Source organism: Macrotis lagotis, chromosome 1 (genome assembly GCF_037893015.1).
Source record: "Macrotis lagotis isolate mMagLag1 chromosome 1, bilby.v1.9.chrom.fasta, whole genome shotgun sequence".
Classification (NCBI taxonomy): domain Eukaryota; kingdom Metazoa; phylum Chordata; class Mammalia; order Peramelemorphia; family Peramelidae; genus Macrotis; species Macrotis lagotis.
In genome coordinates, this window is record NC_133658.1 from 198,151,488 (window position 1) to 198,223,576 (window position 72,089).

A 72,089-nucleotide genomic window follows, 5' to 3' on the forward strand; every position below is an offset into this window, starting at 1 on the left:
CCTGCCCCCCCCCAGACTCTGATGACTGGAGAAGAGAGTGAGATTGATGATTATGCACAACTCTGCCTCATTTAAATCCAATTCACCTGCAAGTCAAGTCACCACCCTTTTGATGTCATTGGTCCTCTAAGAATCAAGGACAAACAAGTCCCAATAAAAATTATAACATTTTTCTCTAACGCAAAGGTTAAATTCATATTTAATAATCACTCGAATTCCTGTTGTGTACAGGGTTATATTCTAGGCACTGGGGATATAAAGACAAAAGAACTTTAAACTCTTAAGAAATTTATAATTTACTGTATATATATATATATATATATATATATATATATATAAATAAATGAAATAGAAGATAAACAAAAATGAACAAAAAGAAACATCCATTCTATTTGGGATTAAGCAAATCTTTATGAAGTAGAAATCATTAAGGTGGACCTTAAAGAAAGAAAAGCTAGAAAATGGAGATGAAATAAATATTTCTGTATGAAAGTTGGAGAACAATTATAATCCAATTTGGATGGGAATGTACATAAAGGAGAGTTCTGTGAAATGAAGCTAGAAAAATAGATTGGAGATCAGTGATCAAGAGCCTTAAACACTTGGCTTGGTGTTTTCTATTTTATTTAAAAACAAGGAGGAAACAATCCTTTTTGACTAGTGGGATAGCATGGTTAGACCTGGACACTGGGGGAAATGATTTTTTTTTTAAGTTTTTGCAAGGCAATGGGGTTAAGTGCCTTGCCCAAGGCCACACAGCTAGGTAATTATTAAGTGTCTGATTTGAACTCAAGTACTCCTGATGCCAGGGCCAGTGCTCTATCCACTGTGCCACCTAGCCACCTGGGAAATGATTTTACTAGCCGAGGATGGACTGGAGAGCCAAGGTATTCTTTCACTATCCCAGTACACAAAAAGTATTTTAGGATAACAATTTTCTCATGCCTTGAGTTTCAACAACAAAAGACCCTTGTCCTCTTTGGGGTCCCAAATGTATTCAGAGCAGAAGCACTCTTAGGATAGCCGAAACATCAGTCAAAACAGGCAATCTGAGAAAGAGTCTTCCACATCCTTTCCTAGCTAACTTGAATCTTGACTCAAAATTCTTCCTAGTCACCTTCCCATGAGATATTCTTCAGACTTTTGTTTTTAGAAGAAGATCATCTGGTTCAATTCCCTGCTTATAAAGATGAGGAAACTGATAGAGAGAATTAAGCATCTTGCCCAAGTACACCGCAGCTAGTTAGTGGTGGAGCCAAAACTATGATTCAGGTTCTCAAACTCCCAGTAGTGTTATTTAATAATGTGCCCACAATAATTCTATTATTCACACAATCATAAGATGACAGTCTTGGAGATGGGAGAGGCCTTTGTTCTCATATAGAGAATTTATCATTTGACAATTCAAGGTTAGAGTGGCAGATCTTTCCCTAATCTTCTTATTGCTTTCCAGTTAACATGGTGAGAATCATGTTCTATCCTGAAGAGCTCTGATTTCAATTGCTGACAGACCTGAGAACATCCCCAGTCCATTCTTCAAATATTATGTACTACCATCCCCCTTTTATTTCAGGTGGAAAAATGTAAATTGGATGCAAAATAACAGTCATGGGTTAGAATGACATAAGGAATATTAAAAATAATTATTTTTATTTTATAAATAAAGGATACTTTGGTCCAGAGTTAAAGAGATTTATTCAAGGTCATAAAAGTTGTATTAATAGTAACTCTATAATCAAATATATAGCTCTTGAAATCGGAAAGTTCTTAATTACACAAAATAATGCTATAATAAACTATATTCTTATATATATTATTTTATTTTACCCTGATTACATGTAAAAACAAGTTTTAACATTTGTTTTTAAATCTTTGAATTCAGAATTTTCTCTCTTTCCTCCCTCATTGAGAAAACAAGTGATTTGATATAGGTTAAAAATGTATAGTCATACAAAACATTTCTATAATAATCATGTTTTGAAAGAAAGCATAGACACCCCCCCAAAAAAAAAAACCTCAAGGAAACTAAAATTTTAAAAGTATGTTTCAATCTGTATTCAGACACCATCAACTCTTTTGCTGGGAATGGATAGCATGCTTTATCTCAAGTTCTTCAGAGTTGACTTTGGTCACAGAACTGCTGGGAAAAGCTAATCATATATAATCATATATTGCCGTTATTCTGAGTACAGTATATTTCACATTGCATCTACTCATGTAAGACTTTCCAGGTTTTACAGAGAGTATCCTGCTCATCATTTCTTAGAGCAGAACAGTATTCCATCATAATCACATGTCACAATTTGTTCAGTCATTCTCCAACTGATGGATATCCCCTCAATTTCCAATTCCATGGTACCAGAAAAGAACTGCTTTAAATGATATCCTTATACATATTGGTCCTTTTCCCTTCCCCTTTTTCATTTCTTCTGGAATACAGACATAGTAGCAGCATTGTTAGATCAAAGGGTATGTATGGTTTTATAGTCCTTTGGGCAGAGTTCTAAATTGTTCTAAAAAAATACCAAATCATTTTAAAACTCCAACAGTTCATCGATATTTCATTTTCCCTATATCCTCTCCAATATTTCTCTGTCCTATTAGTCAATCCAATAGGTATAAGGATGTACCTCATAATTGTTCTAATTTGTATTTAACCAATCAATAGTGAGTTAAAAGGGGAAGCTGGGTGCACAGTGCATAGAGCACTAGCCCTAGAGTCAGGAATACCTGAGTTCAAATCTGACCTCAGACACTTAATAATTACCTAGCTGTGTGGCCTTGGGCAAACCACTTAACCCCATTTGCCTTGAAAAAAACCTAAAAAAAAAGAATAGTGAGTTAAAACATTTTTAACATAGATATAGATAGCAGTTCTGATCCAAAAACTGTTGATATCTAATAAAAACTATAGATTCTTTATTAAATATTCTGAAAAGATTTAATATTTTGCTATATGTTAGTGTCTTTTTGTTTCCAAAACATGGCTAAAAAAATTCAAATGAATGTTATTTTGGGGAAACAATTATAATTTATTCTTTGGTCATTTTTTGTAATAATTCTAGTGCGTGGGTCTTTACCTGGTAGTAAGTTAAAATTCTTGAAAAAACAGATGGCATTTGGTTGGCCTCTGCCCCAGTAATTTTTATCTTTTGAAAGATATTACTAGGGGCAGCTAGGTGGCACAATGGATAGAGCACCGGTCCTGGAGTCAGGAGCACCTGAGTTCAAATCCAGCCTCAGACACTTAATAATTACCTAGCTGTGTGGCCTCGGGCAAGCCACTTAACCCCATTTGCCTTTTGAAAAAAAAATATATTGCTAGAAATTGACATCAATTTCCTTATCCATAAAATTGGGTTAATAATAGTGCCTATTTCATGGCTTGTTTGTTTTTTTTAATGGAAGTGCTTTGCAAACCTTAAAGTGTGAAACAACTCTTCATATATTATCTAGAGGTATACAAATTTCAAAAGACTTTGCTTGCATTTTACCATTCAAGTCTCATGATGACAACCCTATAAGATAGGTACATCCCATAGGGTTAGCATGAGACCTAAATATTAAGTTTAATACAATTATATGTAATTAATTAATAAGATATTAAATGCTAAAAATTATTACCACAAAGTTCTCCAACTTTCATAGATTTGTTCAGACCTCCCATTCATGTACAGTACAAGATTGTAACACATTTCTATTTTATCTTTATTTTCTCCTTTTCTCTAAGGCTCAGTTTCATTGCTGCCTGTTCAATAAACTTTTGCTTGATCCTCAGGTTAGAAGGGATCTTTCTTTTGTCCCATTATAGTTTATCTGATATTACATGCTGCTATATATTATATACTAAATATTAGAGATGCTCCATGAATTCAAATTCAGCACTCTATTCATTCTGGTATGCCACTTCTTAATAAATGACTCATGACTGCTTGAAAAATCTAATTCAATGTTGTCAAAGATCTTTATAAATAAGGATTTTAAACTCAGGAACAACTCACATACTATATCTGAATTGTTTACTCCTCTTTTGTATTTCAACATTTGTATGACATGTGATTTAATTCTGGACATAACAGTCCTTCTGGCAAGGCATGGACTGGCAGCCTTACAAATAGGCCTAAATTGCTAAAGGCCTTGGGAAGTTCTTGCCAGGTCATGAAAAGAGAAAGCTAATGGGAATAGAATGGACCACATAATGTTTCCTTTACAGCAGTAGTTTTAGGAATCTTAAAAAGAGGAGAAAGAAAATCAGTAGAGAGAAGAAAAGGAGGAATTCCCCCCACCAGACGCCCTGATTGGCTAGGAGACTATAAAAAGCATTGGTAATGACCACACCATCAGCAGGTCCCTTGCAGAAATCAAGTTTTATTGCTTTTAGATTTCATTTTTTTTCCTTAGAAAATTGAGACGTTCTCATTTCTAGTTCTACAATACCTCTCTTGTTCTCAATAATCTTCAAACTATCACTAACAATGTACAGCAATCACATATGCCAGATCTTTCACTACCCAAGAACATGGTTCATCTGGCTCATATAATGGAAATTCTTCAAGATAGATGGGTACACCTTTAATATCTCCTTATTGATTTGTACATCAATTTTTTATTAGTCATTCAGTTAGAAATCACTCTCCTTGACAAAGAAACAAACTAAATAATAAACAGCTCCACTTTCTCTCTGTTGTAAGTATCATCATCCCATCACCCTCAGCATTGGTCTTTTCCTTCTTTGACTCTCTCCCTTCACCCATAAAACTAAAGGACCAAAAAAAATAAAAGCAAACAACAATATCCCTTTTTGTGTATATAAAGTTTCCCTTGCCAGATTTAGTTCATTTTGAGTTTTAGCATTCCTTATCCTTTTTTTTAGGATCATGCCAATTTTGATACATATTCTATTTTTTACATTCCATTTCCTCACTTTCCTTCCATCACTTGCATTATATATCCCTTAAAAATTTAAAATGAGTGAATCTTTTGTTGTTCCCATTTTTCAACTCTCATTAGAAATTTCTGTATATGATCTTAGAATTTCATTTTTGAAAATCTCCTCTCCCTTCTCAACTAACTTTTCGCATACAATTTCAGTCCATAGGGACTTGATCTTGAAGACCAGGATCTCAGGAAGGTGATGCCATGACAAGCACATGAACTGGATTTGAGGGGGGGGGTGCTAAGCCATCTGTCTTTCTCTCTCTCTTCAAGAACCAATTGGATCCAGTGGCCAGATATGAATCAATATTCCTGAAGATGGTCTTGGATTCGAGGCAATCAGGGTTAAGTGACTTGCACAAGGTCATACAATTAGTAAATGTCAAGTGTCTGAGGCTCGATTCAAACTCAGGTCCTCCTGACTCCAAGGCTGCACAACCTAACTCCCCCCAACAAGTAAATCCTCTAAAATTTACTGTCCTAAAATCCACAAGTTAAATTAAACTAGGTCTATTATCCACACATATCTATCAAAAACTCTGGTAGGAAATGGCCACTTCCCCCTTAAGTTACCATTTCTACTTTGCCAGTATGTTCCCATTAGTGAGAAACAGATCCAGAACAGAATTCCCTTTTCTTGGTCCTTCAATGATGAATGAAGTTATCATTATGACAAGTTAAGGTGTTATCCACTACTATTCTTTTCTGTTTAAGACTTGAGACCTATTTATATTTTATAGTTAATTGAAAATGTTCAGGTCCTAAGTATTGAATCTATCTCAGTTATTGGGATTGCTCCCTGAGTCTCACTGTCCTATTTTTAATTATACAAGTCTATATTGTATCAGAAATATTGAGTTAAATTCTTAATTGTCCACTCATCCCACTCCTACCTTTGAACCATTTTCAAGATGACATATTCCCAGAATGTTCTTGGATCTTCAGTCCATATCTCTTCCACCTCTTCTTAGAATTCTAGAAAGGCTTCATGTGCTTCAAGTCATTTTTCCAGTAAGCTGTGGTGGATTTACACCTCATTCACGTTCCTGCCCCACACTTATCACCAAAGACACACATCTGGGACACAGCTGGCTGAGGTGAGAGTGTCAGACTTTGGTCAGAGAAAAGTATGAGGTTAATTGGCCCATATTGCCCTCAGTCTCATAAGGCTGAGGCCACATTGTCCAATCAGTTACAGGCCAAAGTTATTTCCCGAAGGCTGTACAAATAAGGCATATATTTATTTAGTCCCTGAGACTCCATAAAGATGGTATTGCTAAGGAAAGTCTAAAAGAAAAAGACTTAGCAAGATATTGACCCTCCATGGTTTTCCAAGATACTTTTAGGATCTCTTCTACATTCTGTGTGGGAAGTGGGTAGATTTAACATCTACTTTGCTGGGGAAAAAAATTACTCACCTTTAAAAGTTTTATCTGCATTTTTAACACTTCTTTAAGACTAGATAGTCAATAAAGCAATAAGCCAAGCTCTGATTTGTAGTATATGCCAATTTCCAAGGTAAAAATTCTAACACTGAAAATTTAAGAATCAGATCTTAAAAGACAGTTTGAGCAGACTCCAGTATAATTCTGAGTCTAGGATGTTCTTTGTTCCTGAAACATTGCTACCAAAGCTTCTAACATTTGAAGAGAGAAATGGGTTCAGAGATGCTTTTCCCCTTGCAAATCAAAATGTATGGAGAACATCTTTGTAGATGAGAAGAAATTTGCTTTGATGTTTTTTCAGCAGTTAAAGGACAAACTTGTTAAACTGCTAAATTAAAAAAAATTAAATTCTATTGTTTAACTTAAGAGTCTTGGTATTTTATAAAGTTATTTCATCATGACATCAGTTGGCATATCTAAAATGGTTCATAATTATTATGGCCGTTTATAAAAAAGGATCTGTTAATACATTATTTATATGTGAACTCCTTGAATTGTTTAGTATGTGCGCAACATTTTTATTAATTCTCATCTACATGTCCCCACTATAAAATCTTGTGCTTTCAATAATTTCTAACTTAAAGGGGGCACATTTCAGTCTAATGAAAGAAATTCTAAGTTGAATCCTAGGATTATAAAAATAAATACTTAATTTTGACATTTTAGCTCTTAGCAAGATCTTTATGAATATTGATAGGGTTAAAAGATAATAGACAAAAATGGAGTTTACAATCCAAAGGGGCGGAAATGTCATTATTTATGAATCTAAAAGTTTCTATAATACAAGTAAAACTTCTGATTCAATTGATGCAATCTGGTATTACAACAGAATTTAAACTCCTGAATCTACCTCATATTTAGGGAAAATGGAAAAGGACCAGAAAAGCATTCACTTTATAGGTTTTTCACTAGTAGTTACCAGGAGTCTGAAAGATAAAATGATACTTGAATGACTTCAGTAGTCCCACTAGAAATGAACAGGAAATGTAGCAAACAATTCTTCTTGCTAAAAGATGCCATACCAAAACCATTGTGGGGTAAGGGGAAATGTGTTTCAATTGAAGAACAAATGACATTATTTGACAAGTATTTATTTTCTCAGTTTAAGAGAGCTGCATGCCACTATAGAGAAATAGAGAAAGCAAATCATCACCCCACCACATCAAGTTTCAAAAGTAAGCTTCACAAAATTTCTAAGATTCAACTTTTTTGTGAAGAGTCATCTCTTTAAAAAAAAGAAGAGAAGAAAGGGAGGAAAGGACAGAACAAGATATAAAACAAAGTAGGGCAAGACAGAGGAAGATAGGACAGAGAAGAGGGGAGTGGAAAGGGCTAATTTAGAAAGCAAAGAGAAAGGGAGAAAGGCAAGACAGGAAACCACTCCCAAAAGGTTTCAAAATGAACAACCCACAAGACAATAACTTTGTTTTTGACATAACTAATCAGTCCAAAGAAGATTCAGATTTTCATATTATTTTCCCTAAATAATATTCATAGTTTCACAGTTATTTGGAAACTATTTTTATAACAAAAAGTCATAGAATCCTAGAACTAGAAGTTACCTCAGAGGCCTTCTCTCATTTCCTCATTTTACAGATGTTTTAATGATCAGTTTAGGCCTATTTTTTCCCTATCTGAAAGATTTCCAGAAACAATGTTACTAGACTAAACTGAACAATAGAAGGATAACAGCTAGGTCTCTGCATTACTGTTTAGTCCAGATGCTAGATCAGCCTCAGAAATGATCCAGAAAATCAGATCTGATGAGACCAGCTGCTCCAGACTGTAACATTCATTGACAACTCACCCTATCCAGGCCGCTCCCCAGATTGCTGGCCCAGAAAGAAAAAATAAACTTTTCTCTGGTGGCATCATTTGTCCCAGTATTTGTCCTGATGTGTTATTTCCTTCCATAAACCAAAGAACCATAGGTTATCTAGTCAGCTCCATTTTTTTGGATGAGAAACTGAGGCCCAGGGAAACATGTATGAAAAATCATACAAGTAATAAGTGGTAGTCTGACCATCCAAACCCAGTACTATACTGTTTTCTATGAGGATTATTTATTTTCCTAATAGACTGATAATTGCCATTTATTGATGAAATTTGTTAATGTTCATCCTTTAATTCTCAACTTCCAGGCCACTAAAAGTTGTGAAAAGGAGTTATTCACTCCTGTACTGCGTATATAACCAAATGCTTTTGATTATGTAATTTTTTTAATTGACTGGAGTTGACCTGTTCCCAGAAGATAGGTTAAATTTTCTGGCATCAGTGCTTACATTCCTGTTATCCTCATCACCTGGATAGTTTTTCTCCCAGCCTCCATCCATTTTTAGATTGTGGAAATTTTTTTTTAGTTTTTTTACAAGGCAGTGGGGTTAAGTGACTTGCCCAAGGTCACACAGCTGGGTAATTATGTGTCTGGGACTGGATTTGAGCTCAGATTCTCCTGATTCCAAGGGCAGTCCTCTATCCACTGTACCACCTAGCTGCCCCGATTGTGGAAATTTTTTAAGGGTAACTTTCATATTAATTTCTTCATAACATCTTTGCTCATTCTCTTTAGCAAGATGTTACTGCAGAAGTCATGTCTATAGCTCTCTTATGGCAATCACATCTATTTTCTATTCTAGATATCTGCACTTATGTTTAATCTCCTCTTTCAGACTGTAGACTCCTTATGAAGAAAGAAAGAAAAACAGAAAAAGAGAAGGAAGATGAGGGGGAGGAAGAGGAGGAGGAGAAAGAAGAAGAGGAGGGAGGAAGGGAGGGAGGGAGGAAAGAAGGGAGGGGGGGAGAAGAAGGGAGGGAGGGAAGGAAGGAAAGAAGGAATTTTGTACCCTTCCTGGCCTTTAGGTAAGTACCTTCTGCTTAATTGCAGGTCAACAAATGTTTGTTAGGCGGTTTCCCTCTAGCATGGGGAAACTCCCAAAATGGAGAAGCAGATTACCAATGCAAATAGGAAGAATCCTCAAGAATTTCATTAGTGACAAGGACATTTTTGATATAAAAAAATTGCTTTTAAAGTCAATTTCAAAAACCATTTTCTTTATTTACACACAGCATGAAGTATGAACTTTTTTCTTAAAAAAATATGAGTTCATTTCAAACCTTTCCTGAAACTTAATATCTGGAACAATATCTGGAATAAAATCACAGTCATCATTTACTTCCTGTCTGGAAATACTTTCATCAATTCAAGAATTTTTTTTAACCAGAATGGTTTAATATTTTAGCATGAATATTATAATTTGGGGGCAAATAATATTGAAGCTCAAAAGAAAATAGTCATTTATTTAAATGATATCTTTAGCTATTTATTCCATTTTGGTTATAGGTTTTTAAAATTTTCTACTGCTTTTTCTTCCAAAGACTCCATTAAATGACTAATAAATTCAAACAACGCTCTTATTTTTTGTTCTTAGAATGATTAACCAAGTTGCCAAGAAACCACTTCTCAAAACATGAGTAATCATTAGCAAACATCCAATTCTACCAGAATGTGACCAAATGATGTTCTAATCCATTTCTTCAAGACATGCAAAGGTTGAGCTTCAAATTGATCATTCCTAAATATACTAGCATATTGACAATGCTGAGGCTCCATAAACATTGACTCTGAAGGGAAATATAACTGAAGCAAACAATTCTAGTAGCTTCTTCAGAGATGACAACTTACAATTTCAAACCAGCAAGCAAAAGGACATCACAGCTTTAAATCAATTACATTCCAGCAACTTTTCAAATACACATTTCCTGATGAAAAACAGTACATTCACTTGATTCAGAATCTATGATCACTTGGTCTGTGATTATGAGCATATGTTTCACCTTTAAGTTTTTGGTAACTAGAACTAATTCTGCAAATCAGAAAGGTACCATTAGAAAAGGATAGGAGATGGACTAGACCTGTGATCCCACTGGTCTAGGTAACAACCAGATGAGGAAACTCCCTCTATCAACAAAAGTCAACACCTTCTCTTCATTTTGGAGCTGCCTGGAGCAATTCTTAAGAGTGTTGTCCAGACTAGAGCACTGAAGAGAATTAAATGACTTTCCTAGGGCCTCATAGCCAGTCTGTGTCACACTTGAACCCAGACTTCTATGGCTTAAAAGCCAGTTCTCTATTCACTATATGACATAGCCTTTCATATATTGTAGATAAGAGCAATAAATTCAAAAAATAGAATAAGATCCTTGCAAATTATCAAAGTATTGTATGTCAAGTTAGGCTTTCCTATCCTACTCTGGAACTGATAAGTAGGTACAATTTTTACTAGAATCATATATAATAAGTAACAAAACATTGCCACTGCTTAGCTGAAGTTTTTGGACTAAAGCTGTCATATTTTCTTAGAATGCTACTTGTAAAAAGTTAGTTTGCCTTATTCAAATTTCAGAATGGGAACTACATGATCTAAGCATTCAACAGAGATTGTTGTTTTCAAACTTTTAAATGACCAAAACTGAAATGCTTTTATTATTTTTATTTGGTCTAGCCCTGTAACTTTACTACTTGAGAAGGCTGGCTCCTAACATAGGAACTCTCTCTACTGATGCAGAAATGCAAATCACTTATAATCGAGTTACCTGGGGCACTGAGAAGTTGTAACCTCATATATAATATGTGCCAGAGACAAGACTCAAATCCAGTTCTTCCTAACTCCAAGCCTGGCTTTCTATCTATTGGATCCTAATCATTTTAGTTTTATTATTTAAAAATGCTCTCTCAAGCAAAGGGTTATTTTATACACATTTGAATATCCAATCTGAAAAGGACAGAAAATGACTGATACAGAGGACCTCTGTTCAGTGTCAATTTTTTTTTCTTTGCACTATATGAAACATGTTTTCTAATTACTCTCAGGAAGGAAGTTTTTCATAACATTTTTCTTCTTCCTCTGTTTCTCAAGATTTAGACTCCAAACAATGGCATAGATCACTCTGTCATAGAGAGTAATTCTTAACAACCTTTTCCTTACCTAAACACCAGAATGATAGCTTCATGCCAGGGTCCAAAGTCTGTTTAGTGAACTTTTTCCTCTCCTCATCTATTTCTATTAACCGGCACATTTTTTGCAGAAGCTGAGCAAGGAGTATTTACTATACATTAGGGTTCAAACAATTTGTTCAATACATATGAATTTCCTTTATTTTATTCTTAATGGGCCCAAGAAGGGGGGGGGGGGGTCAAGCTTTTTGCCAGTTAGCAAGAGTCTAACAGTTTGTCATCAATTCTTGTCTACTAAAATTTGAACTTAAGGCAGAAAATCAAGAGGTCATTGCTTGTCATAGAATTTGCCCAGTCTTCCTTCCAAGAGTGCTAGGAGCAATTCCTTCTGGTGCTGTTTGTTTTCCATTAGCATTCTGACACTCCCTCTAGATTCCAAACCATACACAAGGAAGCCTGGGTTCTTTTTTCCCCCCGGGACCCTCACTGTACAGTCCCGCCAACAGGACCAGAGGTCTGTCTCTGGTGCCCCCTTATCTGCACAACTGAAGGTAAATTTGATCAATCTGATATCGGTGGCAATGACAACCGTCCCATCAAGCAAAGGCGACAAGGACCGAAGCAGAAAGGGGAGCGGAGAAGTCTTTGGGCAAGTATTGCAAGCACAGCGTCCTCGGGAAGCCGGGGCAGCCTCGGGTCCTCCGCCGGGCTCTCCTCCGGGGCGGCTCCCGGAGCGCGGCTGGGGGAGGGCGTCAGGGCTGCCCGTGCCCCTCCGGGGCGGCGGCCTCCCCCCGGTCTGACCTCTCGGGCAGGGTGAGCACGAAGGGGAAGAGGACGCCCCGCGCATCGCAGGGCGCTCGGAGCCGCTGCTGCTCGAAGCCTCCCTTCTGGCCGCCATCCTCGCCGGGCTCGCCCTGGTCCGAGAGGCAGAAGCGCCAGGCCCCGGCCCGGTTCACGCAGTAGATGGCACCGCCCAGGGCGGCGCAGCGGAAGGGCTGGAGGCCCGCGGGCTCGCCGGGCGGCCGCAGGTTGGAAGCGCACTGGGTCCAGCGCTTGGCCAGGCAGTGGTAGCGGAACACGTCGACCCCTCCGGCCGCCGGGGCCGAGCCGGGGCCGGGGCCGGGGCCGGGGCCGGGGCGGGGGCCGGGGCGGGGGCCGGGGCCGGGGCCGGGGCCGGGGCCGGGGCCGGGGCCGGGGCCGGGGCCGGGGCCGCCGGCGGCTCCCCGCGGGCGCCGCTCAGGTCGAAGCGGTAGAGCAGGCCGCCCAGGGCCACCATGTCGGCGGAGCGGCGGCGGCTGCTGCTGCACGGGCACTCCTGCCACTCGTCCCGCCGCGGGTCGTACTTGAGCAGGCGGTAGAAGAGCGAGCCGCCCGACACGTAGATCTCGCCGTTGCACGTGGCGGCCTCGTGGGCCACGGCGAAGCCGCCCTTGGGCAGCGGGGCCACGGCGCTCCAGCGGTCGGCGCGGGGGTCGTAGCGCTCCACGCTGAAGAGGCACTCGCCGCCCACGGCGTACAGGAAGCCGTCCAGGGCCAGCAGCTTCAGCTGCGAGCGCGGCTGGCCCAGGGGCCGGACCGTGCTCCAGGCGCCCGTGGCCGGGTTGTAGCAGAAGACCTTGTCCGACAGGCGGGGCCGGCCGTCGGGGCCGCCGGGCAGGATGCCCCCGGCCAGGAAGAGGTAGTTGTAGAGCACGCACATGGCGCAGCCCTTGGCGTTGGCCCCCTCGGGCAGCCGCGTCAGCACGCGCCACTCCGCGTCCGCCTCCCGGTAGCAGTAGATGCGCGAGTCGCCGCGGCCGGCCTCCTCCTCGGGCGGCCCCGGGGCCGGCGCGGCCGGCGGCTCCCCGGCGGGCGCGGCGCAGGCCGAGGGGCTCTGCGGCCGGCTGCTCTCCCGGCTCTGCGGCCGGCTGCCCACGCGCTCGAAGGCGTCGTGCACCTCGGCCACCAGCAGGCAGGCGCGCCCGGCCTCCAGGCGGCGCCGCAGGATGAGGTCGCGCTCGGCGCCCGTCAGGCGGCCGTAGACCGCGGGCTCGCGCAGCACCTGCAGGTAGTGGTCGCTCATGAAGCGGTAGGCGGCCTCGCGCAGCTCGGCCAGCCGCTGCTGCTTGGCCAGGCTCAGCACCTGGTAGCAGTTGGCCAGGGACAGCTGCGCCCGCACGGCGTCCGTGGCGCACTGCAGGGCGCAGGGCACCTGCAGGAAGCGCGCCCCGGCCACCACCTCGGCCACGTTGTCCTGCCTCACCTCCCCCATGCGGCCGGTGTACAGGTAGTCCAGCAGCAGCCGCAGGGCCGCGTAGCTCACCCCCTTCACCCGCAGGATCTCCCGGGACGAGCGCGCTCGGAAGTAGTCGCTCTTGGCGGCCAGCACGGCCTTGTGCGCCCGGATGCGGCGCCCGGCCACTTCGATCACCAAGTCCGGCTCCTCCCCGGGCGCGCCGCCCCGCTCCCCGCCCGCGCCCCGCGGCTCCCCCGGACGCGGCGGCGCGGCGCCCCCCGGGCCCGCCCCCGCGGCCTCCGCCTCCTCCTGCCCGGCCTCCTCGGACGCCGCGGTGCGGCCGCCGCCCGCCCGCCGCCTCCTCAGCTCCGCGTCCGCCGCGGGGCCGCGGGGCCGCGGCGGGGCCGGGCGCGGGGAGCTCCCGGGCGGGGACGCGTGCGCTCCCGCCGCGCTGGGGGCGCCCCGCGGGCACCGCGCCTCAGCCTCGGGGCGCGGCGACGGCCCTCCCGCGGGGGCCGGGGGCGCGGGGCCTCGGCCGGCCTCCGCGCTGGAGCCCTGGCCGAAGGGCGCCCCGGACTGGGCCCCGGCGACCTGGCCGTCCCCCGAGTACAGGACGCAGGGAGCCGCCGGGCTCTCCATGGCCAGCCTGCCCGGGCTGCGCTCCCGCCCGCCGCCTCCCCGCGCCGCGGCAGTGCGATGGAGCCGGCCTCGGCTCTGGCGGCCGTGCCGGGTGGACGGCGGCCGGGCTCCGCTGCAGCCTCCTTGGCCCTCGGGCAGGCTCCAGCGCCCACCCGCCGGGAGCGCCAACCCTCGACTCTGGCCACCAGGCCGGGGTGTGTCAGGCTCTCGAGGCACTCACCGCTGAACTTTTGAACCTCAATAACGTCTTCATCAGATTGCTCTTTATTTGCTATTTGGAGCAGGTTCTTGCCCTGCGTGGTATGGCTTTAGAAAGTTCTCAAACCACAACCAGCCTTTTTTTTTTTCCAGCTGAGTTTTCTTTTTAAATGATCAAGGTGTCGTTATTATCAGGCCAGGACATGCATTTTCTTTTGGTGAGCCATTGTCGATCCACTTTATCACCTTTCATTTCATTTGCAATTTGGCAAATTCATGTCCAAAATCCATAGGCACCTTAGAAGAGAACTCATTTAGGATCCCATCCTCCATTCATTGGAGAGAGTCTCAGTGAGTGTTCAGTTTGAGATAAGTTTATGGAAAGCTAACCGATATCCTTGTATTCTGGTAGAAATCAGTGTCCTAATCTGCCCGTTCCTTTTGTTTGTGAATCCGGATTGTCACCTGGACTCTCAACATAGAGAACTGTAAATCCATGACTCATTTGTTTTGTGACTTTGCAAAAACAATTACTGCCCGTATTTGCATGTGATCAGGATCCTTCCTTTTTCTCTTCCTTTGTTGGAGCATCAGGTGTTTCCCTGGGCCTCATCTCTTCATGCACTTCTTGTCCCTGTTGGAGGAAAAAGTCAACAATGAAAATGCTTGCATAGGCATTTTTTTGCTAGGATTTCCAAGGGGGTGGAGCCTACTACTACAAGGAACTTCCATGGAGTATTTTCAATTCAGAACTGGATAGGCGTAGTATTAGAAAGCCTTAGGCAAACAGATTGTGAATTTCCTTGTATATCAAATATTCTGTATAAGATGTTTTGTTGAAATACTCCCTGGGAAGCAGATTCGGAATTCAAAGAGACCTTAGTCTAGTCCAAGCCATTCATTTTACAGATATGGAAACTGACCCAGAAAGGTAACATGGAAAGTCATACAATAATAAGCAGTGAAGTCGAGATTCAACATTTTCCCTACTCTACCTTATTTCTGCTGTCCATTCTTTAAGGAAGAGAATATTTCAAAGAATTTAATTTAACATAAATCTTAGTTCTCATTTTTATATCTATGACCCTTAAAAATCTCTGTGAAAATAGGGAAAGATAATAGATAGGAGTTTAATCAGCACAACAGGTAGAAATTATAATGGATGCGCCTTACTAAGAACGGGCCAAAAACTATTGATGTTATAACTAATTTTCAATAACTGGTGGAGAGAGAGAAAACCTGGTAGAAAGATAATGTCACACTGGATTCTTAATTAAAATATCACATTTATTTCTTTGATCTGTTAAACTCAGTTGCTACAATCACTTTTCAGAGAAGTTGCTTTTAGAAGATGTTTCTTAAATTGGTTTCCATGGACAACACATATTTAACACTCCCCAGAGGCTCAAAATTGTAACTCCGTTTTTAAATAGATCTTTCAGCAAAATTGATCCAACTGTGTCCTCACTTTTTACAGTTGTTTTGCAGCTGGTTCAAACATGAAGGGGATAGGGGAAAGAACCCACTTCATCATGCCTGCAGGGCAGATGTGGGCACCTGCATATATATTATATAGATCTGGCTTATAACACATGAAATTTATTTTTTCTTGATTATCACTTAATCCTTGTAATTCAAGACTAAGAATGTGGAGATTTCCTCAGTTGAAGCACACCAAAAGGTCCATATCATGTCAGTTCTTTAAGGAAAAGAATATTTCAAAGAATTTAATTTAGCATAACCCTAAGAGAATCCAAGTTTGTCACTCAATAGTGTTATAAAGAAAGGTGTGATCACATCTCAGATAAAATGGTTAAAGTCATACTTAATCTTTTAATACTTTTCTTATTTTCAATTTAGGAAAAAATAATGTCTTTTAAACTCTTCAACATCTGATTCCAACTTACCTTTCCAGGCTCACTAAGACATGGATGCTTGGGTCCACACAAACTGGTCCATCTAGGAAGCCTTCCTCAGATACTAGTAGTGTGACCTTAGGCAAATCACTTGATCACAATTTCCTCAGTTGTAAAATGAGCACCTCATAATAGCATCTACCACTTAGGGGTTTTTTTTGAGGATCAAAATAGGTTATTTATAAATGTTGTAAATTTTGTAAACAAATAACCTACTTTGATCCTCAAAAAAAACCTTCATTGCCTCCTTCCTCCCTAAAACATTGCATTCCACGTCCTAAAATCGACATGTCTTTGTTCAGGTTGTCACCCAAACTTGGAATGTACTTTCTTCTGATTTCTTCTCTTAGCATCCCTAGCTTCCTTGAAAGTTCAATTCCAATGCCACTTCCTACTTGAAGCCTTCCCAGATCCCTTTCTCTCCCCATCTTTAGCTGCTAGTACCTCCCCACAAACATGAACTTGTACTTAATATATGTACTTAGATTTTTACACATTATTCCCTACTATACAATGTAAGCCACTTGAGAGCAGGACTATTTTGTCTTCATATCCCCAGTACTTAACACAGCAAAGGAAGGTAGATGGCTCAGTGAATAGAGTACCTGACCTCAAGTCAGAAAGACTCATCTTCCTGAGTTCAAATCCAGCCTCAGATACTATCTCTGTGATCCTTGGGTAGGTGACCTAACTTTGTTTGCCACTGTACCATGAGAGAAAGGACAGAGACAAGAGTGTCAGTAAATGAAGAATGTTTTCTTTTAATTACTGTCTTTGTAAAGAACCAGTTTGCAAATCATGGGATTACAACCTTGGCCATAGTGGAGCCAGATATTTTATACATAATGGTAAGAGAGCAGGTGGATCATAGAACAATCAGATTTGGGGATAAGTGATTTTCCCAGGACAAGCCCACCCTGTAGGACAATACAACAATTACATCACCTGTGTCCATACAACACAGGTGTCTTAAATTGATTGTATAGTCTTGGGACAGAACAGGACTTGAGTACAGAAAAGAACAAGGGAAGGTTATACTGCTACACTTCACTTAACACAGGCAATCACAGTTCAAGGTAGGACTTGGCATGACTGATGAATGGCTTCTGTTACTTTTTTCCCAGGTCCAGAGGCTGCCTGTGAGAAGTATCTCCAGAAGCCAAATTATTATTATTAACTTCATTATATATATATATATATATATATATATATATATATATATATATATATATCTCATGCTAATCAATACAAAATCATAATTTTTGACACAAAAGTTTACTCCATCTTTGCCAATAAAATCTGAACAACAAATTTAATACAGCATTTTGTACATAATCACAGTTAAATAAGAGTCTATTGATTGATTATCATTACCCAAGTATTTAATGTGGTGGACATTAAGATGAGTGTGGTCAATTTATTCTGACCTTCCATACTGAAAAGAAAGCCATGTTAATCTTAAAATTTAGGAAGCCCAATTATCAAATTGTTTTTTCCTGAAAGACCATGGCTGTTCAAAGAGATGCTTTCTTACTGTATTAGCTTTTTTCTTCTTCCTCAAACAACATCCTCATCAACAAAAAATATTTTTAGAGTACTCACTAGGCGCAAAGTCCTGACCTCTTGCCTACTATAATCTCCAGAACAGGAAACACCAATCTATGGTGTATGTAAGTAAAAGACATTACTTAGGGGGGAAAAAAACTCTTGAATGTTTATTCAGCTGTATAACTGCATGATTTTGATGATTATCTTTCTATTTAATCACTATGATTTTCCATGATAGATTTTTTTCCTAGTACAATGTCCAATGATATAAAGAAATACCTTAGAAGATAAGGCAAAAATATGTTTTTCTAAAAATCTCAGTTCTTTTTTTCTTTAAAAAGATAAAATTTTATTGTGATGAAACATCCAGGAGGTTATTTCAATAAGCTATGAATCTGGAGAGAAAGTTATGAAAGAATTTAAACTTATTTTAATATTTAATTTTTAAACATTTTAATACAACTTGAAGACTATAATAAAGTTTTCAATAAAAATAACACAAAGAAAACATCTTATATTTTCAGTACTTTATAAATGAAAAATTAATGGGAAAATATGAACAAAAGGGATGCTAATCTCCAAATTTTCCAATTCTTTCCCTGACATTTGCCAATATCTTTCAAAACTTGATTTCTAAAAGTATATTTTTGGCTGCAAAAACAAACAAAAAAGAATCCTAACCCAATTATTGTGCGTACCATGTTAGTAAATGAAAATGTAATTTTTTTGACTTCAGATCTAAGGCATGGAGAATTTTATTCAGAGAATAAGCACTCACAAAGAGAAATAATAGAAGACAAAATCATAATTATTTGGATAAAATTAGAGATACTGCCTTGTCAATAACAAGAACATAAAACCATGAGATTACAAGTTTGTTTGCTTTTTTTCCTTTTTAACCTGAGGACATTTCATTTAGTGAGAAAAAAGGAAAAATTATTTTCTTTACATAAAAATGCTTGATTTTTAATGTGCTTATTACTGATATTCAAAATGTTTCTTTATTAAGTAACAATTTTTTCATTGTTTTTTGTGGTAATGAATCTAACTCTGAAGCAAACACTTTTTTTTTTTAGCTGATTCTCTATGACCTTATTATGATAGTGGAGTGAGATATGGCCTGTGGCCCTAGACTAGACTAGAGAGGAATTGCCTCATGAATTAATCAAACTGTGACCTTGGCCTTATCAACATAGTGCTCTAATCATTTGAGCAAATCAACAATTTATTTGGCAACATCACTCATATTCCTAATTTCACTGAATATTTTTCCCTGCAAATCCAGCTAAATAGTTGCTGCTCTCCAATATATGGATTTTTCCATTTGGTATAGCTTCTTGCAAATGTGTGTTAACAATTTTAACAAATAATAAATGTCTTGTCTTAATATTAAGCACTAAACAACTTAACCAAGTAATCATTACTGTATCATTCTTTAAAAAAATCAGTATATGAAAAGCCACAATTTGAAAGTACTGGAGATTGTATATTAGTTTTTAAACCTTAATAATGCTATTTTAATATGTGCTTTGCATACCCAGCTGCCTCTCCAGTTTTGGGGTTGTACAATTGGTCACCAGTTCTATAGAAGTGTCTATTTCCTCCTTTTTTTTTGAGTTGTAAATGGATAGAGGTAGGGAAAAAACTCAAAAAATTTATAGCAATTCAACCAGTTTAAAAGGTCAAAACAACTTAAAACCAGTTCAGATCAGTTCAAACCAGTTTTTACAGTTAAAACCAAAATGATAAGTTCAAAGTAGATAAAATTAGTCCAAAATGGTTAAAACCCAGTAAAAAAAACAGTTAAAACTAGATCAAGTCAGTCAAAACCTATTCAGACCATTTTAAGTTGGTTGACACTAGTCAAAACCATTTCAAACTGTTCATTGATGAAACAAAATGCATAATCATACCCTTTTTATTTGGTCCTTTTCGTCACATGAAAAAACATAAGCTTTTACATATATATGTGTGTGTGTATAAATTATAGAGTCTCTTTCCCTTTTATAAGGAGCATATTTAATAATTGGAAAAATTATTTCTCAGACATTTTTGTACATTTAAAGTTACATGACAAAGATGAATTGTGTTGATACAATTGTTTATAAGACATGCCAATGTAATGGTGTAATATAAGATTTGAGCTTTGGAGTCACAAGACTTGGATTTGAATCACAGTTTGCTTATCCTCAGTTTGACATGAGCAAATTATTTCATTTCTCTGGGGCTTCTAGTTTCCCATCTGTAAGTTTAGAGGGCTGGACTTGGTTACCTCTAAATTCCAGCTCTAATTCCTATGGTTTTCTTTTTAAATGCTTGCAGTCTGCGCTGTTTGTTATCTACACTAATGGAGGAGAGCATCTCATCTGAACTCCAAAGGCACTCACTTATTGATCTTATTTGAAACATTTTTTTCATCATAGTTGTAAATTTAATTTATTTAATCCTTCAGAATTGGAAGAAAATAAAAATCACTTAATTCCTGTGCCACTGCCTCCACCTACTCTCTGTCCCTGGTTTTATATGAGGGAACTCAATGGAATTCCAAGATCATCAAAGGCATCAGTATGGTATCTTTCATATTTCCTAGCTATGACCTTATTCAGTGTAAGCATTCAGTAAATATTTGTTTCTAAGAATGAAGATGATCTGCTTATAATCTCAATATTGTTTGTACTTTATTTTGGAATTCATTTTGTGCTTTTGAAATGTGTATATGTGTGCAAACCTAATTTTTTTTTTTAGGTTTTTGCAAGGCAAATGGGGTTAAGTGACTTGCCCAAGGCCACACAGCTAGGTAATTATTAAGTGTCTGAGACCAGATTTGAACCCAGGTACTCCTGACTCCAAGGCCGGTGCTTTATCCACTACGACACCTAGCCGCCCCACAAACCTAATTTCTTAACCATGTTTTGTTTAAGTTGATATAAAAAGGGCTTTGCATTTTCTGAGTCCTTAGTAACCCAACAATAGTTTGTTCATACAATTCATAATTTTGACTCATATTTTCAAGAGCTGATTATCTTCATAAATATGACCCCTAGTGCATGTGAGTTAGGTGATGGGAGATTTCAGTATATCAGTGAAGGTATATGTCAGTGAATTCAATGTCTAAGATTCAGGAAATTATCTCACAAAAAGAACATTGATAATATATAAGGATCGAGCTAGTCTGTGTTGTGGAGATCAAATTTAAATAAAAATTTCCTAGACTACAAGTCCTAATACTACACTACCATTGAAAAGTATATGGAAATCTATGATAAAATAACCCAAGATTACAGAATTTCAGAAGCTATGTTGTCTAATATACACATAAAAATTCTTTGACAAGTATGGACATGTGATCAAGGGGAGCAGGGGAGGTACAAGCTCCCTTGATATCACAAAAAGTAAAATGACTATTAATACTTGGAATTTCTATAGAATTCCAGGCATTCTAATAGACAAATCAGTTGAATTTGCATATTTTAGGTTCAAATACAGGAAAAGACACAAGGTGAGACAGCAATGAGTTGTGCCTCACCCCAGATTGCCCAATCCCTCACAAACGGAGTTGAGCATATACAATAAGCTTGTACTTGTTTGCTATTTCTCTGTATGTCACCAGTATATTGTTTATGGACCCTTTTATTATGTATGCTCATTTTTAACAGTCTAGATATTGCATTTAAAGTATGTGTATAAGATATTCAGTATTCATGGGGGTGATAATCAACTCTGATGGACTTGCTCATTCCATCAGTGCAATAATCAGGGACAATATTGGGCTATCTGCGATGGAGAATGCCATCTGTATCCAGAGAAAGAATTGTGGAGTTTAAACAAAGACCAAAAAATATTACCTTTAACTTAGAAAAAAATGTTATCTTATTATGTAATTTTGCTATCTCTTATACTTTATTTTTCTTCCTTAAGGATATGATTTCTCTCTCATCACATTCAACTGAGATCAATGAATACCATGGAAACAATGTAAAGAGTAACAGACTGCCTTCTGTGGGGATGGGGGGGGAAGCAAGATTAAGGGAAAAATTGTAATACTCAAAATAAATAAAATCTTTCTTTAAAAAAGATATTCAGTATTGCTGAGCTTGATTTTAACCACCAAAAAAACTACTGAGTAAAGAAGTCAGTACATCTACCTCACTGAAGGTGGTATGCATGTGCTAACACAATTAGATTCCTACAATGCATATTAACTGATACTGTTTGTGTCTCCCATGTCATTATAAGACAATTTAAATGGAAATGATTCAGTTTCCTGACATGGCGCTGGTAGACTGTCCAGGTTTCACAGACATATAGCAATGAGGTTAGCACAACAGTTCTGTAGCCCTTCAGTTTGGTATTTACTCTAATACCTCTTCTCTCTCACATTTTCTTTTGTAGCCTCCTAAAGACTGAGCTTGCTCTGGCAAAGCACATGTTGACCTCATTGTCAATGTGTACCTCCTTGGAAAAGACACTGCCAAGTTGAGTGAATTTGTCCACAGTACTCAAACCGTCTCCATTTGCTGTAGTCAATGGTTTCACATATGGATGGTGTGATGCTGGCTAATGGAGCACCTGTGTTTTCTTGGTGTTAATTGTTAGATCAAACTAGTGCAAGCAGCAAAGAATAGATCCATACCTTGTTGCCTCGCAGCTTCAGTTGCTGCAATGAGTGTACTCTCACCTGCAAACAGAAGATCATGCACCAACACTCCCTCTACTTTGGTTTTGGTTTTTTGCCTTTTTTCAAGTTTAAGAATTTGCCATCAGTGCAGTAGCTGACCTTGAAACTATGTGCATCCTCAGTTTGCTAACATGACTGAAAATACCATGCTAAAAAGCATGGGAGCAAGGACACATCCTTGTTTCACTCTGCGGGTGACTGGGAAATCTTGGAGCATTGTCCACTATCCAGAACCTGGGTATTCATGTTGTCATGAAGAAATTGATGCACAATACTGATGAACTTCTCCAGGCAACCAAAATTTGAAATAATTTTCCATAAGCCCTCAACCCTGGAATCTGCTATTTCTTAAATAAACCAGTCCTACTTTGGATAGTTCTAATCATAATTTTTTCCTAATGTTGATCCCAAATTTGCCATTTTCACCTATTGCTTTTCTGGGTACTAACAAAATAAATTTCATCGCCCTTCTAAATGATAGTTTTTCAGATACTTGAATATTATTGGTCTCTTCTAAGTCTTTTCTCCAAACAAAACTTCTAGAGGTCTTTTAATTGGTCCTCATATTTCTTGGTCTTCTTGAGAACTTTCACCAATCTGGTCTCTTTTTTCTGGACATTCCCCATTTTACCAATGTCTTCCTAAAAATATGGTGTCCATGACTGTACACATTTACTCCAGATATCAGTTGGTGAGGACAGAATATGGTGGAATTAAATTTTCATTATCTTGGACCTCTGTCTCTCTTAAATAAATCTTATATCAGATTTTCTGGTTGTCACATCATAACACTGACAAACTAAGTTTGCAGCCCATTAAAATCCAAAGGTAGTTTATAGCTATCTAATCAAGTCTTCTCCAAGGCCTCAAGTATAGGCCTGGTAATAAAGTCTATCAATATGTTAATAGAGATCACTTTAGATTGTTTTATAGATGTCTACTTGGATTCTGCCTGTATGAGAGTTACTTTAAAATCTTGAATGCTAATCCAATGGCTTCACTATTCCTAACAAACTAAAGACTTTGGATAAATTCATCAAATTTGCCAAATGCAGTCAGGTGACATAGTTAAAACATTGTCAGGATCCAAAAGAAATATATATATATATAAAATATATATTATATAAAATATATATTATATATAATATATATTATATATATATGCATATATGTATGTATATATTCATATAAACAGTCTGGGAAAACTGGGATAAATTGAATAAAAAATATGTTTATCAGGATAACTGGTAAGTTCTACAATAGATTTTTTTTAAATCAACTATTTAACAATCAGCATGAGGAAAGCATAGCTAGTCACAAGTTTTTATAAAAAAATCTATCAGAACAACTGTAAACTCTGTGACTCAGTAGTATAACATGGAAGAAATACAATCTTAGGCTACAGTAAGACAGACAACATCAAGAAAAAGAAGGCACAATTCTTCTGTGCTGAGGTCTTGATTAGATCATACGTGTATTGCAGTGATCAATTCTAGGACAGCATGTTCTGGGGGAACATATAAACAGACTGAGATGATTCCAGGATGCCTAGGATGGTGAAAATTCAAAATCCAAAATCATAAATTAGAAGAATCATTTTTAAAAACCTCACATTGTTTAGTTTGGAAAAGAATCATAACAGGGAGGATGTGGCAGGGGCAGGGGCATCATAGCTTGTCTCCAAGTTATTTGAAAACCTATCTTGTGTAACAGGGATTGTTTTTGTTCTGCTTAGCTCCAGAGGGTAGAACTTGAAGCAATAGGTGAAAGTTGTAGATTTTGGGTTGGATATAAAGAATTACACAATTAGGTCTAGCTCTGGCTATTGCTGGAAATCTTTGAGCAGAAGCTAGAAGACTACTTCTTGGCAATGCTATAGTAAATATTTTTGTTCAAGTCTAGAGACCTGAGAGACTGAGACTGAGAGACTTCTTAGGTCCTGTGGTTCTATGAAGCACACAGAATTAATAGTATTGAATCCTGTGGGGAAATCTAAAACTAAGAATTAAGCTCAGTCTCCACTATGACAAACTTATTTCAATTCATAACAATAAAATCCTTTATTAAAGATGATTTCAGATGTGGAAGGTGTTGTTGTTAAGCTAATACTATGTAAAATCTCAATAATCTTGCTTGTTTTTACTCTGCTGCATCTATCAGTGGTTGTTCAAATATTGGAAAACATTTTAGATTTGTCAATTTGCTGTAAATACATCTTCATGAACAGAATTCTAGTAAACCAGAATAATCCTGCCCAGCTCCAAGAACAAAGCAGATGGTACCAGCAGAGGATAGGACAATGTGTATCGAACTACTTATGTCAGACTGTAATCCATATGCTTTGTATGGTTATCATTTAGAATTGAAATAGTATGCTGTATCTAGTGGCTATCCTTACATGGAAGGAAAACAGATTTATCCAGAATTCCCTAAAGAAAAGAATTATTTAGCAGAAATATTCTACAGAAAGCCATCTGGTTAAGAAAGAGATTAATCTCTTAAAAATACATATAGCATTACCAGTCTTGTGAATCTACTAGAAGAAAACCTTTTGTGTCATCAAATGACTTACAGATTTAATACTCTTTTGCCCCACTAGGAGTCCCAGCCCACACTGGTACTGGCAGGTTGGATCCTCCAAGGGATAGCTACTTCTAAGAACGGCTATCCTAACCTGTAGCTCTTACTCCCCCACTAGAGTACTTTATCTTAACAGTAAGAACTTAAAATTCCTCTTTTGATGTCTGTCTGGATACTGCGTTGTATGGAAGTTACTTTGGAATCTTCAAAGCTAATCCAAAAGTTTCACTTTGTCTACAAAACCAAAAGCAAAAAGCAATCTAAATGATTTGGTTCATAGAATATGCATTTAGTCAAATGGTATAAAAAGAATCATAGTTATAAAACATTTCTCGAAAAACTTCATGATATGGGGCAGCTAGATGGCAAAGTGGATAAAGCACCGGACCTGGAGTCAGGAGGACCTGATTTCAAATCCAACCTCAGGCACTTAATAATTGCCTAGCTGTGTTATCACGGGCAAGTCATTTAACCCCATTGCCTTAAATAAATAAAAAAAAAATAAAGTCCATGGTGGTGAGAATGGCCATAAACTTAAAAATATGATAGTAGTAAGACACATACATTTAGGAGAACTCAAGTGATTATGGCAATTCCCAATTCAGGAACTGTAGGACCTCTTTTTTTGGGGGGGGGGACCCAAACTGTCCACAGTCATAGCATTAGTGATGAGTAGGTTGCTGTTCAGTTAGGTTAGTTTCTCAAAGGCAAAATGTCCCAGGATTGGCAATTCTAGTATTCTGAAATACTCTCTCAGAATCTCTGAGGTTTTCCACCTCAGACCAGTGGTTGGAGAAGTCCACCCTCTATTGTTAAATAATCCTTCTAGTTACAAAGGTAGATTTCCTCAGCTTTGAATTCTGCCTTTATTTATGAGAAGCCAACTTACACTTTCCAGATTCTACAGAGTCTTATATAGATAACTGGCTGGGGCTAGAGGTAACCATGGTAAATTCATCTCTTCATACACAATTTAGCTCTTCATATCTCTTCATGCACAATTTAGCTCTTCAAGATTTCAGATCCGTTCTAAGGTATTGAATGTTTCCTTTATATCTGAAAGACCTTCCCTTTCTATTTCAATGTCTCTGTCTTTGCCAGCTTCTAATCTTTAGTTTTGCTGAAATACAAATACACAATATCCCATTACACAAAGAACCACAAAATCTCAGAAGTTACTTCCAAGGTGATCTAAATCAATGGTGTCAAACTAAAATAGAAATGGGAGCATTAAGCCATACAGATCATATTTGCAGATCATATTTTTAACTTAGAAAACTACATATTAACACTATGCATTTTCTACCTTATTTTTATTTATTTTGATAACTATTCCTCGGTTATATTTTAATCAGGTTCAGACTACAGTCAGAAATTATTCTGATCTAGGATGTTGCCATGACAAAAGCTGCCCATGGGTAGCATATTTGTCATCTCTGATCTACACCAAAATGTGCCCTTACAAAATATTTGACAAATGTTCATTCAGCCTCTGATCCAAAAATTTCCAGTAACAAGGAATCCAGTACCTCTGGAGAACCTCTGTTCCCACTTTTGAATATCTTTTAATTATAACAAGATTTTTCCCCCAAGTTTTTAGACATAAAGTCTATATCTGCAATTTTTATATTTTGTTCCTAGCCCCAACCTCTGTGGCTAAATAGAACAATCTCAATCCCTCTTCTACAAGACAACTCTTCAGATGTTTCCTGATAACCATCACTCATGCCCCCCCCCCCAACCCTATTCTTATCTCCATGCCAAATAACACTGCTTAGTTACTAGAGGCAGCTGATAGAGTTAGTCCTGGTCCTAGAACTGATCTTCAGTCTCCCCTTAACATCCAAAGCCACAGCATATATGGCATTCTTTTTTGCAAGACAATGAAGTTAAGTGACTTGCCCAAGGTCACACAGCTAAGTAAGTATTAAGTATCTGGGGCTGAATTTGAACTCAGGTCCTTCTGGGCTAGTACTCTAGCCACTGCACCACCTAGCTGCCCCCATTCCTCTCATTTTATCCAAATCCCTACTCTTTCCACTAGTAATAATTTCTTCCTAGTGTGAAACTGAGGAAAAGGAAGAAACAGAAGACCTGAAAAAACAATGGGAGAAAAATCCATATATTGAGAGATTTAGTTTTTCATATGAAAATTTGGATGAATCAGTAGAAAATGTCAGTGAGCTTTCCTGTCGAAGGCAATGTGCTTTCTTGTGGAGAAAATGAAATCATGCTAATAAAAAAATATACTTTTTACCAGGACAGTCTTAATTATAGGGAAATGGATCTAGAACTTAGATTGAGAACCAGGTTTCCTGTTTCTTCCTGCCTCAAATATTTCCTTTTATCAATCTATCCTCCACAAAGCTTCAGAGTGGTTTTCCCAAAGTATAAGAGCATAGTCAACAAACTGTTCACTGTGGAATCAAATACAAATTCATTTGGCATTTAAAGTCCTTTACAACTTGACTCTAAAATAACTTTCATGCTTTATTTTACATATATATGCAAATATATATATATATATATATATATATATCCCTTTCATACACTATAGTCCAGTTAAACTGGTTTTCTTACTATTCCTTGCTTATGAAACTCCCCTTCTCACCTCCTTGACTTTGCACAGACTGAAAAGCATTACCTTCTTACTTCCACTTCTTAGACTTCCAGTTTCCTTCAAGCACAGCTTAAGTTTTACCTCTTAGATTAGACTTTCCTGAGTCAGTCAAATTCTAATGACTATTCCACAAAATTACCAGTTTTTTTGGATTTTGTCTCTCCTATAGAATGTAAGCCCTTTGAAAGCAGGGACTGTTTGATGTTTGTCTTTGTACCTCTAAGCATAATGCTTGGCCCAGAGTAGGAACTTGTTGACTGTGGTTAGTTCAATGTTCTTTTCACTGTCCCTGAATTTGCTTAGTATGAGAATACAATATTTAAAGATCTCTTCTCTTCAGGTTAAAGAGCCTCATATATTTTATCCTTTTTCAAAAGTGATAGTATGATGATAAATTCAAAGCTAGAAGGTACCTCAGAAGTCATCTGGTCCAACTTCCTCATTTTCCAGATGGAGAAATAAACCGACAGAAATTAAGTTACTCTAGCAAGGTTACAGAGATAGTAAGTGGAAGAACTAGGGTTTCAGTTCAGGCTTCCAACTTACAAAACCCTTCATTTTATAGATAAAGAAACTGAAATTTAGAGATGGAATTTTAACTTCCTCTGATATCAACCCAGTATCTTTTACTACCCTCACTGACTTCTAAGTGTATGCCAGATGTTTCAGTGAGCTTGTTTTTATTTCTAGTTGTTTATAAAACTTGAATAAGAGCCACAAAATCCTTTTCTCTACCTGTTTTGTTTTCTCTATACTTTCTTGTTCCATTCACAGTTTGAAATCCAGTATTTCTTGCCTTGTTTATACACCTGCATCCTCAAATATGTCCGTGTAGTCCTCAATAAAAGGATGTTATTTCATTTGTGCTTCCTATAACTGGCTCAAAAATTCCATAACAATAACTGTTACTTTAGGTCAGGCCAAAATTGCTGTCATTTGGTTCATTTCAACTGCAGTTCAGTCTAAGTAATTATGGTGTCTGTTTACATGGCTCCATTGAGTAGATTTATAAGGGAGAAGGAAGAAAAGACAAGGAAAAAGAGCAAAAATGGAAATTACAGAGAAAAGTTAACAGATATTCTCCAAATGAAAAACTGATCATTTTATATTCTGTTATTTCCTAAATTGATGAAATTTGAAGGAACATTACTTCAAACCCCTCATTTTATAGATCTGGGTAGCTGTAGCCACAAGAAATAGTTACTCATTCAAGGTCACTTCAGCACAGAACTAATGTAGAAGAACATAGATCCCTGATTCCTGATCTAGTGTTTGTTCTACTAAACCACCTAGGAGACCTTGTGATGGAGATGAAGTAACCAGATATCAAATGATATTTATTACCTGTACTTACAACATAATTTCTGTGCCAATTTTTATGACTATCACCTGTTTCTATTTGTTTGTCAATGGCAAATTTCAAAGGAACTAAAAAAAAAGTTAAAAAGACAACAAAAAGGTTTAAAAGGCAATATAATAAGTAAAATGCTCGTAGCTCATATATCTATTAATATAAATACATCTTCTTTTAAATCTGAAATACGAAGGCATGAAGTAAAAGTCTCAATACTTTCTTTGCTGTTATTTTAATGCCATAGGTTTTTATTTTCCTGCACCGGGGTTCTTCGACATTTTTGAGCATAAAGACATTTTAATAACATTAAGACAATTCAAGCATGCTGACAAAATTTATCTATTAATAAGAAAAATACTTGATGAAGAGCAATAAAACTGATCATACCCTTTGACCCAGCAATTCTAACACTAGGCCTATATTCAGAAGAAAACATAAAAAATGGGGAAAGTCCCACATGTTCCAAATATTCATAGTAGCTCTTTTTGTAGTGGCAAAGAATTAGAAAGTAAGGGGGTATACATCAATTGGGGAATGGCTGAACAAGTTATGGTATATGAATGTTATAAAGTAACATTATGGAGAAACTCTAGAGAAGCATGGAATGAATTACAGGGAAATGATGCTGAGAGAAGGGAGCAGAACCAAGAGATCATTCACATTAACAACTACATTGTGACTTAATTAATTTTGAGAGATGCAGTTCCTCTCAACAGTTCTAGAATAACCATATTAGATCAGCTATGGACAATGTTACCCACATTCAGAGGAAGAAAAACAAAACAAAGGAAAGTCTTCAGAGTCTGAATGAACATTACATTCACTTTTTTAAAAATTCCTCTTATGCTTTTCTTTCCTATCTCAAAGTTTTCTTTCTTTTCCTTTAGTTCTAATTCTTCAGATAGAAAATGACTGATCTGTGAAGATGTTAAACACAAATGTGTATTTATACAGTGTTCACCAGACTGTTCACCATTAAGGGAGGGTGGCAAGAAATTATGTAACTTATAAATATGCATATACATGTGGATGAATGTTGTTGAAAAACTTTCATAAAATGTAATTAGAAAAATAAAATATCAATTTTGAAATAAAAATTTAAAAAATAAAAATACTTGATGTTAAAAATCTACTATGGACTCAATGGTGTTGGGAAATGAATTTTAAAAATTATAACAGCATGTATATACATTTGAAAAATCGCAATACATAAATTATGAGGCATATTATTTAGTCTACAGAAAGTTTATTTTTATTCTATCATGCTGCATATTTTATAAGTACTAAATAAGTGTCTTTCTTCTTGAAAATTAGTTTTATATATATATGTGTGTGTGTGTGTGTGTGTGTGTGTATGTATTGACTTAGCCAGGTACATGTTGATCCCAAACTCCACCTTCACCCCCAGAATTGCTGTTCAGTTGTTTTCAGTCATGTCCAACCCCATTTGGGGCTTTCTTGGCAGAGATATTAGTCTGATATTTTCTTCACAAGTTTATAAGAAGACTGAAGCAAACAAGGTTAAGTGACTTGCCCACAGCAAGTACATCCTAGAAGGTAAATTTGAACTCAGGAGGATGAGTTTTGCTCACACCAGGATCGGCACTTAACCTCTTCACCACTTAGCTGCCCACAGATTGTGGATTATTTAGTTTTGTCTTTGTCTCCTAATGTGCCTAATCTAGAACATTAAATGCTGAATGAAAGTATGAATGAGTGGATGAATGATTGAATGAATATAATAATGATGATGCTTGCTATGCATGTAGTTTTGTGAACCCTTTGCAATAAGGGCTTCCAGGTTGGGAAACCCTAAATGCTCATTGAAAAGATTAGTCATTAGAGAGTGGAAAACACAAATGAAGTATTATTTGTAAAGCAGTTATTACAGTGTCTGAAAGATAGTTTAATAAATGCTTTTTCCTTCTTCCCCCTCCATCCCATTACTCCCACCAGTCTCCCATGTTCCTCCTCTCTCCCACCCCTATACAAAAGTCTCTCTCTTATAATGTTTTCATTCAACTTCATTTTGCTACTCTAGAGACCCTCATAAGAAAAAGGAGAGCCACCATGAATCAGTCCAACCAATCAGTAGCTCCTGTAATAAGCTGAGCTTCCAAAGGTAACTCTACTGTTTAAATCCTTTGTGACTTAGAACCTATCTAGATTTCCATTTCCTCATTTGTAAAATGAGGGGATAAGACAAGATGAAGTGTAAGTTCCCTCCCAAGATATGATCCTTAGGAATATTGAATACAGAAGACTTTCAAAAGAAGCATCCTTATGTAGTAGTCCGATTTAGCCTGTCTGAAGAAAACTTGTAAGCATCTTTGATACATACTAGCAATGTTACTTTGGGGCAATTAGGTGGCATAAGTGGATAAAGTGCCAGAAGACTCTTCTGCATTCAAACAGCCTCAGACATTTAATAGCTGCGTGACCCTGGGCAAGTCTCAACCCTGCTTGCCTCAGTTTCCTCATCTGTAAAATGAACTGGAGAAGGAAATGCCAAACCACTCTAGTATCTCTGCCAAGAAAACCCCAAATGGAGTCACAAAGAATCAGACATGAACAACAATAGAGTCATGTTACTCTGGACATACCTCTGAGACTATATATTATACAAAAGAATTGCAGGGAGAGGTAGTTTCTCTTCTTCAAAGAAGTCATAAGCCATTTCTTTTTCAGAAGAGAAAATTAAGCCCCAGAGAAATTAATGTTATTTTCCTCAGAAAACAGAATATATTAAGTGGAAAAACCAGGGATTTCAATCCAGGTTTTCTCTCTGGAAGTTCATTGATGTGCCATTTCCAATATACTCGCACTGGGTCTTGGGGCAATTGCCTCTGCAACTGATTGGATTGGAAGCAATTTTATCTTTTTATTTAAATATGAATAGAAGGACTTCAAATGGAAGCAAGTAAATATATCTAAAAACTATAGGGGGAACAAAACAAATTCCACTGTCTTACTGGTACCAGCCTCTCCAAAAACATAGCCACAGGTAGAGAGAGGAGGGAAGATAGTGTCTGTATGGTCCAAGACTAATTGAGCTGTTGAAATTTCTCCAATAGTTAAAGTCCTTGGGGATGTAATCAGCTTGGTTAGTTAGTTAATCAATATTCCCTACTCTATCCAATCAAAAGGATACAAAAATAAAGATCATAAGATGTAAAATTTCTTTTTTACACATTAAAACAATCACACTTACTGCCCCCATCATTTTTTTGTTACATTAATTGGAGTAGGAGGATTTCCTCCTACATTAAAATGGGCATAATATGATTTCCACTAACAATAACTTCACAGGATATCTGCGAAACAAAAAGAAAAAGACACTAGAAAGAGACATATAAGTGGACATTGTTGTTCTTATTAATCTGCTTGAAAAAGGAGTCTTTTTTCCTATTTTGGATGACTAGCTCAGTGCCTGGCATTTTTTAGCTTTTAATATTTTCATTAAATTATTTATAAATTAGAAATAATTTAGTTTTTAAATATTTAATAAATACTTATTGCTATACTGGTTATTCATTTTTAAAAGTGTTTTAAGACAATGTAAAGAGAATGAAAATGCTTTCATCTAGATCAGGGCTGGGGAACCTTTTTTCTGCCAAAGGTATTTGGATATTTATAACATCATTTGCAGACCATACAAAATTATCAACATAAAAATTAGCTTGATATATTTGGTGAAACATTTAATTAATTAACCCCCAAAAGTTCCTAATTTATTGAACTCCGAGGCCTTCCAGCAGTTGCTGTGGTAGCACCAGACCAAATGATTTCAAAGGCTTTATTGAGTCCTTGGATGTTCACCTTATCTAGATCGATAAAGGAAGACATCATGAAAGAGAAGCACCTGAACCAGGTCTTAAAGAAAGAGGTGGATTTTGACAGGTAAAGATGGGGAGAATGGAATGTATTGCTGTTATATGGGAGAGCCTGCAGGGGTGAACAGAAGCTGAAAGTGTCAGCCTGAGATCATGGAACAACTGGTGGTTCAGTATGACTGGAAAGATAGAATATATAAAGGATAATATAGTTGTTGTTGTTGTTATTGTTTGACTTTGCTTCCTGAATATTGTGCCATTGTGAATAGTAAAGTATGTTGGAGCCAGACAGAGGATCTTAATGCCAGGCTAAGGAGTATGTAATTTTCCTAGAGGTAATAGGGTCCCTGAGAAGATAAATAGCATCATCAGACAACATTAATTAAGCCATATCTATATACATTGAATGGATTATTTATTTAGCAACTAAGGGGCTAAGGCTGGGTATGCTCTGCAGAATCAGGAAGAACAGACCCAGAGATAACATTTGATGATCCTTGGACAGCTCATGTGGGGCAAAGGGAGTGTTAGACTACAAAAGGGTGAATGGGAGCATCAAAAACAGGAGTTGGGGTAGATATAGAATTCAAACTCAGACTCCTTTCAGCCTAAATTCAGCAAATTATATATGTAAACTAGAATGTGGCACTGGCTGAACATGACTGAAAAGTGTCACAATATACTAGAAAGGGAACTGAGCCTGGAAATTGGAAACCTGAGTTCAAATTCTGCCTCTGATACTAGCTAGGTGACCTTTGGTAAGTTGCCTAACCCCTCTGGCTTTCAGTTCCTCCTCTATAAAATGAGGTATTAGGCTAACATCTAACTTCTTTTCTAGCTCTTCATCTATGATCCAAGGAGACAAACCTAAAGTACAGCTGCTATCTACCATTGAGGTAGATGTCCCAGTCATAGAAGATGCCTAAATCATACTCAATATCACCCCAGGAGCTTCCCTGTTTCTGAGAAGCAGATATGTGCTTCTTGGGCACAAGGCTACTAGGACTCTAGGAAACAAAGAGGGATTTCAGAGTCACAAAGAAAATGTTTTAATATTGATCTGTATAACTCCCAATGTCCTATGAAAACATACTTGAAAAGAAACTTTTTTAGATTTAGAAATTATCATTCCTTTTTTCCTCTGGCACAAGTGCCTTTCTACTTACTGCAAAATTCACCAGCAACTCAACAAATCAAATGGTCATTAAGTGCTAAAGACTCTGCTAGGCACTAGGAGACAGAAAGACAAAGACTTAACACTTTAGATTCTAGTCGATTTTCCTAGAAGAAAGAATTGTCCAGGTGTCTTTGATTTCACATCAAGAACACATTTCACAATTCAGGCAGATCCACACAAACTGTAGTGCTAAATTAGGTTGAAATCAAGCTAGGGATGCCTGATTAAGGAGTCCAAAATACTGTGGTACTTTGTAATCTATAATGAAAATTTCAAGAAGTCATCTAACAGATTAAAATGTTTTAGGTGGTTGTTACTCAGCATTATGCATTCTGGGGAATATAGGATATAGGGGATAGATCTCCCATTGACTTAGAAAATCAAAATTTAATTATTATCCATATTATATTTTTATTTCATTTTGTTGAATATTTTCCAATTACATTTTAATCTGATTTTGGGCCTCATTCTGGAGTTTTACAAGCCCATCTCTAGTCTCAAGTCTGATTTCTCTGATATACTGCCTAGGTCAATGGAATCAGGAAGCATTATGTTCATATCTAGTCACAGAGATTGTATAGTAATGCAAATCTTCCTGACTTTGAGACTAACGTACTATATAGAATTGATTCAAGAAATAAATACTAAGAATTATTTTGTTAAAGGTGGATGATAAATGTACATATTATTAAATAACTGAGAAATATGCTTATTCCTGTTCCATCTGAGTACAATAATTGGAATCTAAAGGTAGATTTTACAAAGCCTTATATTTTTATCATTAATTATAACTTTTATAAACATTATCTGACTTTATAACTATTAAATTATTTTTGGTAAGATACCCAGTATTTTCCTCATTTTTTTGTAGATGAGAAACATGAAGCACAGGAAGGAAAAAATAGATGATTTGCCCAAGAACACATCAAAAATTAGTAGTAAAACCACAATTAAAATGAATAGATTATTCTAATTTTACTTGCCCATAGTTGTATATTAAATTTTTGTGATTTTTAGTCAGTCATCATATAATATCAGGGAAGGAAGGAAGGAAGGAAGGAAGGAAGGAAGGAAGGAAGGAAGGAAGGAAGGGAGAAAGGAAGGGAGGAGGGAGGGAGGGAAGGCATGAAAGGAGGAAGGAAGGAAGCAAGGAAGGAAGGATAAAAAGTAAATTTGTAACTTTCCTTGGGCAAGTCACTATATATCTGTGCCTCATATATAAAATAGAGTAGATGTCTTCTAAGGGTTTTTCCAGTTCCAAATCTATAAAACTAAAATACTTCTGTAGAAAGTATGAGGTACTGTTAGGCTGAAAAATACCTTATTTAATCCACTGTCCCTTGAGAGTAGGAACTGTTTTGACTTTTTCTTTGTGTCCTCAACTTAATTCAGTGACCAGCAAATGGCAAATATTTGATAAATGCTTTTTGATTAACCAATTAATTGAGAGAGGTTGAATGGGATGATCTTTTTACTTAAGGTCAGTCATTTCCCCTTCAACTATATAAAAATCCTTTGATTTCTAGCTCTATAAAATGAGTCTGTTTGATATTTTTTTAATTTCTAAAGTTCAAAATTCAATAAAATGTTTTCCTCAAAGAAGAACAAACTAAAGTATGCTATTTATGCACTGATGTGGTCTATACTTCCTTATTTCATCTATATTTTGCTCTTTAAAAAAAAGAGAACTTTAATTTAAACAAACAAATTTGCTACAGTTTTATTATTTCAACCAAAATGCCAAAGAGGAATAAACAATTGGGTCTTTGATGTCCAGTAGACCATCTTATTTAATTTTATGCATGGAGCTGTGCTAACATTAAAGTACAAAACTTTGTTTGCTTAATCTCATATATTGCTTTACATTGTTAATAATCTCAAATGTTTTATGCATTATTATCATTAACATTTAGCTAGAATGTAAAAATCAATTTAGAATACTTCCTTAGGTGAATTGCTCATGAAGAAACCAGTTAAGGAAGGGACCACTGAAAAGTCTGAGAGGGCAAATAATGACTAACATCCAAAAGGAGACATAAATCACTATGAAAAGATGTGAGTGAACAAAACTCTGTACAATGATGAATAACACTCTACCTGTAAGGCTAAGTAAGGGCAACATTCCACCCCAGTGATTATTCCCATTGGCTCTAAAAGCCTTAGTGATATTGCAGCTGTCTAATTAATTCCAGATTCACTGTGCTGCCATTGTTATTACTGAGCAACATATGCGGCAGACACTTAGAAAAACAAGAAAGTATGAATCTGGATGGAACTGCGTTAGGCAGGATCTGTGGTCAGGAGTTTTTGTGTAAGTGAGGGATAGGTAAAAGGAAGTGGCATGTCACAGAGTGTAGTCCTCATCAGGTATAAGTTGGCCATGACTTCTGAGGGTCTTGACAGCAGTAAGACTCTGTGGATACTGGGATGTGTCCTCTGAGCTTGCCTAGAAATACTTTTGTTTATTCTCATCAGTACAATACAAACAATTGATGACTTTGGCAGCTCTGGGCATGGTGACTCTACATCCCAGATTTTATAGAACAATTCTGGTTTTAAGAATAATATGATTATGACAAAGCTGGAAAGAATCTCTTAGAGATCATTTGGTCTAATCCCCTCATTTTACAAATGAAGAAACACAATAGAAAAGTATGTTTAACCAGACTTTTATAAAAAAAAAATTCTGTGCGTATTTTTTTGGTTTTGGAAAATAGCAATGGTTCAAATTTATATGCCACTTTGATGTTTTGGTTATAGATCTAAAGATGTTTTAGATCTTAGAAATTATATAGTCTAACCCATTCATTTTATACATGCTTACAGGGGTCAACTGATTCTTCAAACTTTTGCTAGAGCCAGAATTTAAACAGATCCTTTGACAAGAGTGTTCCTTCAACTACAGCACATGACATCTTTTTTTAGGTTTTTGCAAGGCAAATGGTGTTAAGTGGCTTGCCCAAGGCCACACAGCTAGGTAATTATTAAGTGTCTGAGACCAGATTTGAACCCAGGTTCTACTGACTCCAAGGCTGGTGCTTTATCCACTATGCCACCTAGCCACCCCTTTGAAGTCTTTTTTAAAACTCTTTAAAAATTTTTTTTTATTTAAGGCAATGGGATTAAGTAACTTGCACAAGGTCACACAGCTAAGCAATTATTAAGTATCTGATGTTGGATTTGAATTCAGACCCTTTGGATTCCAAGGCTGGTGCTCTATTCATTGTACCATCTAGCTGCCCCAGCATGAAGTCTTTTCATTGGAATAACCCTTTTGCTAAGTTGAACAAGCATTATTATTCCCAATTGACTAAGAAGGAAATTGAGGCTAAGAAATATTAGATGGCTGAGCAATGATATTGAAACCAGTTCTGAGACTTAAGATCACTTCACTTCTTGTGGCATACCATCTAATTATAATAATAATGTTTGTATTTCCTTCTCATAGAGGACCATGACATCAGGGAGGTGATGGGTGCATGAAATGGATTTGAGTGAAAGGGTGCTGTTCTAAATCACCAGCTTCACTTTCTCTTCCTGTGTCATCTGGATGCAGTGTCCCAGAATGACTGGAGATGGCACTGGATGTGAGGCAATCAGAGTTAAGCGGCTTGGGCGAGGTCACACAAGAAGGAAGTATCAAGTGTCTGATGCCGAATTCAAGCTCCTGTCCTCCTGACTCCAAGGCCAGTGCTCCATCTATTGCATCACCCAACTGCCCTGAGGACAAGAACAACATCTTAACTAAACTCACCCTAGCATAGTGCTCTCCATATAGTAGATGTTTAATGTTTCTTGAATGAAAGAATGAAGAGGAAGTTTTATAATGGCATTAATAAAACTTTCCTGCCAACTTGGTACCAAACTACTCTAACTCCTTGGGCCCTTGGAGCTGGAACCAGCCCTGGTATGAAATGAGTAATGTACTAAGGAAGATGTTTTCTCCTTTAAATACTCTGCATAACTAGCTTTCAGAAAAAGAAAGGAGAAAATCAACATTATAAACCTATTCCTGAGATTCATCTACTTGACATGAGATTGTTACAACCAACATGATATTGAAGAATTTATTTTGGCAGAGTATAAGGTCCCATTAATGAGTTTTACTATAGATCTACTGCATGGACTGTTTTGTTCTTTTCCTTCTTAAACCTCAAATTGCCTTAAATTCTATAATTATTCCCTTTAATTTTGATTCCTTTCATTATGCCAAGTATGGTCATTCCATAACTATGAAACATGTATTAAAGGCTCTGTGGGCTTTTTCTCATAAAACCTTAGTTATATACATACATTATATGTGCACACACACACATATATACATATATAAATGTTTGACCCCCTTACTATCTAAAGAGAGAGAGAAATAGAAATACTAAGAGATTATTGAGAATTGTATTTGCAAGGACAAAAGATTGTGCAAGGGATAAGTCTGATCACAAAGCAAGATCCTTGTTTCTATATCTGGATGTAGATGGAGGGTGTTAATGGTAGAGAGGGTGAGGAAGTTCTAATAATAGGACATTATTAGCTTTGGATAAAGAGTTGAAGGGCTTCATTGATGTTCATTAAGATTTCCTAATTAGAGAGTGAATAGTTTAATGGGAAGTGAAGGGGAGAGGAGGAGTGAGAACAAACATAGTACTGGATGAACTCTTCACTCCCCTTGTGTTTTTTTGGGGGGATGGGTAGGAGCTTTAAAACTGTCATTTATAGGCTTTAATGGTTCAGTGAAAATATTACACTCATCTCCTCCCTTGTCCTTTTGGAAAACATTCAAAGGAAGAAAGGCAGGAGGAAGCAAAAATGAGGAAAGGTAGGGTATCTGGTTTGGCAGGAATCTGAGACACAGAGACTTTTAAAATATCTCTTTTTAAAATGTATTTAGGACATATCTTTGTGGTCAAATAGTCTGTCCAGACCCTGTTTCAGGGTCTAATGAAATGAGAAGGCTTCCATAATGGTAGATTGAATCACACGCTTAAAGAATTGTATGCAGTGTTTCTGATGGTAGACATTGGGATGGGGGACTGGGCAACCCAGTAAATGGAGAGGTTTTAAAATGTTCCCTGGGAGCCTGAATTTCAACACACATTACTGAAGGTGTTTGTAAATTGATAGTTTGGGGCGGCTAGGTGTTTCAGAGTCTTTGTTTCAATGTTCTTATTTTGAGTTGCCTTTTAATCATCTCCTACTATGATGTCAGCCAGACTGGGAGTAAAACAATACAATGATCCAGGATTCTTAACGCCAAGGTTATGTGATTTACTGCCATACTTTGCTTAGTCAGCTGGGCAAAGATTTAAAGAAAATAAACAATGTATGATTAGTCTATCTATGGATTTGATCACAAGACTTAAGCCATCAGGTTTATAGTAAGGTAGAGGCAGAGTAAACACGGGAGCAAGGAGCTGAAGGCAATGCCCAGCTGAGTTCTGTGTGCATTTCTATGAATATATGTGTGTAAGAGAAAAAGCAACCAGAGGAGTCAGATGCTCAGGAGCATGCTCAGTAGTGTTCTGGGCACCCTGAACAGGCTGGGCAGTCAGTGAGGTGGATTAATTGGAACTGATGGAAGAGAAAAGCATGATTAAAACTGACACTGATCCAAGTCTCTGGAAAGACCTCTTAGCAAATGATTTCTTTCCTGGAGGCCAAATTCAGGGAGCAATCCTCTGCTACTCAGTTTGTTGTTGCTAATGGATTAAATTTTTATTAATATATAAATATAATCTCCAAAGAGAGTATGCAGAAGCACATATGTGTTCTAATTCCCATCTGTAAAGCATTTTCACATTGGACAGTGGTCCAGAAAGCATGTTCGGCATTAAGCTATTGAGGCAACAATGGGATTCTAAATGACCATCATTCCCACTCCACCCCCTCCCCCAAAGACGGGAAGAACTAGACTGGGACCCTGACAAAATAAGGTAAATGATGTTCCGACAATTCTTGTACTTAAGAGCAACATCCACACGCGCATGCACGCACGCACGCACACACGGTTGTCTGGACCCGCGGGATGCTCGTGCTTGTCAGTGGGAGATGCTGCTTGTAGATGGCTGGGGTGGGGGCTCCTGCCAAGCGATCGGTACTCACCTCTCAGCCTCGGGAGGGCCGTGGGTCACGCCTACTTGGGTGAAGTGGGATCTTCTCTAAAGCACTGCCAGGATCCCGGGCGACTCCTGCCCCGGCGCCGCGATGAAGAAGCCTCCCTCCGACTTCGGACCCAAGGCAGCCCCCTGCTTCTGAGCATGCCCAGCGCACACAAGAGTTGCTTCTTCTGATGTGTTTCTGCATATGAGTCCACTTCTCCGGGTTTTAGCTTTGGCTAAAAGGGAACAGAGAGAGAGAGAGAGGGAGATGCTAGACAGAGGGGGCTTCAAAGAGGAGCTGCCTCTGAAAAGGGCAAGGATGGTGGGGAGGGGGGGGAAGAGAGAGAGAGAGAGAGAGAGAGAGAGAGAGAGAGAGAGAGAGAGAGAGAGAGAGAGAGAGAGAGAGAGAGAGGAGAATGAATAAGAAAATAAGAAATATGATGGCTGGGGCTGCAGGGCTACAGAGCCACTGATCTTTATCCAACTCCACCTATGTTCTCCTCCACTGGGGAGGTTTCCATTGAGCAGGGTGATTAACATGCATCCCAGGCCTCCTGAACCGCCTCTGTTTGGAGAGAGATTGGCAAAGCAACAGGAGGAGGGAAAGAAGGCAACGGGAGAAATGGGGCATTCTTTTTTTCCCCGAAAGGAGACTAGATCCCTTAGGGACTTTGACGTGGCTGGGGGCGGGTCGGAGCCGGCTCTCCCTCTCAAGACTGTAGGCTCTGTGGGTGGCGAGAGCAACTTGTTTGCTCCGCAGCCTTGGGCATGTGGGATTAGTTTATCCGTTCCAAGACAGAAAGAAAAAAGAGAAGCGATGTTGGTATTTCATGCCTAGTGCCTGTTGGAGATTACTTTTCCTAGTTTCCTCCCACAAACGTTCTGTCTCTGTCTGTCTGTCTGTCTGTCTGTCTGTCTGTCTCTCTCTCTCTCTCTCTCTCTCTCTCTCACACACACACACACACACACACACACACACAGACACACACACACACACACACACACACACACACACACACACACACACACACTCTCATTATTTTGAGTATCACAAACTCCCCTCACACCAAGGAAGCCGAAGCTGTCTTCACGTAATTTAACACCCAAGTCTCCCCAGCCGTCTAGCTAGGCATGCCCAAGAATACCTGAGAAGAGAGAATGGAGGGGAGGTCAGTTTTCTCTCTCCATCTGTCTCCCTCCTCTGCCCATCTTGAGCTCTGTTTCCTCCTTGAGGATGCCACGACCCAGGCCCGGGGAATTCCATCCCTTACAGTCCCTTACCTCACTCCCATAGCCCTTCGGGCACGGTCCTTTCCCTGACAGCCACAGCACTCCAGCCACACCATCCCCACCCAAGGCATGTGGTCCGCCTTCCAGAGGAACTTGTGTTCACGTTCGACCATGGCATCCCCGCATCCTCAGATCTTAGCGATCTCAGCTTGCTGTCAACCTGTAGGCAGCGAGAGGGCAGAGGGAGTGGAACAAATACATCAGGCGCCCCCGTGCTTAACAACCATTCACAGATCCAGATGGATTGGTGCAGTGGGGGGGGGGGGTAGAACTTTCCCCCAGCTGGGTGCACCCGAGCAAATGGCTGAATTTGCCTTCCTCCACTCTTTGACGACTGTGTGATGATGCACTCGGGGTCAGATGTTTAGATTAAAGGGGGCTGGGAATTCCTTTGTTTAATTCCACCTACTTACTGTACACACAGCAGTGAGAAGCCTGCATGTGTTCAATTCACTTCCAAGGCTTCACACACACCCACTCACCCATTTATACCCATTATGCTCTTTTGTTCCATTTAACCCTCTCTAGATATATATTGGGGGTTTTTTCTGAAGGTTTTAGAGACTTAATAACACCACAGATTTGTTCTTATAGTATATGTTGAATAAGAACTGCATGATATTTAGATTCGATTTCATAAGAGCTTTCAAGTAATAGGGAAGTAGCAACTTGACAGGGTGGAAAGTCAAACTGGATTCAGACTCAGGTCCTCTGAGTTCAAATTTGATCTTTGTCTTTGCTACCCGGGTGAACTTGGAAATGTCACTTGACCTCTCTGGGCCTCAGTTGCCTCTTCTGCAAAATTTGAGGGATGGACTAAATAATTTTTAAGGAACCTTTGAGCTCCAAATAAGAGATACTGAAAAATATATATGAATAGGAATAAAATTCATATTATTTTGGAAGCTTGAGATAGGAGATATGTAAGTAGAAATCTATTAATTATCTTGTTAAAGGACCTGGAAAAACATTAAGTTTGCACTAGCATGAAAGAGAGATCATGGGGTAATAGAGTACAATGGACTTGGAACCAGGAATCATACCTCAAATACTTATTAGTATTTGAGCAAGTCATTCACTAATCTTAGCCTCAGTTTTCTTATATGTAAGATATGTGTATCGCACTTATATGACTTGTGGGAATCAAGTGATATAATATGTATATAATATATATGACTGTAAATTTTAAAGTGATTCATTATCATCTTTGAAAAAAGTGTTTTACAATACAGAACCTCCACAATTACTAAAATTTTGAATAAGGAAGGAGCCTGGCAGTGCAGAAGGACCTCAGCAATAGTTAGCACCCTCCTGAAAAAGTTGCGGTATAGAATGATGATAGGTTCTAACTTAATACCTTGTTGTTGTGGGGCACAGATCCTTCCTGTAGGGATTTTACAACAATCAAGACTGGAGCATATTTGTAGATTGTTATTCTTAACCATTTTTGTGGTTTACTAATGATTGGTTACCCATAGTTACAGCAAACCATCTCTTGATTCTTTGGGACTTTGTGTGTGTATATTTTCAACCAATTACCTCCCAAGTTTGACCAGATTCAGGATTCTGAATCTTGTAAACAGCCCCATTCCATTAAAAAAAATTGAGGTCTAAAAACTCAGATCTCCAATCATCTTTCTAAGTAAAAACTCAAGCTACAACATAAATCAGATTTTTTTAACCCAGAGTCTTGAAGTCCATGGATAGATTTCAGAGGGTCTGTGAATGCAGATCAGAAAAATTACATCTTTATTTCAAATAAAAAATGATCTCTTTGATTTCCTTTGTAATCTCAAGTATAGTATTTGATGCATTCAAAAACATTATTCTGAGAAGGGGATAACAGGATTTATCAAACTGACAAAAAAGTCCATGATACAAAAAAAAAGGTGAGGAACCTTAGAAATAGATAATTTTTTTAAAAAAATATAAAACCCTCAGGTATCTATTGTGAAAGTAAGGGTTGTTAATGTTGGTTTTGGTGGAAGGAGTGGAGAAGACTTCTATTAAACTTTGACTCTTCCCTTTCTAGCCCTAGTTTCATTCACTTATATCCTTAACCATTTATTGAGGTGTAGGGTTTGGGGGAAGACGGTCACAATATCACATATTTCCCATTGCCACTTCCAGGATCTCTATCACCACCACTCAATAATCGCGTCTTATTTGAGGTTCATTCAATCCATACTCACAACTGAATTAAGATTCTGGTTGCTGTTATCTACAGATAGCATACCTCCTCCCTAGTTCCTGTCCTCTTACTAAGGACCTTCAACATATATAAATACTCTCTAAAAACACTAACTTTCTAGTTCTTCAACTTCTTTTCCATGATCTAGGTCTGTACATAGCCTCACCTATACATAGATGGTCATAGTATTGATCTTTGCCAACTATTTCCACATTCATGAACTCTGAAATTCTTCTATCTGATCAAAATCTTTTTTGAATTCCATTTTTTCTTGTCTGATGACCTCTATCCCTGCATTTTTTCTCATTATAACCATTAATCTCTCCAAACAATTAACATACATTTAGTAAGCATCTATTTTGTGTCAGACATTATACTAAACTCTGGGAATTTAAAAAAAATAGTTAAACCAGTGCCCGTTCTCAAGGAATTTATAATTTCTACCCTTAGTTTTTTCCCCATGTACTTTGCACTGGTCACCCTTTCTTCCCTTCCCCATCTTTTCTCCTTGAATCAATTCAGCTCCTCACTATTCTGTACTCTTCAGGTCCTTCTGCTCTTAAACCACACCTGATCTTGCTCTACCAAACACCACTTAGATCATACCCTCTGATCCAGTAACACTAGTCTCATCGCTTGACTCAGTAGTTTTTCTGACTGTCCTGCATGTCTGAAACACTCTGCTCCCATATCTCACATCTTTTTTTTCCCCCTGGATTCTAATCTCATTTTAAGTCCTACTTTTTTCAAGGAGTCTTTTGCAATCTTCCTATAACACTATCTTCATTTTATCCTGTATCTATCTTGTGGGTACGTAATTATTTCGGTAGTTGTCACCTCCATTAGCCTATGAGTTCCTTGAAAGCAATGGCTTTGTTGGGGGTCTTTTTGCCTTTTTAAATATATCCAGTGCTTAGAATAATGCTTAGCACGTAGTAGGCATTTAATAAATGCTAGTTGAGACTACTGAGTGCCTTCTTATTCATGTGCTGCTAAATAAAGCTAGTTAAAATCATAAAACCGTGTTAAGCAGGTCCAATATGCATTTATAATCTGAACTAGGCTGTCACTCCAAGTCCTTTTCACCTTCCTAATTGATCCATTATCTACTATCTATAGTGGCTTTTCCAAACCTATTATCCTTCTTTAAAACTTTCATAGCTCCCTCTCCCCTAACTCTCTCAACTCAAAGAGATGCTTCACTGACAACTAATTCACTCTTCCCCCCCAAAGGCATACCCCCTCCTACATGCACATCCAATTTCACTTTATCTTTGTTGTCTCCACTTTCTCACTTAGCTCCAATCTATCCCTCACTATGGGCTGCTTTCTTCTTGCCTATAAACATACCCAAGGTCTCCCTATACTAAAAACAAACAAAAAACATTTATCTGTCACTATTATCTGTCATCCTTTATCTTCTCTTCCTCTTCAAGAAGGCCATCTACAATTGGTGCCAATACCTTTCCCCTCAATCTCATCTTAACTCTGTATTTTGGCTTCCAATTTCCCCCTTAAAAAAAAAAAAAACTCCAAAGTTACCAATGACCTCTTATTGCCAAGTCAAATAGGTGTTTTATTTCCCTCAATTTTCTTCCTTCTTGGCCTCTCTGGAGTTTTTTACACTGTCAATTTCTTTTTATTCTTTGATGCCATTGTCTAAGCTTTCATAACATTGCTCTAATCATCAATATCCCTAACCCATAGTATCTTGCCTCTCATCTCCACTCAACTACCCTAGGTAGTTCCACAGCACACAATTCAGCCCCATCATTCCCTGATTCATTCATCCTTCTGAAAAAAGAAGCAAGAAATCAATCTGTTGAGTGCTCAGATACCATCCAGTACAACCAAAAGAGTTCTGTTCCAGAGCAACAGTACAGAAACTTTACCCATCTAATACAAAGCAAATGAATGCCATTCCCATCCATCTTTCAAATAAACTGAAGGATTTAGGTCAAGTCTGAATTCAATAAAGCATTGAAAACCCAATCACTAATTTTTTATTGACCCAGAAACTTAGGGAAAAGATAGATTGATGCTGCCCATAGTCATAGTAAATGATTGGAGCCTCAACCGATATTTTCTCATTAAATATTTATAAGACTTCTGCCTCCTCTTTTCCCTGTCCTTGAGATTCAGAGAACTCCTTCCCAAGGTTCTTCCCCTTCCCTTCCTCACTCTCTCAGCCATCCCCCTTCCCAATTCCTTCTCCTTCCATTGAGACTGCTAGTGCCCCTATTCCATCATTAACAATCTTTCTTTGACCCTAGCCCTCTTCTCACTTACTTGCTTCCATCTTCTTGACATTTCATCTTTTCCAAAACTATGTTTTCCTTCTCTCACATCCCAATTCCAGCAAAATAGAACAGGAGAAATAGGCATACTCTTTGATTCTCTTTTCTAGGCCTCCTTCTGCCACCATCATGTAAGTAGCCCTTATTTCTTTGAATTTTTTTTTCTATCCATCTATACCACACAGACCATAGTTCTGATCTTTTGTTGTACCTTATGTCACTCATCCATCTTTCTCATAGAATTCACTTCCTTGTTTACATGCTTCCTTTCTAACCCAAATTTTATTTTCATAGGAATTTCAATATGCATGTTGGACTACTCAAAAATTCCTTGGTCTTCCAATTCATTAGCTTCCTCAACATCTATGATCTATAGTTTCACTCTTCCTTCACCCAGAGGGATGATCACAGCCTAATGTCACCATCACTAACAACCAGGGTACTACCATTATCCCGAATTACAGAATTTTTCTCTACATAACTTTCATCCTTCTACCTCTTTCTATTCTGTTTTACTCCTTCGAAACCTATTCTCTATTTTTCCCACAATATCCACCCTCTCAGGAAGTCATTACCTAAATAATAAAGTAGAAAAATGAGAGGAAGAAAACTTAAAAACTCAGTAAATTTAATCATCATAGCAAAAAATGTCTGACATCATAGGCAGTGTTCTAAGAAATCCATGGAACCTTATTTCTGCAAAGGAGCCAGATGAGTAATATTTTCATATCTGTTCTTTAGGGCTAAACTTGGACATTTTGATTTTTATAACATTCAGTTTCAATTGTTTGCATACATTTTGTAACTGAATTTTCTGTATACATGTTATTTTCCTTGATAAGATTTAAGCTACTAAAAAGAGAGAAAAAGTATTAGGATGTTATAGGGAATTGAGATGATTGGAGCAATAAGTGCTAGAGGGAATTAAGTGAACCACACTAACTCTATCTTGTGACTCATTTCTGGATCTAGTTCAGTTTCCTGTCTTTTCAATTTCTGTCTTGTTAGAAAACTTCATTCAATTGTGGGAATTAGGGGGAAAAGTTTATTACTTTGAATCTACCCTTGCATGACTGAGAAACTGGATTATTTCTATCTGCTGTTTAGAGATTCTTAACTAATAACTTACATTATGCTGACTAGAAACTCAGTCAGATCCAAACCATTTTCTACAACTGTACATATCAGGCAATCCATATGTCTTATCTGAAAATTCACCCTGTCCTTATCAATCAGTTATTGTTTCCATGTTCCTTGGATTATATACAGATATTCTGGGGGGGAGTAAGATACCTCTTTTTTTTTGCAGTGAGAGAATTTTATCTATTTATATGCCTCCTCCGAACTTGTCCTTAATCTTTCACCCAATTGGAAAACAGATTACTTAAAGTTGTACTGTTTCTTTTTTATTTAGTTAGTCTTGTTTTTAATGTATCTATCTCCCCATATATTCAGGGTCCAGGCCTAAGCTGGAAAGGTCCAGTCCTGGTTTGTTAGGCAATTGACATGCATAGTTTAATGAATTGATATGCTTGAATGATCAAACCTTTGTTTCCTCAGCCATTCATCTTTTACTGTCCACAGTTGCTAGATTTTATTGAATGGAGGGAATGGGGAAATGGGAGAGGATATCATCAGACCTTCCTTTTAGGAAAATCAATTTGACAGTTGAGTGAAGGATCTATTGGAGTTAGGAGAAACTTGAGGCAGGAAGATCAACCAGCAGGTTATTATAATAATAGCCCAAGCTTAAGAAGATGAGAGCCTCCACCAGGGTGGCTGCAATATCACTTGAGAAGAGAGTAGGAAGCTTTTGAAAGATGTTTTCAGAGGTGGAAAGAAAATACTTTGCAACTGTATTAGATCATGGGGAAGAGGCAGAGTTTTTAAGAGTCCGGGATGATGTGTAGATTCTAAGCCTGGGTGACTAGGAAAATGGTATGCTCAATAGTAAAAGGGAAGTTAGGAAGAGGGGAAAGACTGGGGAAAGACAATGGTTCCAGTCTTGGTCATGTTAAGTCTTTGATATCTGTAAGTCATCTGGTTCAAGATGTCTAAAAGGCAGTTGGAGATTTGATACTGAAAGTCAATATAGAGAGTAGGGATGGACAAGTAGAGTCATTTTCATAGAAAGGGATAATTGAATCCTTATGAAATGATGAACTCACCAAGTGAAAAAATCCAGAGGGAGAAGGAAGAGTGCCCAGGAAAGAGCTTTAGAAGGAAGAAAAAAAGCATTTATTATGTATTACTACTATGTTCCAGTATTGTACTAAATGTTTTCCAGTTATCATCTCATTTGATCCTTATAACAACTCTAAGAAGTAGGTGCTATTATTATCCTCATTTTATGATTGAGGAAACTAAGGCAGATAGTGGTTAAGTGACTTTTCCAGGGTCACACAACTACTAAGTGACTGAGACTGAATTTGAACCAAGGTCTTCCTGACTCCAGGTCCAGTACTCTGTGCACTACACCACCCAGCTTCCTCAGACATCTTGAAGCACAAAACTAATAGAAGATGTGATATAGAAGACCCAACAAAGGAAACAGCAGAGTTATCATCTGGTAGACTAATCCAGAGTAGGCATTATCATGAAGACATATTTGAAGGTAGGAAAGGGTTACTGTTATTTCCCATTAATAAGATGCACCTTATTTTTAGGGTCTGAAATTTGAAAAAAATGTATTACATAAAATTATTGAACTCAAATTATATTCAGCATGAAATTCAAGGACCTTTTGCTCATAGCTTTCAGGCATCCTTTGGACAACTCTGGTGCATGGACACATGCTTAGTCCATTCCCTTCATGAACCTGAAGCACCAGTTGTGTCCACCTTTGAAATCAGTCACTTCCTTTTTTATCAGCAATTCTTCTTGTCTCATGTTGAACTATCTTTGGGAACACAGGAATTCCAATTTCCCTTTGCTCTTCAATCCATCTCTTCAATTCTCTCTAACTCAGGCCATTTGGCTGCCTTGCTTCTCATGGACTTCTTCTTCAGGGTGTTTTCAGTAGGGTCTCTTCTTCCCATATCCAGGCTTGGATTGTTTTCTCAGTTGGAGGAGGACCAAACTGATGTTCAACAGTGTGACTTTTATTCACTTTTGCAAACTGGATCACTTTGAAATTGAATTCAGCACTGCACAACAATACTTTCTGAGCCATTTCTGGGTAGAATATGGCAAAACATAACCCAATAGCCTGGTGGTAACCAGGAAACAATGAGCACCAAGACAAGCACAAAAAAGCAGGAAAAGCAAGTAAAAAAATCTAAAACCATTGTATGAGATGCTCCCAGTTTTTAGACCCCAAATTTTTCAAAAAAGGGTGCATCTGATTCATGGAGAAAAATTTATTTCCCTACTTTGAGACTCAGTTTCCTCTTGAGGGTTAACTACAAAATATATAATAGAAATTGTTCTCTATAAAATTATCAAAGAACTTTTAATCCCGTTTTAAACCTTTTAACAGTCCTCATCCTTCTTGACTTCTAACTTTTGACTATAGATTACATTTCCTTCTCTCTTGATTTCCATGACACTATTTTCTCCTGGTTCTCCTCCCACCTATATGAGGTTCCTTAGCTGCCAAAATGGTTTTTCTAAAATATAGATCTCTTGTCATTTCCCTACTCAATAAACTTCAGTGACTCCCTAATACCTTCAAGATTAAATGTAAAGTCCTCTATCACAACCTGGAGCATTCTTGTATTTCCAGGCTATCAAGCCTACTACAAGGACTTGCTTATTGTTTCTAGCACAGGGCATTCCATGGGTCATCTCTGGGTCTTTGCACTGCCTGTCTCCCATGCCCTCTAACCTTGGTTCTGCTTATACCTAGTTCTAACTTATCCCAGCTTCCTGTAAGACTCAGCTCAAATCCTTCTCACCTTCTTCTCTGAGTTTACTTTCTATCTTCTCCCTATACATCTTATATGTGCTTATTTACAGGGTTTTTTTTTATATTTAGATGTAAGTTCCTTGAGGGAAGAGACTGTTTTCACCTTCTTTGTTTCCTTGAAGAATGAAGAAAAGCATTTGTTGTGTGTTAAGAAATACTTATTAAAATTAGACCCTGTGCCCAGAGATTCCCTATATGTGATGAAGTCCTCTAGATGCTGACTTTGTGGATGACACTGTTGATTATCTCAAAGTCCAGAATACTAACAGGCCTACTAAATGAGATTAATGCTTACTCAAAAACAATTGTTCTTAAAAAACACACAGGGAAGACTAAATGGGTGAAAATTGCGAATTGTCTACACAATGAGATACACCTAGATAGCCACCAAATAAGTAGATACTAGTAAAAGAGTAAATATATCTGGAGAAGAAAACACTATGGATAGATTTTGGGGGACCCAAAATTTAATAGGAAGAAGAGTGCTTGTCTCTGAATTGCATTTGGGAAATATAATGGACTTTGGGTTTACCAACTTGTTTTCTAGCACAAAGCCTTATCACTTTGACTCAAATCTTTCCCTGGTGATATATGGCTATAAACCTTATAACATCACAATCTTAGAATAATGAAAGTAGATGATGAAAAGGTTAATGGATAGATGTAGAGCAGAAGCAAGTATACTACAACTGATGACATGTTTAGGAAGACCAAGGTCATCACTGGTACCTAAAGAGACCTAAAGAAAGTGTTCTAGCATATTGGCTATATATAGGTAGCACAGGTGGCCTGAAGTCAGCAAGACCTGAATTCAAATCTGGATTCAGAAACTTAAGAGATGTGTGATCTTGGGAAAGTCATTTAATTACCATCTACCTCAGTTTCCTCAACTTTAAAATGGGGATGATAATAATAGTATCTAAGGCTGTGTAAGGCTCAAATGAGATAATACTTGTAAAATACTTAGTGTAGTCCCTGGCACATAGTAAACAAGCATTAATAAATGCCTTTTCCATCTTTTCTTCCTCAGAAGAATAGCTACAATGAACAAAACCAATAATGATAATAATAATAATAATAATAATAATAGAGATAGAAATTCATAAGAAACAAAATCTCCTGGCCTGGAATGTTCACCATCTTTTAACTGAATCTTTTAGATTTCTCTTCAAGACTCTGCTCAAGTGCCATCTCCTTCAGCAGGTCTTTCTTGATTCTCCCAGCTATTCATATCCTCCCTCCCTATTTATATTTACATTACATACATTCTCTATTTAACTCTATGTGAATATTTTCTATCTTTCTTGTGGAATTTAAATTACTTAAGTTAAGGAAGTGTCTCTCTTGTGAGTTTTCATCCTCAGAAGCCAGTACAATATTTGGCACATGGTCCTGGTTTGTTAATTAGTTGATTGATTTATTAGATTTATTGGGACTCTTCTAATCATCATCTCTAACTTTGAGCAAGTCACTTATAAACTTCCTGGATCTTGATTTCCTTGCCTTTAAAATGAGAGGTTTGAACAATATTACCAGTAAGGACCTTCCTAGTTTTAATCCAGTGTTACAAATTGCCTCAAGACTTATGGGTATAGAAGTTTTCATAGGGAACAGATCTTTTCATATCTACTGTACAGGGTAATCTCATGCTTGAAAGAAACTGCTTAAAGATAACTTAAAAACTGAAAGTATAGGGGAGTGCTTCCAAAGCTTTTTTAGAGTTGCAACATTCTATTACTGTTCATTTGATTTCACAACAATCCACTGGCTCCACCCACTGAAAAAGAGAGAAAAAAGTAAGGAGGATTGTTTTGTGACATGTTTAATACTTGAAGAAAAAATAATCTTGTCCTGAGAACTTTTTGAAAACTTAATGATACCTCTTAAAAAGGTTAGAGGCATAAAACCAGGGTGTAGGCATTCATTACTTAAAAACAAGTTTCAAACTACAAAAACATTATATTCCTAATGCCTGGATCTGATAGTATATACTACCATACTGTCGCTATGAGAAGTTTCTAGGCCAAAGTCCCACAAGTGGCTACATGCAGATAAGATGAACTTTCCTTAGAATTATGAATCATAATCACAGATCAGAACGGGACCTCAGAGATCTTGTCATCCAACCCTTTGTTTTACAGATAAGAAACTGAGACCCAGTAAGGTTAAACGATCAAGATAGCACTATAAAATGTGGGACTTCAATCTAGGTCCTCTACCTAGAGAAAGGTTCCTTTTCAGTGATTAGGCTCCTAATGGAAAGCCTTTTTGGAGACAAACAACAAAATTCAATTTGGAAACATAGCTCAAAGGTTGATAGACTTTTTAAAGGCACTCCTTCACTAGTAAATATTTTTTTATTCAACTATGACTTATGATGCACCCAAAATAGAGATCTAAGATTCAAGTCCACATTCACTCAAAAAGATGTTTATAAGTCCTCTCTGGTATATTACCTTTTTCTTAGGCAAGCAGAAGACACAGTTTTGTTTTGTTTTTAATTAAGAAGTATGGTAACAAGTTTTGCAATAGAATATTCTTTACAATATTTGGATTACAATCTTTTGACAAATACAGATATTGGATTACCTTCAAGAGTTAAATCAAAATTTTGTCCACAATTCTGCTTCTCTTCACCTGCATATATTTATGCATATTATATCCTTCCAGTGAAATGTATTTCCTCAAGGGCATTATGCTCAGAACCAAACACAGGGCCCTATACATAGCAACATTTTCTATCTGTCTTTTGGACTGATTTACATCAGTTGAGATAAACATTTTCCTTATAAAAACCCTATGAATTCAGTACATAGGAAACTGAGACACAAAGACTGTTGAGGACTTGTCAAAGGATCATAGATTTTGTCTTCTAAAGGACTTTAGAGGCCATCAAATCCAACCCATCATTTGGCACATAAGCAAACTGAAGTATAGAGAAACTAAATAACTTAGAGAATTATTAATTCAGATTTCCCAATTCCAGGTTTAGCATGCTTTCTGTTTCATTATATTTCTTTTAGAAATCATATTAAAGTCATCTTTTTAATGAAAATAACCTCAAGAAATCTATATGAAGCAGAGGGAATAACATTCTAATATAATTTAGTTTAGGGAAGTGTGTCTTTGATATTAAACATACCTGCTTGATGATAATTATAGTATGACTTGGTAGTTTATTCCAACTTGTGTATTGGAAAATCAAATACTTTCCCATGCCCTTACAGTAACCTCAGAGCACCAGTTAACTCAGCTAAAATTTCTCCCCTGGCCCAGTATTTCCCAACATTGCTTAAGAAGTGGTGTTGATTAGTTTGACAATACACAGTCAAAATGCAGCTTCTTTTGATTTTAATTGTTGAAAGTGAGTTGAAAAAAAATTTCCATTGAATATGATCTGCAAAAGAGTAGCTTGCCAAAAATAACTCACATATCCCAACAACATAGATTAACCTCTTTCCTGCTACTTTGTGGTATTAAAAAGCTATAATTTGCAAGGTCTACAGGAAACAACTTAAAAAGAAAGACAGTACAAATAGTCAAATCTTGGGTGGCTGTCCTGTTTAAAAATCAACTTTCCAACATATGAGTGTCTTGTATTTATATAGGTGTTGGACTCTGATTAGCACACTAATATAATATCTCCTTGAGCCAACCTCACTGTTGTTCCTCAAAACAGCTAAGAATTCAGTCAGTCCTTACTGCTGACAAAGAAACTAAATATAAAGATCACAGCTGCAACTTGGCTCCAATGAACTTAGTTCAGACCCCATCTCCAGGCTATAGGCTTCTTCTGCTTCTCCCAACAACTACAGGTTGTTTTGGCACCTTGTAGGGATAGGAAAGTAGGAGAAGGGAGGAAGGACTATTGTGGGTGGGTTTAACCTCAAAATTTGATCTCAGTAGTGTTGCACTCCCCCCACTCCCTCCCAACTTCTTTCTCCATTGTTTCTATCCTCTCACCAAGCTCCCTGATACTTTTCTTATTCTACACTTTATCACAATCATCTTCTCCAGAATTTTCTGTTGGCTTCTTAGCACTCTTAACCAAGCTAATTACTATTGTGCCTGAGCATCAGGAATAATATAGATAGGGTTTAGTGGTGATGTAGAGAATGTATGGTAAGAAAATTCTGGTAATTATGAACTCAGGAAATATTTTGCCTAGAGAAGACTCAAAGAATAAATTATAATTACCTTAACTGAAGGATTGTCAAATAGAAAAGGTATAGATTTGTGTAGTGCAATGGTGGAACAAAAAACATTGGGTAAAAATTGCAGGGATAACCGATATGGCTGATAGTAGATAGATTACCAGATTAGGAGTCACTATGATCTGCGTTCAAATCCAATCTCAGACACTTAATAAATTATATGAACTTGTGTAATTATTTAACTTCTCTTGGTCTCAGTTTCTATGGCTGTCTAATAATGGAGTTATACTCAAATGACTCTAAGATCCTTTTAACTTTAAATCTATGATTCCTTGACCTTCTAATAATTAGAACTGGTCAAATCTGGAGAAGTTGGGTTCTCTCTCCCCACACTGAGAATCTTCAAACAGAGGTTAGATGAGATTACTTGAGGTGATTCATGGCTAGATATAGATTGGACTAAATAGCTAATTTTGAAATTATTTGTGATTGCCACTTTCCAAGTTAAACAGAATTAAGTGACTTGTCCAGGGTCACAAGTTAGTAAGTGTATGAAGCCACATTTGAACTCTGGTATCTGGACTCCCAGTCCAGTACTCTATCCATTGCACCACCCAGCTGCCCTAGTTAAGTGCTTATTATGACTTACTTAAAAGAGGAAAGTCTATAGTTTTTTTTTCCTCCTTACATTTCTACCCCCCCCCCCACTCTCAACTCCAATTAGTAACTATCAGCAGCAGCAGTAGTAGGAATAGAAAAATTGAAGTATATATCTCTGGACTAATCTGAAACCAGTCTACATATAAAGCAGGTATATAATGTGGGCAAATACTTGCAAGTAATATTTCTTTTCATTAATTACTGTAGAAATGAAAATAAATTTTCAAAAAGCTGACTGGTGGCACTGATGTTGATCCCTGAGAACAAGCACTTAACTGTCAATTGAGCAGCATAGACATTTCTCTCCCTAAACATATTTTTGATGAATAATATCAGGGGGAAGCTAAATGATCCAGTGACAGAGCACCAAGCCTGGAGTCAGGAGGACCTGAGTTCAGATTCGACCTTAGACACATAATAATTACCTAGCTATGTGACCTTGGGCAAGTCACTTAACCACACTGCCTTGTAAAACAAAACAAAACAAAAATAACAATAATATCATTAAAACACTAATCAATTAAAAGCAATTAAAACATTAATCAAAGCAATTGTAGAACAGTGTAGAAGTCCAATTAGTTTCCCTCATTTTAATTCAATAGCTACATTTCTAAAAAACTGGGCAAATTTAAATATGTATTAATTAGATACTCTTACTACTGTACTAAAGAAGTTCCCTTTTATAAAAAAAAAGAATCGTAGGATAAATCCTACTTTGAACATTTTGTCAGTGAACAAGCATGACCTTGGGCAACTCATTCAACTTCACTGGACCTCATATTTCTAACTCATAAAATGAGTGGATTGGATTCAATGATCTTTAAGGTCCAGCTCCACATCTATGATATTATCATCTTTTGAATCTGGATTTTCCTATATTGAGTTTGCTTTAAAAAAATGTCATATCTAAACATAATGGTGATAATATGGTCTTATTCCACTTTCCCCTCTGGGACATTTCATAGCAATTTGATCTAGAAGGACTTTCAATATTAACAGGTCCAATCTCCTCACTTTACAGATAAGAAACTGAAACCCAGATAGGAGCAATGTGACCCAGGTCACTCAGGTCATAACTAGTAGAGCTAAGATTCAAATTCAGGTCTTCTGATTATTCTCAAAGAGTCTAAATCCATTTGGGATATAAATGCAAACAACTAAAATAAATTTTACAACTTCTAGACAATCTGGAAACAATTTGTGAATATCTGATGACCCTGGGGTCAAAAAGTCTCAGATTTGAATCCTTCTACTGACCTGAGCATATTTTGCTCTCCTTTCTTCATAGCAACTCCCTAGGATTCAAGTGCTGTCATAATTCTCATTCCTGGATTCCCCGCCAGGCTTTTTTCTTCTTGAATTCTATCTTGTTAACAGAATAATTTAAGAGGGTGCTAATTTGAGCTAATTAGCACTTCTAACTTCTTACAATTCCTATGAACAAATTACACTTGAGTCCACAAATCAAGGGATTTGAATATTCAAATAAAGATAACAAAGCTTAGAAAATTGAAAGGGAAAAAAAAGGTTAATGATGAATAAAGTCCAAAGCACTTAAGAACTCTAACAGTCACCAATCCACATGCTAAAGGAAAACAAGCAAATAATTTTAGGTCCAGCCAAACAATACTCCCTGAACTAGAGTACCTGATATTTTGCTTCACTTACTTGAAAGAATCCTGTGTCCTCTCAGTCTTTCAGTTGGCCCCATTGGAGATCCTTTTCTATGTTTCTGTATAAAAGTTCCTTCTTCACTTTCCTAGATTACAACTCTTGATTCTTTAGCTCTTCTTCAAAGCACTAGTGTCACCAGGAGGTCATTAAACATGAGCTTCATTGTTCTTGAACTGAGCTTCAACAAAACTTCTCTCATGTTGGTCTTAAAGTTGTATTACTCCACTGCTTTGGGGGATACAGTTCTGTACAACATCATACTACATCATTCCCAAGTATTTGTCCTTATTGGAGGAAATTCTTCTCTTTTATTTATGGATCTGTGTGTTGAACTTATGGAAGCAGAATTCACTTGAAGCACTTTATCTAATGGCAATTGGAATTAAGCAGGCCACTTAAAAGACAGAGAATTGTCAATATAATGAATAACTGACTTTGAAGACTGTGAACCAAATGTCTCTAAATTTATGTCAAGTCCCTGGTATTGTTTTGGGGCAGCTTTTATTGTTCAGTTATTGTTTTCAGTCTTTCTGTTGATTTGCCTTTGTTCAGTTGGCTTGATTCCAAACATTACAATTATGCTATTCTTACTTAGCCTAGAGTTCTACAACAGGAATTTTCCATTACATTATACTCCGTGTGGTTCTCTATTACTGATCCTCAGAAATTCCATAAAACTTATTATATTATATCTATCCAATTATCCTAAATTGTCCTTGTTGCATCCTCAACTATTTTGTGGAAGGGAAGGGAGTTGTAGATTATCTGATCTGGTAAGACTTTACTATTTATATGAGCTATTGTTATCAGTATTCTGAACCAATCTCTTCACTTAACAGAGAGACAAGGTGAGTCCATTCACTTACAACTGTTTAATAAACTGATTGACACTTCATGGAATAATGACTCTATTTTCCAACTTATTGCCTTTGTTTTATCTAAATATCTGATAATTATGTCATTTAGGAATTTATTCAAATCACTGATGAGAATGAAAACTGTATATATATTATATATACAAATTATATATAATATATAGAGCTCACTGGAGATCTCCTTCCCAGCTGATCCTTTAATGACTATTCTCCCCATTCTACCATTTCCAAATATATCTATTAGGATCTAGCTCACATTTCTCCTTTTTTTTTGTCCACAGGGCTTTGTTAAAAAGTTTTGGTAAATGATATTCATTCTTCAAATGGTTACCTATCAAAATAGAAAATGACCTGCTCTAGAAGAATTTATCTCTGTGATAGCTTGTTCTTTTTCTAAATTTTCACTAACCATCTCCTTAATAATATGTTTTAGTATGATTTCATATGTGTAACCCATCTCAGACTGCTTATCTTCTCAATGGGGGGGTAGGGAGAAAGAGAGACAGAGAGAGAGAGAGAGAGAGAGAGAGAGAGAGAGAGAGAAAGAGAGAGAAGATTTTAAATAAATTTTAAATTTTGTTTTTATATATAATTGAGAAAAAATAAAATGTTAAATCAAAAATGTTTTAGAATTTATTAAGAATCAAATTCAAGGTGACAGATTTAACCAGGGCATTACTGTTATTAGCATTGTATTACAATGAGAAGAGTGTCAGCAGAAGACAATTCATCCTGTCTTATTGAATTTCTCTAAAGGTAAAGAAACAAAAATGAAGATCAAAAGAAAAAAATTATAGTTAACAACTATGTAGTACTTTTTTAAAATTTAAAACATTTTGACCCTTCACCCATGATATAGATACATTTCTCCTTACCTTCTCCCCTTTCAGAAAAAAAGCCTTTCATTTCTCAAACAACTGCAAAACAAAAATTCTAACTCTCATGTAAAAGATTATAGGAGTGATATTTATGATCATAGCAATAGAAAAGAGGCAACAAAGAGGGACTGTCCATTTACCTCTATATGTAACTGCTCATTCTATTTATTCTCCCAACAAACAAGTATTACAGATAAAATTGAACATCACCAACAAGTTGGGTTATAGAGTATAACCTGGATAGGTTCTAATATATTGACAAAGCTTTGAGAATGGTTCTGATGACAGATTGGATCTGTAGTCCCAGAGGCTTAACTAAGAATGGAGAAGTTTAGCACCATCAGGATGACCATTACAGGATAGATTCTTTGAAAACAGCAATCCATGAAATAAACAAACAACAATTTAAATGTTCTCAGACTCATTTGTCCCTTTTCTACACATGGTAGAGTAGTAGAAAAGAAGGCAAAGGGTGCTAAGGATACTCATTTTTAAATCCCCTATAGACTTTAGCCTATGTTGATTATAGAATGTGAAAATTTTGTCTAATACCTAATGGATCAACACACTAGAAAAATGTAACTATACCAATATTGACATTCTCTTAATAAATTAATAGAAATGAAAGTTAAATGAAAGTATAGCTCACAGATAGTCTTTAGAGAGATAAGAAATAACTTCATTTAATCATGAACTCAAAGTAAAAACCATCATTTCATGGCAAAAAACTGACTCAATTATTCACAAAATTCTTATAAAAAATATGAGATAGATAATTAGGTAGATTTGGTATTGGGTGAATAATGTAACTAAGAAATAGTTATCAATAGTTTAATGTCATATTGGAACAAAATCTACAGTAAAGTATTCCTTGAATCTGTACTTGACCATGTCTTATTTAATTTTTATTAATGACTTGGTTAAGGGCATTTATGGAGCATGTATAAACTTTAAAGGTGACACAAATATGGAAACAATAGCTAAACAAATTGGTTGATTGAGGTAAAATATAAAACTATCTTTTTCATTTCAAATCTTGACTCAAACTGAATAAGATAAAATAAAAATCTTACATCTGGATTAAAAATATATCAGCTTCTCAAGTACAAGATAGGAAAGATGTACCTAGAGAAAAGTTAATCTAAGAAATGATCTGGGGATTTTAGTGAACTAAAAATTCAATATAAGAAAATAGTATGATATGACAAGGAAAAAAAAACTAATGTGCTTAATTAGAGTTTATGAAGAGAAGTATAATGTCCAAGAATAAAGATGTGTTAGGTCTGCAGCACTCTCCTCTTGACAGACCATATTCTATAGTAGCATATTTAGTTCCATGAACTTCATTTCAGGAAAGAAAATGGCAAACTGGAGATTGTCCACAGAAAAGTGACCAGGTTGGTTAAGAGCCTCAAATTAGTGCCATATGAAGATTATTTGAAAAACTGGAAATATTTAGTCTAACAAAGAAAACATCTGTTTATGTGTGTTTGAGGGGGATGGATCATTAAACTTAGGTTTATTAAAGATGTCTTTAGTTATTGGAAAGATTGGCACATGGATGAAACATTATTTCTTATCCTTTCATAGCCCTAAAGAGAAGAATTGGGAATTTTGGATAAAAGTGATAAAGAAGCAAATTTAATCTTGATATAAGAAAAATGTTCCTAATAATTAGAGATGGTCTAAAGTAGAATAGTCTACCTTTGGAATTAGTAGACTTTCCCCAACCTCACTGGAGGTTTTCAAATAAGAGTTGGAACACCACTTGTTGGATATGATGGAAAGGGAATTCTTCAGGTATAGAATGAATTAGATAGACCCTGAAGTATCTTCTAACTCTATAATTCTGTAATTCTCTAACAACAGGTCATAGAATCTTATAGCAGTTGTGATGGTTATAAACAAAATTAACAGAACAAAAATAATTTCCAATAATGCATCAATAACTATTGAAGAAAATGCAGCAGTAGAGAAATTCTGATGAGCATGACAGAATCATTTTATACTTATGATATTAAGTGATTCATTATGAAAATAAAAACAGGATAATGGCAAAATGGGTACTGGAAAAATGGCCCATGGCTGTGAAATTATATAGATTGAGGGATTATAGACTGCTCACAACTCATCTCTATATATTAGAAATAATTTCTTCATTAAGAGAGTCAGACATTCATAGCAAGTACCTGAGAATATCTACTACACACACACACACACACACACACACACACACACACACACACACACACTCACTCTCACACATACACTCACATCACACACACCATGACAGAAACAATGCATATGGGAATTATTTCAGTATTACTTTAGGCAGATCAATATCAAATTAGAAAAAATAATTATAAAAAAAGACACTGTATGCAACTGCATTAACCCCCACTTGGTCTATTATATAGCCCAAGAATGCTTTTTTAAAAAAAAAAAAAGAGAGAGGAAAAAAGGCAAAAATGTTGGTCTTGACTATCACCATTTTCTGCAAAAGCTTAAATGTGTCCAGTACTTAAAAATGCAGAGATACTACATTTGCTAAGAAACAACTGATCTGCTTGCCAAATGGAGACACACAGAAGCTAAGGGTAGCATTGGATTAGAATATAAACTCATTTATAAAACATCCGGAATTATGGTAGACAATTTCAAACAGCACCACATCACAAATAAGGGGGAAAAAAAAATTGAAGAAAAAGAAAAACAAATCCACAAAAGCTTGGCCCAGAAACCCTACTAAACATTGATAGATTAAATTGGTAGGATGATAAATAGAAAATAGACATTTATTTTCATTACTAACAGAAGTGGGTATGAAGTACCTTTGACCTCTTCTGTTCTCAGTGTTTATTATGAGGAAGCAGAAGTGGCCCTTTGAAGATGAAGAAAGAAAAAGCAGCTAAACCAAAACAAGATCCATGCACATCAAGATATTCTGTGCTTTATCTATCAGATTAGCTTTTATGACAAAAAAGGAAAATGTTGGAAGGAATGTGGGAAAACTGGGACACTAATACATTGTTGGTGGAGTATTGAACTGATCCAACCATTCTGATTTTGGTGTTTTTGTTTTGTTTTGTTGAAATTTTATTTATTTAAGGCAATGAGGTTAAGTGACTTGTCCAAGGTCACACAGCTAGGCAACTATTAAATGTCTGAGGAATATTTGAACACAGATCCTCCTGATTCCAGGGCCGGTGCTCTGTCCATTGCGCCACCTAGCTGCCCCAGATGCAACCATTCTGCAGAGCAATTTGGAACTGTGCCTAAAGGGATATGTATTTAGTCATACTTTTTCATCTAGCAATATTACTATTAGGTCTTATCACAAAGAGATCATTAAAAGGGGGGAAAGATCTAGATGTACAAAATTATTCATAGCAATTCTTTTTGTGGTGGCAGAGAATTGGAAATCAAGGGGATACCCATTAACTCTGAAATATCTTAATAAGTTGTGACATTTGAAAGTATGTAATATTATTGTCCTATAAAAATCATGAGCAGGTGGATTTCAGAAAACTCTGAAAGAAAACTTCTCAGTATTACAATGATCAAAGACAAGGATTTGTGATGGAAAGTACCATACACATCCAGAGAAATAATTGTGGAGTCTCTATGCAGATCAAAACATACTATTTTTACTTTTTAAAATTAGTTTTATATATTTTCTCTTTTGTTCTTATTCTTCTAAATGTGTTTAACATAGTTGTACATGAATAACCTATAACCTATATCAGATTACTAGCTGTCAAGAGGAGGGAGAGGGAAGGGAGAAAAAATGTGGAATTCAACTATTTACATGTAATTGGAAAAAATATTTTAAAAAATTAAAAAGAAATTGATGCTGGTGGCAACATAATCTTTATAGTATTAAGGGGTTATTTTATGGGATATATCAGAGAAGGGAGGAGTCCAAAAGAATGGGGTAAAATGACAATTGCTATTGTGATCTATTGCTAGCCAAATGAACAGTTGAAAAGACATCAAAAACTGTTGATCCAAATGCCTTCCTCTTTATCTTTATTAACTTCTTAAGAGATGTTATATACATGTATTGATAATATCTTAAGAGGATATAAATATGAGAAGAGTACAGGCTGGGTTTTATAAATGATCTTCTATGACAGACTACTTCATCTATATAATATATGAAACAATTGACTGGAAAGCACAGAAAATAAATGATCATATTATATTTTCTATTTATTGTTTACTCATACATACAAATACATAAACACACAAACACAGACACACGCACACACACACATATATATATATATATACACCTAAAAATACTCAAACATTTAACTCAGGAGAATAAAACTTAAACTTAAAGAAGTTTAATAATGAGTTTCTTATGTATATCTCAACGTCATAAAAGATTATTTCATATGATCAACCACAAATAACTACATTCAACAAATCTTAGATGATTTACTGCCAAAGGATCATAAATATAGAATGGAAAGGAACTTTGAAGTCATCTCATAAAACTTCCTCATTTTATATAATAGAAAACAGAGGGATAGAATGGTTGAATGATTTGCTTAACTATTATGTGGTTAGTAAGAGGCAGAGTCATGATGAGAACCCATGTATTTATAACTCCAAATCTAGTACTTATTTTTTTCAGGAACACATCGAATTCTTCATGGCCATAGATGTTCCCTATACAATCCAAATGAAAGTAGCTTACCACATGATGGTAAGGTGCTCCAGTTTCTTCTCTTTCCAAGTTCTCTAGATGAGCTCTGATGACCTCTTAAATTCCCCCCAAATAAAAATTATGTACAAAAAGTAAAGCAATTTTAGCTGTTTACATAGCCTAGAAAATCAAGAACCAAAGCAAGGTAAAAACCAATGAATAAAGTAAAACAATAGAAGAATTAAAAACTTCAAAAGATCTCTATTCCCACAAAAGTATCTAAAAAAGAAAATAAACAAATTTTATGTACTTAAGTAAAAATTTAATGGAGTTTTTGTGGAATTTTATAAACTAGTTCAAAAGTGAAACTTTGAAAACTAGGAGTTGTAACATAAAGAATAAAGATTTTGTTTTATTTACAAAATGCTATAATAGAAATGAGGACTTAGGCACAACTGGAACCTCTATTGAAATTAACATTAACAATGGTACCTGATCAACTGAATGTGAATTTTCCCAGATAGCAGTTATCAGTAAAGTTTGCAAATGAGACAATTCATTATTGGAAGCTTGATGGGGGATTTTTAACTAACATTTTCATAGTGTATGTTTTTATTACCTATAAGGTTCTAAATATGATTTGTGTATGAAATATGTGTAAATTATTTATCTATTTATGCAAATATTTTTGTCTGCCAATATTCTAAACTGCAGATTCAAATTTGATGCTTTGTAAAAGCATAAATTATGTGTACTTTGTTCTATTTTTAAATCTTTAAAATGATATTTAAAAATAATTTTTTTGCAAAAGCTTTAGCAAAAAATACATCCAAAAAAATCAGGGAACAATTGTTTTTTTTCTGGTTTTGTCTTTCAATACGTCCAAGTCATAGAAACTTCAATAGAAGTATTCCAATCATTTTATAGAAACAGTTTGATAAACATTGAGAAATTTTTAAAAATAGTGTTGATTTTGGTTTTTTGGCTGTGCTCACTTTCTCTAAATAGCACAATAAGTCATGGGCTGATTGTATATGCAATTGACATACATTATTTATTCTACTGTGTTTTAATAGAAAGAAATGTTTATAAGCCCCTAAAATTACTTTAGAACATTGTAGGGGCGGCTAGGTGGCATAGTGGATAAAGCACCGGCCCTGGAGTCAGGAATACCTGGGTTCAAATCCGGTCTCAGACACTTAATAATTACCTAGCTGTGTGGCCTTAGGCAAGCCACTTAACCCCATTTGCCTTACAAAAAAAAAAAAACCTAAAAAAAAGAACAATGTAAAAAATCATCTTAAGAAACATCCCAAAGCATTTATTCCAAGAGAATTTTTACAGTCAAAACCTAATGTAGGACTTATCAATTTAAAAATAATGCAATTTTAAAACAATTATCATGTTTTGTGAGATAATAAATGATGCTGTTGTAAGAAAAAAATTATATAGAAACTGTAAAAAAAGATGAAATCTGAAATTGGTACTTTGGAAGCTTTAATTCCATTAAGAATACAGAGATGTATCATGAGCTAATTAAGTATGAGGTCCATGACTCAAGAACAGACAAAAAGTGGAAGGAGGGGGAAAAGAGAAGAATTTTTTTTTCTTTTTAGAAAAAAAGCACAGAAAATGAAAATTTAAAAAAACTAATGAACAAAATAAGTTGAAGAGGATGAGAAGCAACAGGATTTAACTCAACTAGAGAAAATAGAGTAAGAAAAAATAACTGAAAAATTAAGTAAGAAAAAGAAAGTAATAAACAAAACTAATAAAGGATTGGCAAAAATGGGATGAGGGAATTTGAAGGAAATGGGAAGAGTAAGACAATTGGGTTGTCTTGAAATAAATTGAGCTAAAATAATAGAAGAGACAAAACTGAGATTACAGAAGAAGAGTAGGGAAAATCCTAATGCAGAAAAAAAATGTGAAGGAAAAATAGAGGAAACTATAAACTTAATTCTCATAACTTTAAATGTGAATAGAATAAACAGTCAATGAAATGTAAGAGTGATAGACTGGATAAAAAAAGCAAAATCCAAGGGCGGCTAGGTGGTACAGTGGATAAAGCACCAGCCTTGGAGTCAGGAATACCTGGGTTCGAATCCGGTCTCAGATACTTAATAATTACCTAGCTGTGTTGCCTTGGGCAAGCCACTTAACCCCATTTGCCTTGCAAAAACTAAAAAAAAAAAAAAAGCAAAATCCCACAATCTGTTACTTACCAGAAACACATTTTAAAAGCAAAAACATAATGACAAAAAACTGAGATACTAGAAAAAATATAATCATCAAATGAATCCAAAGACTCAGAAGTTGCAATCATGTCATCAGACAAAGCAAAAACAGCCTAATAAACTACTAAACAAAAAAATGTGAGCTGACAAAGTTCTGACAGAGTTCAGCAATCAGGACATATAGCCTCAAGATTCTGAATATTTTCTGCTGTCTTCCTTGAGCTTCCCTTAAAGGAGGCTTCCCTGAACTCAGATGATTTGGGGAGGTCCATAGATCACTACCAATCTGAGTGCAGGCAGAAGTAGAAATAAAAGCCAGAATCAAGACACTGGGTAATTAGATAAAAACAAAATGGGTCTAAAACACCTTCCAGGGAAGAAATATACTTAAAAAGAAAAAAAGAAAAAGAAACATATTTTCAGGCATGGTCAATGGGAGAATTTGTTTTACTGTACTATGCAAGTTTATTTAGAGGCTTTTATTTTTAAGTTTGTTATTATTGTTGTTGAATGAGGGAAGGATGCATAGCTTATATATATATATATATATATATATGTATGTATGTATGTATGTATGTAAAAAGAAATAAATTTATCTTCATAAAGAAACTAATTAGGGAAAAATTTTTACAATTTAAAAATTTACCTAAACGCTAACTAAATACTACTAAATATTAATGATCGATTTATATTTAGAATGTGGCACTATCCAAATCAAGTATAGCCATGTTTCTTTTCAGGGACTTTTGTTTTTCTCATTTAATTAGAAAAGATAGTAAATTTAAAACAGTAATAAAATAAGATACTGGAGCTAAATCTATTACTTTTCAGCTGAACTACAAACACACAAATTAGCAAATATGATCTCAGGCAAGACTTTAGTAAAAAAGATACTTGATTAAAAGAGTCCAACTAAGAAACTATAATATTTTTAAAGTACCATAAATAATGAATAAATATTAATACTTAATATATACATCTAATGTCATAGCATCTAAATTGTGTTGTTGATATTCTGTCTTGTCTGACTCTTTGTGACCCTATTTGAGGTTTTCTTGGTAAAGACACTGGATTGGTTTGCCAGTTTTTTTCTCCAACACATTTGGAGATAAGAAATCTTTTTGTTTATTTATTTTCAAAAATTTTTTCATCCATATGCACATGTATATTTTTAAGTTACAAAATTTCTTTCTACCCCCCTTTCCATTCCTATCCCCTAAGTGGTTAACAGTCAGATTAACACTGTACATACATATTTTGATAAACATGTTTGCAATCTAATCATTTTCAGGATGAGGAATTAGGATCAAGAAAGATAAGAAATAATTTTTATGAAGTGTTCAGCAAGATTATGAAGGGTTGTTTTGTTTTTCTTCCTCTGGATGGGATAACATAGTCCATTGCCATTCTAATAGGGTTGTCCTAGCTTTGTGAATTGTTGAAAGGAGCTGCTTCCAGCAAGGTTGATTATTTCACAATGTTGTTATTAATGTGTGCATTGTTCTCTTGGTTCTGTTCCCTTCTGCTCTCTTCTCTCAGCTCAAGATCCCATAAGTCAATCCATGCATGTCTAAATTCCAACCATTTATGGTTTTTTATAAAACAATATTCCATAGTATTCATGTACCATAACTTGTTTAGCTATTTCCCAATTAATGGGCATCCCCTAAATTTCCAATTCTTGGCCACAATAAAAAGAGCTGTTAAGAATATTTTAGAACATGTGAGACATTTCCCATTTTTATGATTTCTTCTGGATATAAGCCTAGAATTGGAATTATTGGGTCAAAGGGAATGAATATTTTTATTGCTTTTTGGGAATAGCTCCATATTGCTCTCCAGAATGGTTGGATCCATTCACAATCCACCAGCAATGCATTAATGTTCCAATCCTCCCACAACCTCTCCAACAGCGATCATTTTCCCTTTTACTCATCTTGACCAATCTGACAAGTGTGAGGTAATACCTTATTGTTGTTTTAATTTGCATTTATGTAATCAATAATGACTTGGAGCATTTTTTTCATATGATTATATATAGCTTTAATTTCTTCATTTGAAAACTATCTATTCATATCCTTCAACCATTTAGGGAATGACTTGTAACCCTATAAATTTGATGCAATTCTCTATATATTTTAGAAATGAGACTTATCTGAACTCTTAGCTTTAAATATTGTTTCCCATCTTTCTGCATTCTTTCTAATTTTGGCAGCATTGATTTTATTTTATTTTATTTTTAGGTGTTTTTTTTGCAAGGCAATGGGGTTAAGTGGCTTGCCCAAGGCTACTCAGCTAGGTAATTATTAAGTGTCTGAGGCCGGATTTGAACTCAGGTACTCCTGACTCCAGGGCCAGTGATCTATTCACTGCACCACCTAGCTTCCCAGCATTGATTTTATTAATGCAAACCCTTTTTAATTTAATATAATATAAGAAAAATCATTAATTTTACATTTTATAATATATTCTAATTCTTGTTTGGTTATAAATTTATTCCCTTTCCATAGATCAGAGTATTTCTTGGTCTATTAATTTATCTATGATGTTGCCCTTTATGTCTAAATCCTGTGGCCATTTGGACCTTGTTTTGATATAGAGTGTGAGATGTGGGTCTATGCTTAGTTTTTGCCATATTATTTTCTAGTTTTCCAAAAATATTTTTTCAAATAATGAGTTCTTATCCCAGAAGCTGATGTCTTTGGGTTTGTCAAACAATGGATTGCTGTAGTTATTTACTGCTGTTTCTTTTGAACCTATTCTAATGCACTGATCCATTACTCTATTTCTTAACCAGTATCAGGCAGTTTTGATGACTACTGCTTTATAGTATAGTTTTAGATCTGGTAGAGCTAGACCACTTTCCTTTCCATTTTTTTATCAGTTCCCTTGCTATTCTTGATGTTTTGTTGTTCCGGGTAAAGTAGTTATTTGGTAGTTTGGTATGGCACTGGATAAGTAATTGAATTAACCATGAGTAATTGACATTTTTCCAGTTATTTAGATCTAATTTTATTTGAGTGAGAAGTGCTTTATAATTGTGTTCATATAGTTTCTGGCTTTGTCTTGGGAGGTAGATTCCCAAGTATTTAATGTTGTCTATAGTTACTTTAAATGGAATTTCTCTTTCTGTTTCTTGCTCTTGGGCTTTGTTGTTCATATATAGAAATTCTGATGATTTATATTTGTTAATTGTTTCAAGGAGTTTTTTGGATGATTTTCTTGGGTTCTCAAGGTATACCATCATATCATTTGTACAGATAAGAAATCTGAGGCCAACAGAGCTAAGTAACTTGCCCAGGGTCATAACTAGTCAGTGTCTGAGGACAGACCAAATTTGAATTCAGGAAGATATATCTTCCTGATTCCAAGTCTAGTATTCCATCTATTGCACTACCTAGCTACTCCTAGCATCTAAATACTTAAAAGTTAATTGAGGCATATGACAATAGAACTATAACAAGTGGGGATTTCAATGCATTCTTGTGTGCATGATTCTCTTGATAAAGTTCTCAAATCCAAGATGCATAAGGAAATGATTCAAATAATATCAAGAGACATTTCCTAATAGATAAATGGTCAAAGGAAGGTTCAATCTTTTCTCAAAGAAATTCAAACTGCCAATAGCCACATTAAGGAAAATATTCCAAATTGATAGTAATAAGAGAAATTCAAATTAAAACAACTCTAATGTTCTCCTACATATCTATCAGATTGTTAAGATGACAAAGAGAAAGTGATGATTTATGAAGGGGTTGTAGAAAGATAGACACTTTTTGTACACTTGGTGGAGCTATGAATTGGATTTGCTATTTTCAAAAGCAATTTGGAACTATGCCCCCAAATCAATAAACTGTACGTACCCTTTGACCCAGAGATACTATTATTAGGTCTACATTCCAGAGTTCAAATAAAAAGGAAAATTACCTATATGTAAAAATATTTATAGCATCTTATTTTTGTAGCAAAGAACTAGATTCTAAAGAAGTGTTCATTAATTAGAAAATAGCTGAATAAATTATATGGATGTATTAAATATTATAAGAAGTAATCAAAAGCATAATTTCAGAGAGACCTGAGAAAGTTTTTATAAAATTATGTCAAATTAAAAAAAAGGATCAGGTTTTCCTGAGGAAAGAATGTAATAATGTACATAATGATTGAGGTAAATTAAAATCACAGAAATGAGAGTTGAACTCATATTAATGCTATTAATTGATTGATTGATTGATTCTAGAAGAAGGATGTCAAAACATTCCTTTCTCTCTTCAGCAGACAACAGAAAACCACAGATTCCAAATGAAGCAGTCATGGACAAACATGGTTGTAGTATTGGTTTGGTTTAAGTTTTTTTTTATTTTGTTGTTTTACACAGGAGCGTCCTGGGGGAAGATTGTGATGCAAAAAATAAAAAAGCCCTTAAAAATGTCAACAGCTGTGATTTTCTTTAATTATTAATACCACTTGACAGTATGGCAGAATGCAAGGCTTCTTTATTCCCAAATGACAAGTTGACCTATTGCTCCTGAGTTGCTGAATAGAAGAGTTAAAAAAGAATTTAAATAATCTTTTCAGAAATTCCTATACCTAAGTTCAATTTAGTTTGGTAGGACATAGATCTAGAGAGTAAAAGGAAAACTTACATTTAAAAAAGTTTAATTTCTGATGAAAAAATGCAAAGGAAGATGTCTTAGCCATACCAGATCTAAACTTATGTCATAAAATTATATCAGTCACCAAAACTGTCTGGTTCTGACTAAGAAATAGTGGTGGATCAGTAGACTAGCCTAGGAGCAAAAGAGGCAGTAGTAAATGACTACAGTAATCTACTGTTTGATAAATTCAGAGTCTAGCTACTGGGATAAACATTCACTCTTCAATAAAAACTGCTGGGAAAACTGGAAAATAGTATGGCAGAAACTAAGCATAGACCAACAGCTCACACCCCCATACAAAGATAAGGTTGAAATGGGTACAGGATTTAGACATAAAAGTTAAAATTATAAGCCACTTAGGAGAACAAGAATTAATTTACCTGTCAGATTTGTGGAAAGGGAAGCAGTTTATAACCAAAGAAGAGATAGAAAATATTTTTAAAAAACAAACTGGATAATTTTAATTACATTACATTAAAACTTTTATACAAACAAACAACCAAGATTAAAAAGTAGTATAGTAATTTGGGAAACAATTTTTAGAACTAGTGTTTGTGATAAAGGACTCATTTCTAAAATATAAAGAGAAATGAGTCAAATTTATTAAAAAAAACTAAGTCATTTCTCAATTGATAAATGGTCAAAGGATATGGAAAGGCAATTCTCAAAGAAATCAAAGCTATCTGCAATCATGAAAAATTGCTCTAAATACTTATTAATTAGAGAAATGTAAATTAAAACATCTCTGAGGTACTGCCTCATGCTTCTCAGATTGCCCAATATGACTTGAAAGGAAAATGATCAATGTTGGAGGGGACATGGGAAATCTGGGACAATAATGCATTGTTGGTGGAGTTGTGAACTGATTCAATCCTTCTAGAGAGCAATTTGGAATTATGTCCAAATACATCATGATAAAGGACAAAAATACCAAATGTACAAAAATATTCCTAGAAGCTCTATTTGTAATGACAAAGAATTGGAAATTGAGGGGATGCCCATAAATTGGGGATTGGCTGAACAAATTGTGGTATGTAGATGTGATAGAACACCACTGCTCTATAAGAAATTGTGAGGGATGGAATTACAGAAAAGACTGGAAAAAACTTGCATGAATTGAGTGAAATGAGTGCAGAATGAAATGAACAGAACCAGAACATTCTACATACTAACAATAACATGAGGTGTTGATCAGCCCCATTTCAGCAGTACAATAATCAAAGACAATTTTAAAAGACTTATGATGGAAAATGCCATCATATCCAGAGAAGGAACTGGGAAGTTTAATTGCAGACCAAAGCTTCAATTTTTAAAAGTTGTCATGTATTAGGTAATTTTTTTCCTCTAATCTTTTCTTTCTTTCATTTGGATCTGATTCTTCTTTCACAACAAGTTCAACATTGATCTATGTTTAGCATGATTATAAATATGGAGTTTATATCAGAATGCTTTCTATCAGGGAGGAAAGGAGAGAGGGAGAAAAACTGTAAAATTCAAAACCTTGCAAAAATGTTTGGTAAAATATTTAATAAAAAATTAATATCACATTTGTTTAAATGTCCTTCAATAACTATATTATAGACCTAGGAACTGGGAAGGGTGAGTTTAGACAGTGGAAAACAGTGGGAAGAGCAAAAGAGACATAGGCAAGTAATTTTACTGATTTCCTTGTTCTTACTCTTAAGTTTTTGGTATACTTATAGCATGTCTCATGGAAAAATGAAAAAATGTGAAATATAACCTTAGAAACCTATTCTAGATAACATTCAAATGTTTCAGAGTACTTTTACATATTTGATCTTATTTTATCTTCATAAAGATTCTATGGGAAAGACAGAATAAAGAGCATTAACTCTTGTATAGATGAGAAAATTGAGACTCAAAGACATGAAAAATGAAAAGATTTGCTTATGATCACAGATCTAGTAAGAATGAGACTTAAATTCAATCCTGCCTCAATTCCAATTTCCAATAACTATATTGATCATTATTTTACCCCTGTGATTGTCCTCCCATTTCCTCTTAAGTAGATTTTTTTTACAGTTTTCCAATACCTTGAGGCTCTTTCCACTCAGATGTACAACTAGCTGGGATAGTACCCTTACTTCCTAATCTCTTCCTCATACCATATTCTACTGATCCAATGTCAGACATTTTTACAACTTTGGTTTTGATCAGTTTAACTTTGACAATATATTATCTAAACAACATACTTCTTCAATCTTTCTCATATATATAGGTCTAAAAACAGTTTATTGAATAAGAATTTCTTAATAATAAACCTCTATGTCCTCTCATATATTTCATTTTCTCCTTTCATACAGAAATCATCATGGTTCAGGGTATCATTATTTATGTAGGATTATTCTAGGAGTCTTCCAATTCTTTTTTTCTGCCTCTAGTCTTTCCCCAATCCAGTCTAACCTCCAC

General features: G+C 36.5%; 1 protein-coding gene across 1 annotated transcript; it reads right to left on the reverse strand.

The window, feature by feature from the left end:
• Nucleotides 1-4,092: 4,092 nt before the first annotated feature.
• On the reverse strand, nt 4,093-14,188 carry KBTBD11 (kelch repeat and BTB domain containing 11). Its single transcript, XM_074232819.1, has 2 exons — nt 12,543-14,188; nt 4,093-12,453 (listed from the first exon to the last, which is right to left on the reverse strand). Exons 1-2 carry the CDS (start codon nt 14,186-14,188, stop codon nt 12,087-12,089), a joined length of 2,013 nt encoding a protein of 670 aa, XP_074088920.1. The 3' UTR covers nt 4,093-12,086.
• Between the last annotated feature and the right edge of the window lie 57,901 nt (nt 14,189-72,089).

What these genes read in the sequence shown, in the direction of transcription:
- KBTBD11 (XM_074232819.1), bottom strand. Translation starts at nt 14,188, where the DNA reads ATGGAGAGCCCGGCGGCTCCCTGCGTCCTGTACTCGGGGGACGGCCAG. An exon ending in CGCGGGGAGCCGCCGGCGGC is followed by an intron (nt 12,454 to 12,542) that starts CCCGGCCCCGGC and finishes CCCCGGCCCCGG; the next exon opens with CCCCGGCCCCGGCTCGGCCC.